The following is a 72089-nucleotide window of genomic DNA, read 5'->3' as shown; positions in this document are numbered from 1 at the left end:
ACCGATTTCCCACTTAAGTGATTGATTCTATCCTGCATTTGGATCTCTAACTGAACGTATCCTTTACTATACATTTTCTTTTGTATCTCACTTTTTAAAGTTTAAAAAATTATTTTAATTTAGAAGCGAAATATTAAAAGGTTTTTGAGTATGAAATTCAAATTTTTAACATTTTTTATTACCCGAATCTCTTTGGTCTATTTGAGATGGAAATATTTTCTAATAATTGAACTAATTCTATAAAGCTTTAAACCTTAACTTTTACCTCTTGTTTATTTAAGTACGGAAAATATTTTAGAATATTTAACATTTTATTTATTACATATATTTGTATCTTAAGTTTATACTTAACCGTTTAAGAGCCACAAAAAATTGTTATTTTGACTCAATTTTTTCAAGAAAAACTATTATTATTTTATCCCAGTTCTATTTAAGACTAGGTTATCATAAATGGTGTGCCTTAAATTAGCTTAAAATAATTGCAATTTTTTTAAAAAAAACTTCAATCATAAGGAGTCCTTAAATAAAAGAAAAAGATCCTGAGTTTCAAAACGTTTTGTTCAAAAATTATTTAAAGCAAATGAATTTAAAAACTTAATATTAAAATCTAGTAGTCCTTGTCTAAGCCGATTTTAAAGATATAAATTGTTGATATAAAACGTAGTTATGTAATTAATATTTACCTAATTACTATTTGGATCTGAAAATTAGTTATTTGTATTATAAGTTAAATCTCTAACTAACCATTTGTAACAGACACGAATATCTTATGGCATCTAGTTGATAATATCTGAAAAAAAATTCATTAGTGTTTGATCAAATTTTATTTACTTTTAAATAGATATTGAAAATGCCTATTTGAATATCGTAATAACTTATTTGAAGTGACACGTATAAATTAAGCCTTTAGTAGGAACATTTATTCAATCATCTTGAATATTATATAAAATATTTTAGTTCTAAATAAAATCCAAAGCGTTTAAGTACTAGCAAAAAGGCCTTTGACTTTCTAGGAGAACCTTTTACAGATTTTCTCACATTTTACTAACGCAACAAATATAAATATAAACTTTTTAAAAATGTAGCTAAAACTTTTTCTATTTCTATTACTCTTTGTAATATATTTTTCCTAGGTCCTTTTAAACCCAAATGTTCAATAAATATTTGAGAACTTTAAGAGGTATACGCCCTGTAGCCATGACTAACATAATTAATCGTCATTTAAAGCAAACCCCATATTGGTCGTATATACATACATATATCGACTTGTCTGGCTCATCGAGAACTTCTGTCAGTTAGTCCTTAACCCAAGTCCAATTAGCAATGCACAATATTCCCTCTGTGTGTGTGTGTGTGTCTCTCTCTTTGGTCCGACTGGTCTGTCGCTATGCCTGTCATCAAATGTCAGGACATTTTGTTTCGCTTTTTGTGCATTCGGCAAATGGTCATAAAATGGTCGAGGACCTGCCACCATAGGAACAACATTGTCAATGGTTGCCAATGCTTTCTGGACATGTGATTGGTGGAGAGGGAGTGGGGTAAACTGGTCAAAAAGATACTTGTATCAATTGGTCTGAGAGCGAAAATCTGCGTATTTGCTATTCAATCTATTGGTATGTTTGGCTTCAGGCTTGACTTTTTTCCAATATCAATTTGTTAGACAGTTTTTCTTTGATTTCCAAACGTAACGAAAAAGCAGATTAATTGCACTAGGAAATATATATGTATGTTTTGATATTGATATACCCTCCGGTGCATAGGAATTGAAAATATGATGAAATCTGAAAGCTTCAAAATTCATCCAAACATGGGTGTGACAATGATGACTAAATTTTTCGATTAGATAATCGTTCCATTTATATAGGAAAAAACATCTTCATAGCGAACGCTAATGAAGTTTATTATACAATTTTATGATACTCTTAAAATATTGTATTTTAATGATTAGTCTAAAATAACAGCAGTAAAGGCCAAAATACAACCGATATGTTAATTGTCGCTGTTACCCTCAATAAACGTAAAGTGGGCGATGAATTTATATTGAAATAACATTTAAAAATTCATAATAGTCATCATTGGCGGATCCAAGTCCATATAATCTGGTATTTGCTTATTAATAACACACCAGAAATATATTCTCTATAGATTGACAAAAGGCGTTTTCATATTCAATGCATTTTGTAACAGTTTGTAAGAAATTTTATATAGATTTAATTCCACGTGTTGCTGCTTTCCTTTTCGAAATGTTTTTAAAACCTCAATGGGTTTGATTAGTAAATCGTTTTGGGGTTGAAATGTATAAATTTGATATCAAATCAATCTACAAGTCGAGTGTAAAAGATCTACAAACGGATGCGAGTTTAGACATTGACTTGGATTTCAAATTTAATTTATTTTGTCCAGTTTTGAATGATCTTGGCGATCCCAACCTAAAGATCTTTATAGGATCTGTAGTAATCGTATCGTAAATGTCATTTGCCTTATTCTTATTCTAATCGCATAAGGTCTAATTTGCCCTTTTAAGTATCGTTTTTACAGGCTAAGTCATATACTAATAAAAGACGCGTTACTATTTTAAAGATTTTCTTGAAATTGTGCAGTCCTACAATGGTTGGCGGACCCTAGCACAGGTTTCCACTCTAAAAACCTAGATTTTACTGCTCTAACTGGACAAGTTTCGATCCAAACACGATCTTCTCTCTAAAATGAACGATTCTTCCCACCAAAATTTCAATTTGGAATCGGTGTAAGTTCCAAGTCTGATGGAAAATGGTTATTAAAACGGATCTAATATCAAATAACTTTTGTGTATCCTTTTGATAGCAAGTTAGGTTTAGGTATAAAGACTTCGATCAATTTATGAGCCAGAATATCAACTTTGCAGACAAGTTAAATAAGAAGTTTGTTTAGTTAATTGCATAATGCGAAATTGTCCTGAAACAATCGGAAGTATTCAGCTATAGAACTCAAGATTTTGCCATTCTGTGTTAATATCTACCTTTTAAAAATGATGTGTAACTCGATCCCTTAAGGCAGATAAGGTTAAAATTGTTCTGGGAACTCTTAAAACTTATCTTGATAATAAGAATCAGGAGAAAGTACCAATTTAAATTCTTTCAAAAGTAATTTTGGATAAGATGGATGAAAGTTTTAAGTAAAATATCAATTAACAATATCAATTATCATAATGAAATAAAAAACGGCGATTTCGTATTTTTTGAGTTTATTATAATACTATAATTGGGTTTTGTATGTAGTAACACTGATAAAAAAGTTTTTAAAATTGAATTTTCCTAGACAATGTTGTTATCAAATAACAAGGACTTGAAAGGAGAGGATTTTAATCACATAGTTTTAATGGCAAATAAGTTTTTAATTATAATATAAAACATTTTTGTTTGAAAGTTGAAAATTATGTTAACTTTTAGAATAGAAAATGTACTAAATACATATATACATATAAAATATATAATTAACTAAAGCACAAAGGACTAAAATATGTCTATAAAATTTTGAAAATTTTACTTATATGTATACCTATGTATGTATATCTAACAATAAGAAATAAATCTCAAAAGTATACAAATATTTGATAATAATTTTTTCCATATCAATTACTTAATTTAATGGTAATTACAGTTAAAGAATATGTAAGTGTATTTACTATTTGATATGTTAAACAAAAAACAAAATATACTAAAACTGAAAAAGAAATTATTTGGTTGTTTATTGACGCGTTTGTCATTTCGTTAAACAAAATTTGAATATTAAATTAACACAATATTTAATGTCAATGAAATGCGCACGCATCGTAAAATTCACTAAAATATTTTTATTTCAAATTGTCTATCTGTCTCTTTGTGTGTTTGTTGCTTTTCTTGTTTGTTTTTGTTTTAGCATTTTGGTTAATTTCTGCATTTTGTTGTTAATTTATTGTTAAAAGGAAAACACAAATCAAATCTTACGACTCTTTTTATACCCTAACAAAATTAAATAGATTAGTTCAGGCGACTTCAGTAGTTATATATAATATAATTAGCAATCTAATTAAAATTTGTATCCTTTTTAAACATTCCTGGAAAATTCCTAGTATATAAGTATGTCCAACCAAGCCTGAAATTTAAATAAATTTTGCATTTTTCACTTCATTTACTTGTAATTCTCAACTGGTTTTAGCGTTAAAGAATTTGGAAAAACGAACATACCCCATTAAAGTAAGTGTATCGATATGTGGTCAGCGGCATCTTTGTGCCAGCTTTTGAGTGTGTGTGTGTGTGTGTAGATTTTTTGGGTGTGAATGTTTTGGGACAAATTGAAATGTGTTAATACGAAATGCTATGCATAATTTATAAGAAAAATCACAATTTGCCGCTGTCTCTTGCCATCATTTTCAGTTGTTATTAAAACAATTCTTTGCTCCTGAGCCACTCACAATGTCAAAAGACATTAGCATCATTTGTTTATTTAATTTCGTATAATTTATGTTAATTGTTTGCAAAATGCTCAAGCAATGACATCGGTCACGATATATCAAAGGCATAACAAAAGAATATTGTATGTACATAAATGCATATATATATAAAATACATACATTTGTATTTAATTTTATAACCAGCCTAGTTTGTTCTCATTTGTGAATAGAAGCTATTGTAATTCGCCATTAAAACTATATTTTATTAGTTTAGATTGTATCAATGTATATAAACATTCCTCGGCTATTGTTCACATCTTTCGTCACAAAAAACTGAGTGTGTGTGTGTGTGTGTGTGTATGTAAATCAAGCAGGAAATGCACAATAGATTTAATTATGTTATTTATGATACAACAAAATGTAATCTTTGAAAATTTATGATATCAACACAGTTTGTCACAGTTTGTTTGTCTGGCAATTTGGGAGTGGTGAATATTAACCTAGTTATCAGATGCCTAATAAGTCAACATATAAAGCTAAGTTAGTCGGTTAGTAAATGAAACATATTATAAAGTGTTGAAAAATACAATAAAACACAAATTTCGATTGTGACAGATTCATACATAGTTTTACATTAATGGATGAAAGCTTCTTTTGAGTTCTAATATACATCATATTCCTAGTGCAATATAATTAACTTTAATTTTTTTAAATTGTTGAAAAAACACAAACTTAACTATTTGTTCAATTTGTATTTATTATATTATTTAGATTTCTTAATGTTTTTATTGCTTTAAAATCATAAATTTTTCCTAATTTTTTTAAAGAAAGATTCTATTCCAAGAAGTATTTATTAGGTTTCAATGTACTCAAATTCTTCAAAAAGTGTTGTAAAATTCATAAATAAAACGAGTATTTATTGTTGGAGATACAAAATGTTATTGTTTTATACATTTTTAAGAGTTTTTGTGTAAATAACAACCAAAGTTTCGTTATACTCTTAATATATTTTTATCTATTTTATTATAACTATTTTATACAATGTTTTAATTTTGGTTTTAAGTGAAAAATTGACTGTTTGTAGAGTAGTAGACATGTCTAAGCGAATCAGTTTCAAATTTTTGACAATTTCCTACATATATGTATATAACATTATAATCCAATAATACATAATCCTCGTTTTTTTTTTTAAATGAATATTAAAAATTGATTTTTGTTGTTTTTTCGATCAAATATTTCACCGCCATGCGTCATTTTTCTAGGTCCTTTGGAGATATTACCTAGGTAATTATATAAATAACTTTCTCTTCCTCTTTGGGCCTTAAAAGAATTATCGTTATCTTTAAAGTTTCTGTAATCATTCAAGTCTTATATTCTGTTCCAAATTTTATCTTATCGGTAATCATAATAGGATTCATATCTTAAAACCCTTTTCAATTCTTTATATATTTCAAAATTAATGAGTGAAATCAAAGAATTAATTGGAAGGAATCTAGAAATGTATAAAAACTTGAGACTGTAGGAGATGGAAATATCTTTCGTCGAATTCTATCATAGATCGAGAGCTTTACTTTCTAAATGGTTGCCAAGTCATTCTGTTTTAAAAATGTCTTAAAAAATTAAATATTTGATATGAAGTATCTCATTACTTTTAATCATTATTTATGCCATGTGAATTATGAAAACCATTTCGATGCGCTGAATAAATATGATCCATATTTCAATCTCGTGCAATTAATGGATAAGTTCGAATAATCAGTTGTTAAACCCAATCAAACTGTCCAATTGTGCAGTTTTCATGCACAAATTATGGATTATTTGTTTTGTTTTTATATTTTTTGTTTCATTTAAACGATGCCAATAAAGTAATTAAAATAACCACACAAACAGAGAGAGAAAGAGAGAGAGACAGAGAGCAAATGAAACAAAAAAATTGATAATTAATTGTGACACAATTTTTATGGCATTGCGTGTTGACAGATTTATGTTTGTTTGTTTTCGAAACAATATTTGGTGCGTTGTTGTTATTGTTGTTCATATTTTATTTAAATGTATATGTGGTATATTTTACTTAATGCTTAAATTACGTCATATCGTGACATGTTGGCTTGTTTTAAGACAATAAATTATAGTCAAACATATTTGAATTATGCAAAGACCTCGCCTAATGCCACAAAAAACCAAACCAACAAAAACGAAATCAATAAGCCTAATTAACTTTTTAGAGAATCAAAATTCCATTAATTTTTTGCAATATTTTTACTACTCAAATGATTGATTTTGTTATACATACTTATATATATCTAAAAAATATGTATGTATTTAATTTAAATTTGTATAAAGCTTAATTGGCAGGGCACCTATCGTCCATATTAGACATGAGCATTTGCATACAAAACAATCAGCAAATACAATAATAAAAAATAAATAAAATAAACTTAACATTTTAATATTTTAATGCGCATTTTATTTACACCGCAGCCCATTTATATATGTCAAACAGTGTGCATAAATCAGTTTGACAGCTGCCGCTGCTGCTGCTGCTGCTATTGGGTGGCTTGGACAGGGGAAAGGAGGACAGGTGTATACAATAAGTAATGGATGCTGAAGAGTTTAAATGATCGACTGAACGAATTACCTATAAAGATATTAAAAACTACTCCGACAAAATGGGGTTTGAACTGCTTTTTAACAGACTAAATATAAAGAGATCCAGACTAAATATAATGGTAATGCGAGTAATCCTTTAAAAAGGTCCTTTATGGAAACAACATTTTTGACACATAGTCTATTAAGTTTGTAAACATTTCGGAGTAGACAACTTGAAAAGTATTTACACAAAATGGTTCTAAGATAGACATGTCTATTGGCTTGGTTCTGGTTTGGTTTTTTTTTTATGGACAATTATCAGGATATCCCTAAATATACTTTCAGAGACAAAACTCCATTTTTAAAGAGTTTTGTTGATGTTAGTTTTATTAAGAAATCTGATTTATGTATTTTAGAATACACTTAAGATTGTTAAGTATTTGTCATTCAGTACTTTTGTCTCAGTTTGAAAATAAACTTTAAAGCTTTAATAAGAGCACGATTTTAGACCAACTTGCTTATTATATAAATCCAAAATAGTATAAAATTAATTTTAATTTTTCATGAATTCCATAACTTATTGAAGACACTGTGCTTGAGAAAGTGATATAAAATTTATAAAAATCTAATGTAATTAGAGGGTATTAAAATATTCTATATTATTCGGACTTGAATATATATTTTACAAACAAATGTCTCAAAGACGTAACCGTCTGTCAGTCAGCTCTCGACTGAATATCTCCCAATCTCCTCTCACATTCGTCTCTGTCCATCTATGTATATTTCTCTCTATATGAGTCTCCCTTGACTGTCTTTCTGTCTATCAAATGGTGCGATTGATTGATTTATGCATGCATTTAAGTTTGATTTGTGATTTTTTTTTTTTTTTTGTATATTTGTTTTTTTACACATTACATACAACAAATTGTCCTAAAATGGCAATCTTGTAGATGGAAATGTCCCAAATATATATACTTTATTTCTGATGTTATTACTGATTGTGAGTGTGGAGCATAAAGAAATATATGTGTATGACAATGTTCGGTAAGATGAAAATTTGCATGCAACTTCCGCTCTGACTGTTTCCGTAGCCAAAAGAAAAATACAAAACTGTTTAGGAGCCAAGAGCTTTGTGTTTGGCATAATAAATATGGCAAAACTGTCTTTGATGTAGATTCATCTCAACACTAGACTAAATACACTATCTATAATGAAGTGAGAATTTTAAATTTTTAAAAAGAACTTACAATTAAACCATATTTAAATAGAAAATAAACAGATATATAAAAGATTTCACTTTGAGAAAATATTCTACATCAATAGTTTTAAAAAAATTGATGTTTGAATTGATTTTTTTAATGTTTCCTATATAAAAAGGCAAAAATACAAACGAACCAAGGCAAATTTTAACAATTTTAACTTCAAGGATTTTCTTAAAATTCTTCTATAGATTAATATTTCTTATAGATGCTTCAAAATGTTTCACTTTCTGTTCTATAAACTATTAAAGTCAGTTGAATATAGACAAATAAACTATTTCTGCATTATAATTTATTAATTTAGTATTTAATATTGTAAAAAGACTTGTACCAATTCCCAACTAGTTTTAGCGTTGAAGACATGGTATGGCTATTGCAATTCTGGAGTTCTTTAGCAAAGTCTGCTGATGATAAAACTTGGTAGTTCTTGAAATAGCTATACGGGCAACCTGCTCACCTTTCTGTGTGTTGCCTTTGAAATAATCTTCATTGACCTCATAATTACCTTCATAATGTAATTAAATTGTACCAAGACTTTGCCTAAATAAAATAGTTTTTTCAGATCCACCCATGATAGTTATATATAAATAAAGCTAACCAGAAGAAAATATCGATTAGAAATAAACTTTTAAGAACTGCTTACCTTGACTAACCAATTAGTTGATGTACTTTTTATGTGATAAACAGAGTATTCAATATTATTTATGACTAAAACATAGAAAATGATATTCAGCATTGGCTTTTGACTTAGCACTTAATCATAATCAACTGTCGCATAACTTCCAAAGCCTCGACATGAAGCCTACCTACCATACTACCAATCAACCTACAACCTGGCTAACCCACTAACGGTTATTTTCATTGAAGCTGCTCGGTTGCTTTGCAGCGCTCCCAAGAGCGTGTCCAACAGAATGAGAGAAGAAAAAAAAAGCCAGAATTGTGTACATAAATCAAAAAATGTTGACGGTATGATTATGGCAACGGAGCAATAAGAGTCTGATTTGATTCATATATTTTTGTTTTTGGGGGTAGCCTCTTTTTTTATTATGTTGTGTTGTTGTTGTTAGTGTTGCTGGCATTTGGGGAGTTAAAATCGTGTTCAAAGGTGTTACAGACTTTGACAGTTATTCTATAAATTATGACAACTGACAGCTACATTTATAAGCCACAACTCTTGCATTATGCATAAATATATAATTTGTTGATACATAGCAACAGCAACAATGTCAGCAATAACAATGGGTAAAAATATATATGTATGTATCTACTGATTGAGCTCAGCTAATTAATTTGACCGCATTAAAAATTTATGCAAAGCAATTAACTTAAATATGACGATGGTCAGCAAAAGATAAACCAAAGAAAATTCCCAACAATATTGTAATAAAACTGAATTAATTGGCTTTGAGGAAAAAGACAACATTTTAAATTATAAAATGGAAAAAGGGTTACATTTTTTTTTGCTAAAGTCGAATGTATTAATACCCTTTCAGTTTTAAATATTAAAAGATTTCGAGATAGAAATTTTTGAATGTTGAATGCAACTTTACGAATATAATATATAATTGATCCCTTTAATTAACCTGCCTTATTAGCTGTTTTGGCATCGACTTTGAATTCAAGTTATCAGCCGGATTAAATGTTTGACTCATAGTCCACAAATTCTTACCAATTAGATGCTAAAGACATGTTCTATTCTTTATGTGAAATCATCTATGTATGTTATGTATGTATGTTACATTGTTTGCTCTTAAAAGTTATTAAGCGTTAGTCTTGTTTGACTTTTTTGTCAAAAATATCGTATAGTATAGGATATAGTTGTAATCTATCAACCCAACTATATTTTACAAGCATTGGGCAACTATAACCTTCGGCTTAGACCAAAACTACATCTATGGATGGAGCCTGGAATTTGAACCGGATACTCGTTGTTCAGTTGCCTAAATCCCACTTGGACAACTCATCTACCGAGGACTGTTATGTTTCTAATGACCTAGCAATCAGTTGAAAATGTTAAGCAAGGAGATGCACATACCTTTCCAGAGAATTAGTTATATAGAAGATCAAAAAACTATTAATCCCATTTTCTGCGAGTCTATAAAATGCCTTAAAGACTCCAAATTCTAATGTGTGGCAATTATTGATATCATTTTAAAACTTCTATTGCAGAAAAGGAATGCTTAAAAATCCTTTTATCATCCAATCGAAACAAAATAAATGTACCCCATTAAAAGAGTATAATTACATAGACATAGTCACACACACTAATGTGGATGTAGGTTGAATTATCTGTTAGAGGCATCGTAGTAATTAGCATAATCATTGGGTGAGGTAGTCAGTCGTTAGGCGGAGGGCATCCATCTAGTTGAATATCGAACAAGCAATTAGAAATTCTATCGACAATTCCAATTTAATTGTACCGTATAATACTTTATAAATTGTATTTTTATTTAAAATGCTGCTTTTCATCTTGATTGGAATAATTGATAAACTAACTAGCTTTACATCAAGCTTAACAATAAATTTAAAAGTTATAAAGAGTTTATAAGAAAATTAAACATACTAATGTAATAAAAACTTATAGAGTACGTTTTAAATAGATCAACGAATGATAAATAGAAATTATATCAAATTTAAACTAGTTTTAAATAAATACTCATAATTTTTAAATGAAAATTACTAATCAGGGTAGGAATTTAGTTAGGCTAAAACTAACGAAACTAAATATTTCAACAATTTTAGAAATTCATAACAAAATAAGTATTTTAAAACTATTAAATTGTTTTACTTCTGCAATACTTACTTTCGACTCCATAAGTAAATTTACAGAAAATTACTAATAATTTATTTAATTTCAATTAAATACTTAACGCTTATCTCTTTAAATTATAATTGAGATTTTGGAGTACTAACTCTAACCTCTTTTAATTAAAAGTAAGATTATAAACAACGTTTATTAATAGTTGAAACTTAATTCGAAAAAAAGTGTCCTCTACTCATCTGACATTTTGCAGTGCGTATAGTTGGCCATGTTACGATAGTCCAATGGCTTATATTTAGTACTAGTTGGATCTTATATTGATGTATACCAAGATCTTTCTATAAAATCTTCCACTTAGTAAAGCGAATGACGCTTAATCAATAAGTTTGGCGAAGAGTTTTGGAACTCGTTTATATTATATATAGTCGTTTTGTAAACTAAGCTGAAAACAAGTTGTAACATTTTACAATCGAGGTGACACTTAAGGAAGTTTAAACAGTCCAAATATACGCTACCAGCCACTTGAATAAGAACACCCGAAATTTGTTTTTATTCGTTCTGGCATGTTAAAACTCTTTATACTCTTGACTTGGTTTTAATTTCTAATCAAAGTTTAATTATTTCCAATGAGAATACATAAAGTTGCCAAATTTTAAATTTGTTTAATTAAGAAAAAAGTAATTATGAATGAAGTACAAAAGAACGATGTCGGTCACTTGAATAAGAACACTTGGTGTAAAACAGTAAACAGTAGTTTATAAGAAAATGCGATAAACAAAATTAAGTTTTCATTTTAAGTTAATTAAGTTGATACAACTTAAGCGAACGTTCACGAGACACTAATAAGTCCTCTGTTCTTATTCAAGTGACGCATAAAAAGCTCTATTTTTTTGACTAACTGCATTCTTTTGTTCTCTTTTTGGGTTCTATCTATAGTCAGTGAACCGTACTTTTAATCGATAAATAATTAAAGTTCGTTGAAATAGAGACGGAACCGAAAAAAACAAAGCAAAATGAATACAAGAGTGTTCTTATTCAAGTGGCTGAGAGTGTATTTCTGATCACAATGATTGACAATTTAAAAGTGGAATAATAAACATAGATTATATCCAATCCAAGCCATAAAATGGAGTCTAGGTTTTCATTTTGGGATTGGTCTTTTCTTTTTAATTTTCCATAAACTTTTTGATAAACATATTTTGTCCTTAAAGTTATGTATTTCTTTCTTTTTAGAAGTACTCCACATAGTTCTTGTAAAAGTAAATGATTAATAATTTGATTTGAAAACTTTAGAACCAGTTGCAATAGGCATTTAATAATGAACTAGATTTTAATATGCAAGAAAAGTTCTCTGAAAATAAATAAAAATAACTGGGAACTGGCTATCAACAACTGTTTCAATCTAAATATAATAATTCACAATTAGCCATTAGCTACCATTAAGATATTCAACATTTTTAATGGATTCGCTTTCATGATTCACGGCCTCTATTCAGAGAGTGTGTGTGTGTGTGTTTGTCTATTTGAGGGGGCACAGCATCTTAATTTGTGTGTGCGCCGACTGGTTCACTCATTGAGCAATTTTAATTTTCATACCCACAAAAAGAAGAAAAAAAAAACATTCCACATCTCAGACGACAGATCTCAAGTGAGTCGCATAGCCATCACCCACCCACAAAAATTGTTTTCTGTGGGAACACGCACGATTAATAAATTAAATTAAAAGACACACGAATCGAGGCAGAAAGCAGATTGTACATACATATATATATCCACCTAAGTATATATATATATATATAAACGGATTCTGAAAGTGAAATGGTTAAATAGTGGGGCCCACATTATTCTAAACATGTGCCTTGAAAAATGTCGCGACATGCTAATAAAAATATTTCGTTTCTTTAGTTTATTTTTCTCCTTTCTCTTGACTAGATTTATATTTGCTCTTAAGGTGTGTGTTTGTCTGTGTGTGTGTGTCTGTGCATTTGTTTAAGTTTTTATTTTTGTTTATTAGCCGTCGGCTAATAAAAATTAATTTGAAAATACTTTTAAAATGCTCTAAGGGGAAATGCTCTTTTGGGAGTGGGCATGGACCTGACATAGGCGTTGGTGTTGGAGCTTAAAGATTTTTATTTATTTGTTTTTCTAATTTGTGTTTCTCTACACATTATTTCATCCGAAATGTTTTGCAGTATTATACATGTCTCCCTGTATATACATACATACGTAAATCGGCATATAGAAATACTAATGTTAAGTACGTTGTATTTTGTGCGATTTATTTATGAGTTCTACGACTAGCTGGTGTCTTATTCTATTTGAAAAATGGCCCAAATATATGACAATTCTTGTTTTGCTGTTTTTATCATCTGTAGTACCCTTTATACTTCAACTCAAAGGGTATATCAATGAAAGGTAAGAGCCAAAATAATTTCAACTATCCATTTCATTCCATCAGATCTCGCCCGATTTAGATCCTACAGATGGGTTAAGCTCTCAGAAGAAAATTGTAGATAATTATATAGGAATGGTCTTCTACTAGGAATGTGGGAATGAAAGTCCTACGATAGCCGATATCCTATTTTACCAATAAATTTCCAGGACTTAAGCTCTCGATAAAAACCAGTTAACCCATCAATACCTTTCAGAGAAATTTCTCTATTTTATGACAAAAATGCACTGAGTCCTTTTGAACTTGAATTTCTTAAAAGATTGACTGATGTGGTTTTAAGATTAAAAGGTAATTAAAGATTAAAAGGTAATTAAATGATAAGAAAGTCAAATTTAAATTATAATACGTAAAAAAATGTCATCTCACTACAAACAAGCAACTGTATCGGAGATTGGTAAAGTATTATTATAATTTTCAATCTCAAGACATAATAAGCCATAAATTATATAAATATTTTGAAAAATTTATTCAATTTAAGATACTATTTTCTTAAATTTTTGTTTATCATAATAAATTCAGTTTAATATATTTGAAGATATTCAATTTTCTACTTCTTTTAAGCAATTCCAATCAAAAGTTGATACAAAAATTCAGTTAAAAAATGGTAACCCTCCCCCTTATTTGAATCCTCGTCTGGCCCTTGATGTTGGTCATATTATAAAATCGAGATTTACCATTACATTGTTAAAAAGAAAAATTCGAAAGGTTAAAGGTTATATATAAAATTTCCTTGTATTTCCCTTGGATATAAAAGAATTTAAAGAAAATTAATAGATTTTAGGAATCAAGTTGAGGTGTAGCATTAAAGTTCTGGATCAATTTGCCATGTCTGGTAATAAGAAAACTTGCCCAATGAAACAAAGTTCGAGAATCTCATAGACTAAGATATAATATTAACAAACATTTTATTAAATCAAACAACTTCCATGCTTCAAACTGAATTATTAAGACAATCTAACAATCTTTATAGAAGGATAACCAAAAGATCTTGAAACATTTCACTACTTAGATAACGATTTATTTCATTGGAATTTATTTTGTTAGCAATAATTGAAAAGTTGTGAACTGAAAACTTAATGGATAGATAACATTATAAGTCAATAGTGTCATTCAAATAAATATCCATTTCTGGTCCATTCCTAATAAACTCACGTCGCGTGGAAATCGGAACAAATTGTGGCAATCGAGTTCCACTGCCTGTATTAGAAGTGAGTAGTGATTTATTTTCATCCTTAGCTGTGAGCTTATCCAAACGTTGTCGCTTGGCCTCTGATCCTAATGCATATTTTGTTGTTCCCTCTTCCAAAGGACGCTTCCGTGTGGGGATGTTAGATGATATCCTAGTTGAGCTTCGCACCTGCAGATTCCTCTGATGTCGAATGGCGTTCCTCATTTTGGTCATATACACAGTCTGCAATACGTCTAAGCAATCGCCACAAACTAAGGTCCTGGCAGTTAGGTCACAATTTATTTTCCGGGCAAATTTTAACAAACTCGGTTCCTTGATTGTCTTGCACGGCTCCCGAAAATAATGATTGCGAAGGCCACAGTAACGTTTAGCTTGCTTAGCCACTTTGGATGATCTCCCTGTAGGTGAGTCCATATTTTGTGTTTTGATTTTGAAGCTGTTGATTCGGATTGCTTTGTTAATAGAAATATGTAAATGACATTAAAATCATCAGCGTAAGGAATTCCAAATGTCATTCAAATATAAATTTTTAACTAATCACTAACTAATCCTATAAAGTCAAGGGATTATAACTTAAAGAAGGTGTTTCAGCTTCATATAGGGTACATAGACATCGACGATACCATCTCAAAAATAGAAGAAAATTCTTTTGTCCCAGTTTTTTTTATTATTACTTGATTACTTGATGAAATAAATGGTGATTAGCTTCTTTGATTTATGATCTTGTTACTGCCTGTTGATTTTTAATGTCCGAAATACTCTTTAAAATCTTCATGTCAAAAAGATATGAGGTATAAAACGGGTCTATACGAATTGTGCACCAATTGGTGCTCAGTGCGTTTCTTGAAGTTTTTCTTCTCAAGTTTCGGTTTTGTTTTGTATTTCGGTTTGAATTTAAATCAGTTTCGATTAGTTTTGGTGTAGTGTACTTCCTATTTCGGTATCTTCTTATAACTTGAATGTGGAAAAACGGCAATAAAATTAGAGTGCCTAATTTTCTTCGAAATGTTGTGAAATATATTACAATTTATGAGCGGAAAGTGCATATACGAAAATCTATCTATATATGTATGTATGTAGATGATTTATGCTAACATAATACTAAGTATAGATATATAAATTTTTTGTAAAATCTTCTACATCGAATGAATTTTAGCGACATACAAATGGAATTTATTTTCGTCACACAAAAGCCATAAACAACTTAAAGTGAAACGGTTGAGGGTCATTAACTCAAATCCCGCCTGCTTATTTCAAAAACATACACATATGAAACAGCTGTGCCAACAATTTGTCAGCCAGCATACTATATAAATATTGTAGAAAGGTTTTTCATTTTGGAAATCAAATGTTTTAAAGACTTAACCTAAAGATATACTCACTTATTCCTGAGTGATCTTTCATTGATGACCGAAATATAAATTTCAAGCATAATTTTTTGACAGCCACACGACAGCGAGTAGAAGAACTCAACTCTCGAGATCAAAGAAAATTCAAATCATATTATTAATATTTTATTTTGTTGACTTTCACATATTTTTGGTTTTATGATTTGTTACCAATGACAAAAGTCATTAGATGTGACAATAGATTAGAATAAAGCATTTGCGGAATGCTAAATACTTGAGCTTTTGAGTGAAATATTTTCAAAAATAGAAAACAAAAAAAATAAATACTTCAAAACAGGTTTTCAAGTAAATTGCTCAAGCTCTTTGCAATTGAATTTATTTCTATGTTTGCCAAAGTGTGACTATCATTTAATTAGAGCAAATCAATTGCCACCAGTGTGTTAATTAAAATGCATTTTTAATTTGTAATCAATTAAAGTGGAAATGTAAGACTAATATAGCTTGATCTAACCTAACCGAATAACTAATTTGAGTCGCTTTGACTTGTATGACTTGGTCATGCAATTTGAAATCAAACTATCACATTTACCCTAGTTTTGTTCAATCATTTGCTTGACTTTTAAAAATTAGCTAGAACCATTTATATTTTAGCTAAATTCAGCATTTTGTTTTATGTATTTAGCATGTATAAATTAAAACGAAAGTATTGTATAATCTTGTTAGGTTCTAGTACTGAGAAACATTAAACATTAAAAATTACCCGGAAAATCATTATAAAGTTTTATGTTGAAAATGTCCTTTTTTTCCGTCTGTCAAGTTATCATCTAAATTTCTATATATTAACTTTTAACTATTTATAATATATATATTTTGGTTAAATGAACAGTCGACTGTTATATTGAAAAAGAAATTTTTCCTCTTGTTGCTCTTTTAGATGTTAGCCGACTAAGCATTACCTCGTGTCGGAGGTGGGCTATTAAGAGACTTGTCATTAACCACACTAAGAGCCATAAGTATTTGGACAATTGACTCTCTTTTGTTCTATAAGTCTTCAGTGAAGTTAATTTGAAGACTTTTTAAGATTAAAGAAAGTTCATTTAAAGACAAATTTTAAGGCATTTGAATAAATATATTGATTCGTTTATTTTTTCACTTTATTGATTATTTTCATTGTTTTATTGACTTACTACGAGGAAAAAGTTCTTTCATTTCATTTGAAAATACAGTACCGCTTTGATAGAAATATTTTAGGTTTAACGATTTACTTACTCAAATTAAGGAAAGTTTTTTTATTAAATTGCTGGAATACATTTTTGAGCACTAAAACTCCATTCGATTCAGATTCGTTTTATAGAGTATTCACTGTTTCAATGTGAAGCACGTGCTAGTCAAAAACAGCATTTGAAATTGAAGTGAAATAAACTGAAGTCCAAAAATTTATGGCCACTAATGTATGTACCTCTCCCTTTTATGTATTTACGTATTATTTAACAAGTTTACTCCGAACACTACAAATAGTCCTTTAAACTTCAAAGTTAGCAGGTACCTGACATCAGTAATTCAAACTTTTGCCTTTAAAATAGATTTTACAGACACAAAAATTGTTTGTTTTTTTGTAACTTATTTCCCATTCTCTATGTTATATAGAGAAGTCACAGATAATACTTAATATTTGTCAATAAAAAGATAAATAAATTAAGCTGACATTAGATCAAATTGTTTATTAAGCGATTTTATAGTTTGATTCTATATCATAGTTGAATCATAATTGTGTTAATGATAAAGCCCAAATGACTAGTTTTCCTTTTCAATGATTACACCGCATTCCGGAAAGATTTGTTGTTTCTTATGCTTACGTCTATCCCGACAGCTGCCACAAATGCGCATACAGAAGAAATAGAGAAACTCGAGAAAACTCAAACAAGAGATTCCCATAAAGAGACCACAAATGCCGCCACAATTTGATATCAAAGTGGAGACACCAAAGAGAATAGTTCGTTTAATGGCTGTAAATTGATTTTCCTTAAAGTAGACCGAGAGACGCGAGCCTCGGGCACTGCAAAAATAATAATCATATTAAATGGTATAAAAAAATTGTTGATTTTCGGTAACTCACTCATCGTGCTCATATTCTTCACGGAAGGCTCTTATAGTCTTGGCCAAGTCATAACGTGCTCGGGAAATTTCGAAATTATATTCCAATGATGTGCAAGAGGGCATGCAATTGCAACTGAGTTGGGCATTAGGATCAACCGATTGTTGGGCAGTTTCATTTTGCAAAAGCATAGTTAGTTCATCCTGGGCGGCGGTATAACAAGGTATATCATCTAAGCCACACACCGGAGTACCCAAGGGCTCTTTTAAATGGGCGGGGAACAATAATAGTTTCAAAATCAAAAAGAATATGTTTCAAATGACTTACTGGGCATCCAAAATTTGGCACATTTGCATTTCGAAACTGTGTAATTGGCCAGACATTCAACTTGGCAATTAGTCTGTGAATATGAGCGGAAGAACCTTAAACTGCGTTCATCATCAAAGAAGCATTGACGTCTAACAGTAGAGGGGAAAGGTGTATAGTTATAGAAAGTTTATATTCCAATTCATTTCACACTTACTTGTCAGGACTAATTTCATGTAAATTATCCGTTGACATGACATAGTTGGGTAAGACACTGACCATCACCTCATCGCCATGAGGGACAAGTATATAATTACCTGAGGTGAGGGGCACACTCTCGGGAGAATTGAGGAACACCTGTAAAAAGTATTACATTTGACTCATAAAAAAGGTGGATGAGCTAAATGTGCCCCCTAAAGTATGCAATAATTATTTAAAGGAGCTATTTTTTCATTTCTTATTCCTAGGTTCGCCTTGATAAGTATAAGTTCAATAGATAAGCACTCACCTTATAGCCTTGCCTATAGCTGCGACAATCGTAATCGAAATTGTGCTCCAATCCTTGCAAAAAGGCAAAGAAACCATTGCGTACCGATGAGAATACCGTTCGCTGTGGATATGCATTCTGCAATTGATCCACATAGCCCGTATCCAATGACCAACTGCCTGTGATATTATTCAATTTGGGTAACTCAACATCGAAATAATTATCAAAATTCACAATATCCGGATCTCTGTAGCTTATGAAATTCTCATCCCGATAGATATCTTTTGGTCTTAGGCCATTGAATTGATAACAAATTCCCTCATCGGTGGCCACAAAATCCAGAATTTTATCACAAAAATAGAAACGACCGTTCCATTTGCAAAACGGAGCTGTGACATTTTTCGTAATGGTCAGCTCGATAAGTGTATCGGTAACATCAACTGAAGGCGGTTGCATTTGCGATATTAAGGGCATAAAACGTTTAACGACATCCGCATCACAAATATGCATAGCAGCGGCCATACGAATCAATCTGAAAGGATCTTAAAGTTCAATTACTTTATTTCTAGAATTTTTCAGTAGTCGACTCAACTCGTCATTGTCGATTTCTGAGTCATTGCCGTTCTTATAGTTTTCCCACATGAGACGCGAAACGTTGGTGAAATCAAACATATTTCGTTCCATTTTGATTTCAGGGCAAATGGTTATGGTCGGAAAGGGTATTTGGTGCACTGGCACCAGAGTCTCATCGAAACCCAATATAACCGGTGAGTCCTGCCATTTGAGATATGTATCCCAAATAAGCGATATGGCAAAATATACCGATATGCAAGTGAATACCAACCAATATAATCTGTAAGACAAACACGTAATTACTTTATTCCTTTAAACAGAAAGATCTTTGATCCTTAAAGTAAGCCATAGGACTCAGTTACTTGAACAACATCTTCTATCCACACGACATTCGAAAACGTTGTTAAGTTTTTCAAAAATCAATTTTTGGATTGCTTATTGCATACTTTGGGGATCAAAAAGTTGTGTACACAAACTCACTTCTCATAGATCGGCCTATGGACTTCGAATATATAACGAATGCCGTGAATTGTTGTACTCTTTGAGTATTCCAAGAGCAAGCCCTTACAAGCCGACAAAAGACTGCCATAACGTATTCTCGACTTGATTATCACATCACTGGGCACATCACTTAAAGCTGCCGAAGCAATGCTAGCACGCTGATCCATACCAGGTATGGTAAGCAATTCTGGCCCTGGCAAAATATTGCATGCTTTCTCCTCCACCTCTACCGGTTCACCTTCACCTTTAGTTTCGGCCATATTCCTGCTGTACGAAAAGCAAGTGACCAACTAACCCAACATGCACGCGTTTCTATCCTTTTATAGCTGACGTGACACTTGGATAAATAAATTACACAATAACAAAATAAACTTAACAAAAACAGAAAGAAAAAAAAGGAAAACTAGGTGCGTCTTGTGGCGCCCATGGGATGTGCAACAATGAGCTTTGGGATATTATTTCATGCGTAGCTCCTCATGTACTTTCATTTAATTATAAATTATGGCCAAATGTATATGACTATAAAAGTGCTTAAAGCAGGCATTAGTTTATCTTAAAATTATATGCACTTGAATATTTGTTTAGCCACTTAAAACATTTAGACATTATTTCACGATTTTGACCATGCAAGACAAGGGATGGTTAGGTAGGGTAATGCCTCGTACAATAAGTAAAACCTTATTTATTTGCCTATCTAGAAATGATTATATTCTAGAGCTTGGAAATGAGGGAATTTCGCTTATTAATATATCAATAAATTGTCGCAGAAATGTTCTTTTTTCTTGCCTCTTTATAATAGATAATAATTCCTTCATTAAACATAAAAGAAACAATACTTGTAAAATAAACATACTTATTTCGAAGCAAAACATAAATATTTCTTTGATATATTTTTCAAGTAAACAGGCAAAACAGTCATGAAAGTTTCCTAAAATCTTCTATATACTTATAAGAAGGGTATGCAAAATTAACGTTAAAAAGTAACGTATTTTTTATCTGAAAGTAAACCGGCTAAGACGACACTATATTATATATAGTTTTTTTTAAGGCCTTAAGTATGCAGTGGCGGACACGAAAAACCTTAATGGAATAATTTTTTCTGTAATTTGTTGATTATTGTGTTCAGATTATATACCGTAAAAATGGTCTTCATACTTTAAACCGTTTTTTTCACAAATGAATTTGAACAAAGAGAAGTCCGTTTTTCGGGGGGCATTTGTATATTTAAGACGTTTTTTCCAAAATCTTAAATATTAAAGATAGACGTTTCAACTCTTTAAAGAAGTTGTAGAACTAAGATAAACTGCATACAACAATTTTTTGATTTAACCACATCTTTCGATTTGGAGGCAATTGAAAATCTGAATTTTGTATGGAAATTTTTGTTCCTTTGGGCGAGTCCATTTTACGACACTAATTCATACTAAAGTACTTTTTCCTTGAACTACGAAAGAAAGTGAATTGAATTTCCCGTCGAATGACATATTTTTCATTAAAATCTGATAAAAGTTAAAATTGTATATTTACAATACTATGGACCACTCTAACCACTTATCACACTTTCAAAACCAAATTTATGTATTGATGAAGAACCTGCATATCAAATTCTAGGATGGGCCAGCAAGTCCGAAATTTTAAGAAGTTGCCTAACTAAGAGGACTCCTCAGACATAGTTAACAAGAATATGATATCATGTGATGAAACTTTTAGAAATTTATTTAGATATTTAGTCTATCTAGTTTCACTTTCTGCAGACTGTTCCTAGGTTAATGAACTTTAATAAGTACTCAAGGCAAAGAAAAACTTAAAGAAAACTATCTTTAAAAACAAATTACCTATGTGGGTTTCAATGAAAAAAGGTCTTTAAAATGATTAATGAAAGCAAAAGTAAAGAAGAATTTCATTTTCATACATGGTCAAATACTTTTCAAAAGTAAAAAAAAAAAAACAGTTCTGATTAAAAATCAATTTCAAAAATCAAATCAACTAACTACCAGCAAAATATATTTACTATGATTGTTTTTGCTTTAAAAACCAAAAAGGGGGAAAAAAACCAAAAAAAAAAAAAAAATATTGTTGTCACCCCATCCGTATGATATGGCATGGCCTGGCATTGCTTACATTGCTCTTTCACTCGAATGCTCGACATGGTTTAAACATGTTCCTGGAATTTAGTGGCTAACTTGCGCCTTTTATGCTGGAGCGACTGAAGTGATCAGGCCGGCCCGAGCCAAGCTGAAACCAAATGGTGGTCACATCATCGACATCATCGGCAGCATCGTCTGCATTCGTGCGTGGTTTTGGTTTGATTTTGTCTGCGTACTAGTTTGCTTTTGGTGCGGTCTGGTTATATGCTCCTCCTCCTCCTCCTGCTTCTCCTTCTCGGAGCCTGCGAGTTGTTTGGCACTTATTTGGCGACATTGTCATCGATATAAAACGTTCGTTTTGTTTGTGCATTTGGGGTTTTTTTTTGTTTTTTTGGTGTCTGTTGGTCAAGAGGATGGCATCCGTTGTGCATATTTCGAATAGTCAGCCAACTCTTCCTTTCCCCCCGCCATGCCCCTGTTTCTGAGTATGTGTGTGTGCATATACGGATCTGGACTTTTTAGCATTATCGGAGTGTGTGCATCAGCATTTGGTTTCGCGTGAAATTCACTCACGACTTGTAATTATTTAATTTTATTGTCTTTGTTTTTTTTTTTTTTGTATATCGACAACGCCCCTGTTTAACTGGCTGGGCAAAGGGGGAGAAGGGGACAAGAGTGCCTACTGTTTAACAAGATTCTCAATATCAGATCAAATGTGTGTTTCTCTTGCAAAACTGCACTAAATTACTATGTACATTCGCGATATATGTACATACATATATACACATGTACGTTCTGATATACAGATATATACAAATATATTAAAAAGTGACTTGGAGCGTTTATATGGTTATTAATCATTAGGCTTGTAGAGATAATTATCGGTTACTGGTGGGTTTTACATACCCTTAAATGTATTGATAAATGAGCTTAATGAGTGTATGGGACTTATTATTGAGCCAGACATTGACGTAAATGCCAAAGCCGTAAAAAAAATTCCTATACCCAAATAGATAAGGTTGTTGCTAGACTTGTTTCCATTTTTCTTTTCATTTTATTCAACAATTTATTTATCAATTTGCAACTTTAGTTATTTCTTTTTGCTTACATTTCATTTAAATTATTCACAATTTAATGGGCTTTATAACGAATTCTCTCAAAAGTTTTTGTTCATTTATTTGCAGTTAGATATTCTAGGACAGGAGCGGTTTAATGTCGTTAGGGTGCCTTGTGGGGCCTATCTTCTCTTATAGCTTTTTACAAAAAATGTGTCGTAAGTAACAGCAAATAAATTGAATTCTTCGGTGCACCATAAAGTATGCAATAAATTTATTCTTTGAAATTCATATCAAAATTCAGAAGCTTTGTGTAGGTAAACATTTTTCTATAACATTTTATTCACAGACCTTTCCTAAAGTTCATTATAATTTTAAAATTTAAAACTTGAACATAAAGATCCTTTTCTTCTAGAGTATGTTGCATACTTTAAGGGTCACATTTCTGTCTTTAAACATACCTATATTCGCCATTGCTAAAGGGTTTTTTAAATTTGTATGTAAAGTAACATAAATTTTTCCGAACAAAAAATTTGTATGTTCTTAGTATAAGTCACAAATCTATTGAGCCCTTTCTGGTGGCGTAATCTTTGAAATCCGCTCCTGTCTAGACCTGTAATCAAATTGACGAATGTTTTCCATTCAACAAATGTACATACAAATGAAGATATGTAGTCACATTTTAGCAATTCTTTTTGAATAATTGACGCAGTGTCCTCATGGATGACAGATATTTTTATTTCATGTTGTGAATTATGAAAACGTTTGGAAAAATTAAAAATTGAATATGAAATAGTTTGTCGAAAAATGTTCTCCACCCTTCAACAAACTAGTTGAAATATAAAAAAAGAACTACGACTAACATTAGATTGATAAATAAATAAATGCAATATGGGAAATGTTTATTTTTAGATGACTTTGACAACAACAACAAAATAAACATTTATTAAATTGTCCAAAATGCATTACAATTGCCTTTGTAGTTATTTTATGTTTAGTAATTAAAATTTGATGAACTAGTTTCACCTTTTGAGTACTAAGCAGACCATTTGAGAAAAAGCAAAAAATTGCTCTAAAGTATATTTAATTACTAGTATTTTTATAAAGAACTAATTGTAATTAACATTAGCATGTACTTATATTAGTTAATAACTGAATTTAAAAGCAATTGTGTTGTTTTAAAAGTATTCTTGTAAAAAACGAAATGTCGATTTATAAAATTTTAACTAAAATATGAGTAATTTCAATTCCAAACTACTTTTTATTGAAAAACTGACCATGTCTTGATGGTATTTCAAAAAGTAATGGAATCTAACAAAACAGGAAACAGACATTTCACGATATCAAAGTCTCAAGTGAAAAGTATAAGAAATTACCAGTTTAACAAACAAATATATCGTTTCTTAATTTAATTTAAGTAATTTTAGAGAAGAGTATATTACAGTCTTCAATCTCAATCAGTATGAGCTAAAAAATTAACATATTTTCCATTTCCTCTAAATATGGATGTTGCCTGTTTTGTAAAACACAATTTTCGTGTCATTATTGATTCCTCAATTACGTGTGGCAATATTTCTCCAAAGAAACTTTCAGTTACATATATCAAATGGCTAAGCGTCCTGGCCAATCATATATATACATATGTATGCACGGATGTTATGATCCCATCAATTTATAAGCAATGAGTCTCTACATACATACAGACAGACGTACAGACAGACAGACAGACAACAATTCATAAGGCTAAAAACGCTGGAAACTCTGATGAATAACTGTTATTCGCTTCTGGCCATCGTTTTCTCTATCTCTTTGTCTTTTACATTTGTTTATAAATTATGAGCCAATGCCAAAAGCTGACTGCATCTGCTGATGAGTTGCCTGCCTTTCACTGACTCCTTGGGTATAAATATATGTATGTATGTATGTGTGCCTTTGCTCCTAGTTGTGTGTGCTCCTCTTTCCATCTTCATCCTGGGCGCTCGTCCATAGTCGTCTCCTGTAATAAATCAAAAGCAGTTTCGTCTGCAATTGTCTGTCTTGGACTTGGACTGGTTACTGTCTTTCGGTCTATCTGTCTTACCTGACTTTGTGTGTCTGTGTGTGTGTGTGTGTGTCTGTGTATGCAGTTGCAGTATCTTTTGCACTTGTAAGCCAAGGAAAATTTATGCTCGGTTTCACATTTCTTCGAGTTATCATTTGTTACGTAAATTATGCATGTTGAGCTCGAAGTCGAAGTTGTTTTTGCTTTTGCTTTTGTCTTGAATTTACGATTAGCCCTGGGTAAAAGTGGTCGGTCATCTTGTCAGCTAGCAATTACAAGTTCAGTCATAAGGTAAATACCTGGTAAGATTACAAAATGAATTATAATTATATACAAACAATGTACGCACAAAAACATCTACTATATGCACACACACACAGCTCATTTTGTATTTTGATGAGGCTCGATTAAGCAAAATTTCAATTATGAAAATTAACCAAAACTACATCCATGACATAAAGACAAATCTCGAACAATAATTAGATTTAATTATGTTTATAATTTTTGGAAAAATACCTTAAAGCCAATTGTAAATAGTTTCTGTGTTATTAAGTAAAATTAGCAATTGATTGCCCCATTAAAATATCCTTAATGATATTCAAGATTTTTAATTTACTCATTGATAAATTCTGAGGTTTAAAAACTTCGATTCGATTTCATTATACATACATATATCAGACTATTTTCGTAAGCAGTTTGTTGATACTTTTATCTGCTAGAACTCTTCATGAATTAAGGGTCTGAGGAGGTACGAAAATCTCACTGAATTATGAAAGAATTCAGAATCTAAGTTTTTCGAAAGGATCACTAAAGAGACTAACCAGGGCGCGCAAGCTCTTTTAATTAGGATTAATCGCAGCTTGTGCTGCCTTTTTCCGTTTTAAAAGCTTAAGATTGTTCTATTCATACAAGTTTAATGAAAAAAAGTAGCTAATTTGGGTCTCATACGGGCAATAACAGAATAATTGAGAACATTGTGAAAAAGAGTTTATCGGTTTTAAATATTTCTCAGAGGTTTTTCATAAAATGCACAATTATTATATTTATATGGCCCAAAGAGACTTCTTTCTGTTGACATTTTCTTCATAAAACTATCTAAAATTAGTAGTTCTAACTTATATTTTAAAGTGTGACTAACCAATTGCCCATATCTTATAATAAGCATATAAAGTTTACATATTATTTCTTTGTTTAATGTATGTAGTAAATTTTGAGTCCTTGAAAAATGTTGCTCTGTTTCCTTTGCTTATTGTTCTTTGGTTCACTTAGATACAGATATGTTCGGATCGTATTTTGGTATTAGGATCATAAATATTCCAATTCACAAGTTATCTGTTTAAAGAAATTCTTATCATTGTTGACATCATCAGAAAGATCCTTAACAAACATATCCTTCAAGCAATATTGAAAGCCTTTAAAAATCTGTTAACAGGTATTATCCGTTTAAATGTTAAAACTAAATGATGCAACTGTACTATTTAGTTTTTTAAACTAAACTAAAATAAAAGTTATAGCCGATTTGCAGCTCATAAGGTGAATAAATAGTTTTCCTATCCTTTTGTCGAAGCCATCTTCTCTATAGAAGCAATGTGATACAGTTGGCCGATGATACTTAAATTCGACATAGATGTCAAAGAGTGGATTCATTAAATGTTCTCTAGAATTCCTTAAAATAATTTTTAAGAATTTTTAGTTCATAGTCTTAAGAAAAATAAGAAATTGGATTTTTTGATTAGTTTGCTAGCGATTAGTCTGGAAGCCTCTTCAAAGAATGTTTAGATGTGGTTCTTCCCACAAACCTTGAGTTTAGGTCGGCTTGAGATCAAGAAACCTAAGAAATATTCCTTATAATATAATACTTAATTGTCACTTGTTTTCTCTGTAGACTTGACTCAGAATCTCGATCAAATATAAGATTTATGATTGAATATAAACGCTTAACCAGAAGACTTGTTGGAACGTGGAGCAAATGCATAATCAATATTAGTTTTATCCCATAAAATGGGGGAAAAAAATAGTGACATGAAAATAATAAAACAACTTTGTATTGGATTAACGTAAGTTAGATTATATCCGTTGATAAATCTTGTTAAATTTATGTGGTAATTTATAAATATTTATTGACAGGAGCCATTTGAATTAGCTTTCATAAAACTGGTTGAAATAACGAATGAAATCTACATCTCAACATTGAGAAATCGAGCTAAACACACGTAAGTAGCAACAACTTTATTAATAAATTGTTTGCAATTTATTTAATAACAACTATTTATTTAGAACAGTTGTTCTAACAATTTATGAAGCATCTAAACTCTTTGTAATTTCAATGACAGTTATGACTCGAACAGTATATAATAATTAAAGAGTCAACTACTTATTGTTAGTTGGATACTAAGTCAGGGCATACAAAACAAGTAACTAACTATTGTCTGTTAGTTTTAGTGTATGTGTGTGTGTGTCAACGATATATATCATGAGCTTACATTGTCATTAATAATGCCGCCAAGTTGGGCGATAGAATTGTGGCGGTGAATCGCCGTTTTTGTATGCCAAACGAAGCTGGAAAACGCTCTCTCGCATTTGCGAATGAAGTGTACAAATTGCAATTTCTATGCAAATTTATAACAAATAATTACTGACAGCAATATTTCATTAATAATTGCAATGTTTGCTCTCTCTCTCTCACACACAAACATAGAGTCACTTGTACTACACAATATTTTCGAAGATAAAATTGCAAATGCAGCCCAACTGGAACGTTGCACTTGGCGGAGGCAAAGGAGTACATACAGATTCAGTCAGTATAGTATAACGACGAGTGTAGAGTAGTAGAAGTGGGAAACAAGTGGCACAGTGAGGCAATTAAGCTGATGACGTTGATAAAAATCAACAGCATTCGACGTTGCCATAGTCCATAATTTATAGCCTACAGGCAATGGCATCGGCATCGGCATCGGCTTCGGCAACAGCAGCAGCCAACTTGCTGCCGGACAGTGAGGAAATTATCTATATATGAATATGTGGCGACACATTATTAAAAGGTTGCGAGTCTGACACTGTCTGTATAACATGTCTCATATCTTGTGTACAAGTGATATATGTGGATAGGTTAACAGGTGCGACGAGGTTTCTATCTGTGTTTGTGTGTGTGTACCTTACTACCTACTTATTTATAATTAATAGTTGTATTAAAACAAATAAGTTAATACTCAATGACCTAGTCAGGCAAACAAAAGAAGATAAGATTGCAAGATCCAAAAGAACTTAGTAAACTCTTTGAACTTGCAAGTCTGAGATAACTTATCCTTAAGTTTAATTTTATTAAGGTGTCTTTTTTTTTTACTAAATTGTAAGTAGGTTTAGTTTCTGAGACTTCAAAGTAAGTTAAGACTTTTAAAGAATAGCTGTTATTTTGTAATGGTAATTTACCATTCTAAATGGTAAAATATCTTACTGATTTGTATTCAATCCTAGCCCATCCTAAGGTTCATCTAATTAATTAGACTTGATTAAAAACATTTCAAAATTGAAAACGAATATCCGAAAATAAATTTTGTTTTATTTGCTTTTAGAAAGTAACTTAAGTTATTGTTCTTAGGTTTAGTCCGAATCAACTCTTGAAATATATGAAAATTGGGTTCAGATTGTTCAGTTGTATAATACTGGACAATAAAAATTAGTTTATTAATTACTATAGAATATTCTAGTAGCTGTTTATATTGTTATTAAAAACCAATAGTCTAGACTTGTTAGTACATAGACCCAGTTGCTACGACCTGAGGCTATATTAATGATAGGACAAATAATTATTTTATAAGAGAGTTGTATTATAATACAACAAAGTTTAAACTTAATTATAGGTAACTACACTTTAGTTTTTTTTTTTTTTTGCATGAGATTACACGATATAGATTTGTTTCCTTTATAAATATATTAAATGGATTGCATATATCTTTTCTATTTAGGAAGGCTGACGATTTGAAGAAATTGCTAGTCCATCTAAAATTTAAGTTCAATTAAGTTTTAGAGCCTTTGGAAAAGTCAGCTAATTGTTTTTATTAATATTTCCTGAACAACAAACCAACAAATTTTCAACTTTCGAGCTGTCAAAAACTACTTTTGAAAAATTAGATCAAACTAATTGTTAAATGAAATCTTTGCCTACAATTAATGAGCAACTCACTCGTAAAATTTAGTATAAAAATCAAGAAACAATTAATTAAAATTTCGAATTTTGAATTTCATCACTACCAATTGGCAGTGGAAAACGACAAGTCTTGGTAAGAAATGAATCAATGTATAATAAACCAATAATTGTTAAATACAATTTTATTTAGGGGATTCTATATTGGCAACTATGACGATATTGCAATCATCATACCATGGGCTTTAAAAATTTCTTTTGACAATCGCGCGTGCTAAGTGGTTGCCATTAAATCGTGGCATATATATTCTCGTTATATGTACATATAGAAAATTAACATGCAACACGACAACAACTGATGACAGGAGCCGGAACGGGACAGCACAGCTGTGGAGTGCAGAGGGAGAAGCATTGCCTACTACGTGGAGTGTCAAACTGCCAGCGAAAATTCTTGACAACATTGCTGAACGGCGGGGACATTGCGCTCATATTTAAAATGGCCAACAATGTTGACCACAATGGGTCTGGTTTGGTATGGTACTGTTTGGTTTCGGTTCGAGGAGGGCAATTGGAACTGAACTTCACTTCACTTCACTTCAGCCAACCCAACCCAGCCCAGCCCAGCCCAAACCAACCAACTCTTGTGGCAGGCAGTGTATTTTTGTGCATGCTGAAGTCCCACTTTGTCTCTGCTCCTATCCCCTATCATCCCATGCTACTCCTGCCACTTGTGACCCCCTTCCCTGATGGCCTGTCAAATGCGTTTGGCGTTTCATGGCGGTCCCGGAGCTTGGGCCCATTCATTGCGTGCCTGCCAGCCTGCCAACCTGCCTGCCTGCCTGGTTCTTCTCTTCGCATCGTCGTGGTTGTCGTGGACGCAAGTTTAACACCTTCAAACGGGCATCATCATTACCATCATCATCGATAAATGCATTTGCAAGCGCGCTGCATACAAACTGCTTGCTAAATTTATTTATATGTAATGTTCTCTCATGCATATTTAATGTCCACGCATTTTCGTTTCGCAAAAAAAAAAAGAAAAGCAAAAGAATAAATAAATATACAGCAAAAAAAAAAAAGCAAAGATAAAATGCAGTTACCGTGGCGACCTCAACCTCCACGACTGTATAGCTCCCTGTATAGCCCCAACTGGCTCAACTCCATCTGGCCGTCTGTGCCTGGTCCTTGTTCTCCACCAAACAAGTAGCGTCTGCTACGGCTTCAGCATTGGCCTCGGCTTCTGCATGAGCTGTGTATCTGCTTCTGGTTTCCAGATTCGAATATTGCCAGCTACTCAGTAAGTAGCTGTCTTTTGCCTTGTTGTTTGTCTTGTACCGATTGGCAGCATACGATGTTGGGTTCTACCTCTCCGTCTCTCTCTCTCTCTCTCTCTCTCTTTCTCTGTGTTTGAAGGCTTAAATGGTGTCCATTGGTGTGTCTGAAATGGCCTAAATGGTTTTAAGTTCTACCTTTACATTGTGATTATGTTATCAAGGAAAATGTTGTATACGAAATGAACCAGTTCCGGCTTAGACAAAATTCTTTAAATATCTCTTGAAAATGCTTGAATCGATTGCTTTAATAAAATGCGTTAAGCTAATTGCTAATTACCAGTTAAGTTATCCTTAACAAACTAACTAGTGAATTGAAAGAGTTCATAGAAATTGGTTCGAATTACTATATATGTAACTGAATCACAGTTTGTTCAGACGTTTCTAACTCGCTCATCTATTACTGAATGAAAACTATTAAAAATTATATAAATTTCTTTATAATATAGTTTCTATATAATAAAGATTCTTGTGTTTATAGGTAAGACCAACTTATAAATAGAGAAACGAGTCGACAGAGTTAGATTTTTAATTTACAGGGTCCTGAATACTTGATTCTGCATTTTCACTTTTTCAAATCTTCTTCAAGGTTTTCAAATTAGAATAATGATAAAAAGCATCAATTTATTACTTATGAACTATCGATTTCCCAATGATTCTTAAATACTAAAATATTTGCAAAATCCAATCAATTATCTTTCACAATTGTCACACAAGAAACTGATCCCAGATTACTGTCAAATGGGTCCTTGATTCAGTTTATATACTAAATATATTGAACCGTCAAAATATATTGATGAATTGCCAAATCACAGTTACAATATCAATCTACTTATGTATTAAAGCAATGGTTTAACAATTCTCAAACACAAAGTGTCACATTGTCTGTCTGCCTTGTCATTTGGTTCCATGGATATGTATTTTTTCCTTTTTGCTTTACTCATATTCCATACATACATATTCACTGCTATATGCGAAGCATAACGACTTGTACTTTCAACATCTCAATGCTTATGCCCTCATGCAGGTCTCGCCTCACCCATACAAGAGACTCATAAATCAAAGTGACAACTCTCCAACTCTCGGTCCCGGCATTAATATTTCAACACCATAAATGCGGCATCAATTCGCACACGGATGGATTGTTGTTGCAGGCGAAGGAGACGTTGACAGGAACACACACTCGACGCGAAACTGATGATGTCTTGCAGAAATTTTGTTGTGTTCTCTCTGCGTGTGTTCATGTGTGTGTGTGTGTGCATAATAAATAATAAATATGAAAAGCCTTGCCAGCTGCCATATGGGGACAACCATCACTGCACCCAACACTACTCAACAAACAAAAAAAGTATAAAAAAATTGAAACCTTAAAACTTTGCACTCAACATTGGGTCAGCCAACTTTACCCCTCCAAATCTTAAACATGAAGGAGTAAAACTGCAGCAAAATGAAAATCCTTTGCCAATCAGATTACTCGACAACATATCTTACAACAGAATCTGTAACGTAAGATCTCTTTTTGAAAGGACCTGAGACAACTTATAGGATAATATATCATTCTTGTTAAGGGATCATATTTAGTTGTTCAAAATTTTGAATCTTGAAAGAGTTTCTACTATTTTCTTGTTAAATATGGTTTAATAAATTCAAGTACTAAATATAATAAATACTCTAATTTTTTGAGTATATTTTAATGAATACATAAGGAACGATTTATTTTACGATTTATTTATAGGTATTACACGTTTCTTCTCATTGCTAGTCCTTGAGCCATAATTCATATGACCAAATAACATTGTCCTTATATTTAAAGTATTCTGGATGTTTAGACTAACTAGGAATTAAAATTCTTCAATGAGAATTTGCAAATAATTAATGAATCTGAACTATCCAGTGAGATGACTTTACTTTATAACATTCTGAAAAAAATGTAATGAGGTATTTTTTGATATTTTTTTATTCAGGCTTCAACTTAATATAACGATACTATTATAGATATTTTTATATATTCATGGCCTGTCATATATCTGCTTAGTCTATTCATTACAGGGTATTAGTTAAATCAGCATACTCTTGATATACATACAATGTCCATAACGAAATGCAGCGCTTTGGGCATCAAATCAAATCAAGGCAAGCGTTGAGACATGCAACGATGAAGGAAAAGACAAGAACCAAGACACGCTCGACTAATTATGGAAATGTCATCAGGGGGGAACAGCATCGAGGGGTAAAGTGGATTTTTCTGTGAGGTCTATGCCGAAAAGGAAAAATGCATGCAAAATGCAAAATAACACAAACAACAACAACAACAAGCACAAAACAGGAAAGAAAAATAATACATATAGTCCGCATAATTTGCTTGCAATGCGTCAACACATGCGATAATTTCAGTTGGCACTCGTTGGGTAATTTATTAAACAATTTTTATGCTTCTTTTTTCTTATTCAGCTTTTGAGAAATATTAAAAATTACCATGTATGTATGTAAGAATGGGAGGCTATGCCAGAGTAAGTATATGGAATGGAAAGAGGGGAGCTTAGGTGACGACAGACATTGGTTAAGACAGCCAAGCGACGCCTTTTAAGTGACAAAAGTTCAGCTCGTGGGTGGTAAAGTCAGACAAGAAGCCTCGACTCTGCATTGCCCCTCTCTGTCTCTGGGTCTTTCTGTCTCCGTCATACACACAATGATATATGGTTTTGTCGGCTGTCATTTGGTTTTGAAAATTATTGTTGTGGCTTGGCACATTGGGTTTTTGGTTTGGTTTGCTTTTCTTTCCGTGCAGACTTACGCTTTGGGTACCTCTCATACCCAAGGGTATCCTTTTCGAAGTAGACTCTATATTCGACTAGCCTAAATGAATATTATTCTAAAGGGTCCTGAACAATTGAAATGCATATGAAAGTAATGGCTTAACTTTGTTCCTGATGACTTCAAATGAGACATGTTTTACATGGGACATGTTGGATTGTCGAAATTTAATGAAGACTTGAAAAAGTCTTTGACTTCAAAGCAATTTTAGATATTTTGGAATTTGCAAGTTTTAAAAGAATTTGTGTGGGTCTAGAGGAGGGGTTATTTTATAATCGGTACTTAGTTAATGCTAAATTAAACAATCTGGTTAGTGAGGCATAAAACTTTATGGAGAATATTATCGAACCTTAATATTTTCTGAGAACTTTTATGAACTAAACGATCCTATAAGTCCTTTTTACTATAAATTTAGAAACCTTTGTCTCTTTATAACATGAAGTACTTACTTTTAAGATAATTTTATTATTGACTACAAAATTTGAAAAATCATCTTAAATAATTATTTTATGTTTGTATAATAGAATCCTCATAAGGATAATTCAGAATTTCTGTTGCTTTTTAGTGGACATTATACTCAATTTGGACAAAAGTTTCACAAAAAACCAGTCCTGGTTATTATACTAACTAACTTTCGGGAAAATCGCAAAACCTTATCAGTTTTGAATCGATTGCCATGTAAATAATGAAAATTAATAGTTTTAGAAAATATAGGAAATATGAAAATCTGAACAGAATCCTGTGAAACTTTATTAATTTTCCAAATGATTAAAAATATGTTCTGCATTTATGATGTTAGAAAATTCAGTCTTTAAGTCTTACAGGGTTAATTAAAAACAACTCTTAAATATACCTACATATATATATTTTAGTCTAATTACTCTTTCTAGTTATTGGTAAAAGAAAGATTTTTAGAATCCGTTTTTGTTGTTTTGATTTTGGTTTAAACTGAATAGTCATGCCATTAATAACAACGATTTTGGATTACATGGCGTATGACTAATTAGATTTAATTTATTTGTTATTTTAGTTTCATTTTTCATCAAACCTTGCATAACAAAGCCAGCTCAAGCTTAAGAGCTTTTGAGAAAGATTATTTCAAAGGCAACACGAAAAGGTTAACGGGTTGTCTATATACCTTTTTTAAGAACCATCAGATTTTATTAAAAAACTAGTTGGGAATTTCAATTAAGTATGTTAATAATAAATAATGAAACTTTGTTTATAGAACATACAATTTCTGGGTCCTATGATGCAGAATCATGGATTTTTTTAAAACTTTACACCTTTGAATGTTATGAAAGTAATCCACCTAAAACCTTTCTATAGTTGAGATAGACTAAAGAAGGCCGAGCATAGGAAAACTATAGAAAATTTTGAAGTAGTTTTTTTTAATGTGTTTTTTTTAAACATAATTTGACTTAACTTTTAGTGGTTTTTTAATGCAAACACACTTCTCCTTCCTTGTATTAAGAACTTTTTTCAAATCAAGAATTGGGGAGAAAGTAAGGAAAGAAAAACTTGATGCAGTCTAAAGTCTCTCTTATATGGGAATGGAGGCCTTGTGGTTTTTAGCCTGGAGTTACAGAGAGGGTATTCAGGTTTCATTGTTCTGCCTTCGAAATGTAACTTCTATCATTGTGTGGTTTTTCTTTTGTTTAGTTGTTGTTGCAGTTGTTGTTGCTGCTGCTGCTGCTGCAATCGTAAATTTCAATGAATTACGATTTTACCTGTTTTGCACTATGTCTGCATTTTAAATATATGCAGTCCCGCACACTTATCACGAAGGCACCAAGAAACAACGACACAACAACAACAACAAGTTGTTGTCGTATTTCGTTTCTCTTAATGGCTTACACAGTAAACTTCTTTCTTGCCAATTGGCTTCTTTAAAATTTACATGCCAAACCAAATGTATGGGGTAATATATTATTTTTCATTTTCTTTTTTTTTCGCTTTGCTTTTCTTATCTTTATCTTTTTTTGGGTGTTTTTTGTTGTTGTTTTTTAGTAGTGCCGATTTTTCATCTCCATTATTTTGCAGGAAAAATATAAATTTGCAAACTGGTCGAGAGTGAAAGAGGAAAAAAAGAGAAATATTATTTTTTTTCACAAAAATCTCGGAACGATAAATTTTTTTTCATACGCCCAACCGACCCACGCTTTCTGGGTGACAAGTCCAGCTTGGTGGCCAGGAGAAGGGGGAGTGGGTGCACTCTGTGATAAATGGGCACGATGGAGGTGGTGGCTTTCACCTGGTGGTTATGGAGAAAAACAGTTGTAGAGAAAAGGCAGTAGGAGATCTTCCTTTTTTTCTTTCTCTCTCTTTGCTTGTCAAAAGCACTGAACGTGAACATCAGTCTCTTTTCCAACTCGACCCTATAGAGAACTTCTCCTACCGTCCCTCTCCCCTACATTCTCAACACTCTTTTTTGACCCGTTCTTTACACTGGCAACGATTCTCGACTATATGTGGCGAAATGGACATTTATGAAAGAATTATTGATGCCAATGCCATATTTTTTATGATGGTGACCAGAGAGAGAGAGAGAGAGAGGTGGAGGATAGGTCAGGACACGGTGTGGGTTGCCAAATGCCAAACTGTATAATACAATAAATTGTCAGGTAGGGCGGCTAGCTGTCAAAATGCTAGGGCATAACTCTCTGTTTCCCATGACCACCCCCACACCCCACCTCTACAACGACCCCACTCACTTTCCTCTCTCCAATCTATTGCCAAAAAAAAAAAAAACAGTAGGAAGGAAAATTTTAATTTATCGACACCATATGTGGGCAGTAGAACTATTGCTATTGCCTCTGCTTTTGGTCTTGCTCTGGGTCTATAACTTCTTTACGCTTTGGTGGGGAGGGAGGTGAAATATAAAATTTGATTTACAGCCTTTTTGCCTGGGCCTGGGTAAACGGGAAAGCAAACGGTAGTAGCTTCTAGTCTTTGTTGGCTTCGGGTATAATTTAGCTAGCCAAACGTAACCGTAGCTCGAATGTTATGATTTGTGTGCCCAATGGATATTCTATGGGGCTTGGCATTTGCCTGTGTGTATATGTATATGTATATGTGTGTGTGTGTTAGTATCAGCTTAAAGCTATTGGGAGATACTGTTTTGTAACTGCTGGGGACAGTTAACACAAAATGACTTTGGCAAAAATATAAAAGGTAATACGAAAATATAGAAATAACAGCACAGAAATCATTTTCCAAGTAAATATGCTTATTATATATATATGTATATATAGTTAGTATATTTTCTTAAAAGAAATCTTTGGTTAACATAAACACTTTTTTGTCACTTTATAATTATACCCTTGCAAAAAGGGTGTATTAACTGTATTAGAAGGAAGTATCTCCGACCATATAAAGTATATATTCTTGATCGGCATGACTAGTTCTTATAGCCATGGATCGATGCGATCTTCTCCTATACACGGTTTGTATATCTCGGATTCAGCCGGATCACACCACTATATACAAATGGCAAAGTAACTTTTTTCAATATCTTCGTTATTTTCTTAGCTATTATCATAAAAATGAATATTTGTAAGTTTCGTATGCTTATAAGTGACTGCTGAATTTGACCCAGACATGGTTACTATATGATGTAGCTTCTTAGGAACGATCGGTCGAAAGCAATAACTTTTATCAAAAACATTGTTACTTTTGACGTGATTTTCATAAAAATATCAGTTATCAGTTTTATATATCTTTTAATGACTCTGCCAAACTTGAGCAAAGTCGGATAACTTAATTATATAGTTATCGTATAAACAAACGACGCAATGGCCTCCTACAAGCGCCGGATGAAGTATGAAAGGAAGTTCTTTCACGAACGTTAGATTTTTACATATTTTCGTTTTTCCTCGTTGATGGTTACAGGGAAGGGAAGATTCACAAGTACAACTTGGAAGGGTATACAAACTTCAGGGCGCCAAAATTAGCCCCAGCCCTCTTGAATGTTTAACAATTTTAACACTCATGTTAAGAAATGTAACCGATCCTTAATCCTAATCCTATCCTTGAGACATTTATGAAAAGAAGTGATCAACAAAATATACTTTGTTTATTTCTTCAAACTTTTTACTTGAATTTATTTACTATTTTCAAACTATGATAAAAGCTTTGAAATGCCATTGGAATTATCTCTGAAATTAACATATTTTAAAACATTTTTATTTATATTATATTTGTGTGAGAAACTTTCAAAAGAGCCTCCTTACTCGTTGTTTTTATTTAGAATTTTTATTAATTTTATTATTTTAAGACATTTAAAAAAGAAAGTCTTTCTTACTTTTGGATGTAATTTTATTGAATCTTTTCTTTTTTGTCAATATTTGACTTAATATACCAAGTGAAATTCCAAATCAGCTCATATCAGAATTTCATTATAGATTCTGAAACAGTTTTTCATCAATTCTGAAATGTATTACTTTGATATAAGATGTGATAAGATGGTTGAAAAACGAACCAGAGCTTGGCCTGATTCAAGAGTCTTTAAGTACATTAGGATTATAAATTAATATAAATGATCACTTATTATCTCAAATCGTGGAGGAAATGCAAATTGAGGAACCGGAGTATAAGACGATTTTATTGTTGCTCCTCTTTAAGTTAAACCAAATTCTAGCTGAGTGAAAAATCCTCTAAAAGAAAATACTTAAGGTCGACCTCATTTTCTTCTCAATTTCTGCGGTGAAAGAAAGAAAACTGCACATTTGGCATGGATAGATATATGTATGGTTTTTCTTTGATTTATTGATTTTTGTTGTAGTGACTTAATTGAACATTAAAATGGTGTTCATAATACACATATACATATACATACATATAAGTTATTCATAGTTAATTATATTGTACAAGAATTTTACAACTTTAAGTTTTTTTGGACAATCTTTTCATTTCATTAATTGGTTTTTCTTTTTCGTTTATCTCTCAACTTTTCATCTTCACGATTTTCTTTTCTTTATCTCTCATTTGTTTTCTCATTTTGTTGTATTTCAATGTAATAAATAATATTAAAATTACCATAAGCATTAAATTACAAACATTCACACACAAAAATGATGCAATTATGCATTGCATTTAGCCTTGGAATCGAGCTATGTAATTCCGATTTAGATATATATATATATTAATAATATATATGTATTTAGTATGTAGATAGTACAGATCTAAAAGCTAAACTGTAAACATTTGTATGTAACTAAAGTACATTAGATCACTAGCTTTTCGTTTCACGAGTGAGAAATTACAATTTTTCATGTAGTTGTTTGTTGTTTTGTTTGTTACTGGTTTCTGACTGAAATGTGCTTAAACTCACTACCTGACTACCACTACTATGGATGGGACGAGCCCATCCGTGGGCCATATAATGAATATGGAGCAAAATATTGAGCCAAAGCAGGATGCGGCGGTAGACCGGGCAGGCCGGGCGGCGCCAAAGATGGAGGCAACATTGATGGCTTGCCATACGGATGATATCGCGCTGCCGCCGACAATGGACTTAACGGAGGTGTGGGATATGTGCGCTGGAATAGCGGATGATTTGGTGGTATGCCACCAGCGGCCGCAGCACTTAACACTGCATCGGGCACCGAGGCCGTGTGTGTGCGCAGATGTTGGAATAGATCATCGGAGGTACCGAATCGCTTGCCACAATAGGCCGCATCGCTGCCGATCCATGAGCATACGTAGGGCATTTGCGATGCAGCTGCCAGAGCTGCCAATTGGGCATGATATGAGGCAGCAGCCGCTGCCGCAGCAGCACTGCTTGATGAAGAGCCACCGCTACCGCCACCTGCTGAGCCTTGTGAGCCACTTGATTTGACTCCATCACCTCCTCCGCTGCCGCCACGTCCAGCACCAGCGCCAGCCATTTCACACTGCGGACAACCAGCTGGACATGGTTGGCCCGATGCCTTGTTTATATAGTGCGGACTGGCCGGACAGCCGGTGCAATATGGATCACGGCATATATTTGGTGCTGCTGCCATCATCGTTTGATCTGTCAGGCCCTTGAGGCGGGCATAATTTAAATATGGATTCATGGCCGACGCTTTGAACATGGCATGATGTGGTGACATTAGCGAACTGGCCGTCATCAGATCCATGGGATAAGGGCTACCATAACCTGCAAGAAGCAAAATACACAAGAAAAAAAGGAAATTAATCATTTAATTTTAAAAACATTCAAGTAATTTATTTAATTTATAAGCCAAGCCCTTTGTAAGTAGGTCAAAAAATATCTTTATTGTTGCGTGTTACTTTCAAAATGTTGATCAATTTAAAAAGGGAACATTCAAAGTCTTCCTTCGCTGAGGGAATATTTCAAAATTAATATAAAAGAAAAAGTCTAATTGTAAGTGAATAGTTTAGTTGATATGTTATAACCGTATACAGAAAGAAAGTATACAGATTTATTTCACTTGAGTTGAATCCAACGTAAATTTCTAAAGTCCTCAGGCAAAGTTTTTCTATGATATAGCTTGATGATTCTTACTATAATTATACAGACAAAAGGTCTGTAGGTCCTGTTCAGTGACTCCTTTCACTTGAAAGGATTACTTAATCCTACTTAGAGGTTCGACCTCAAGTCGCCAATTATAGACAATGTTTGTTTTTAAGATGGTTTAAATGTATTTAGTCAACAATTTCACATTTCATTTCATATTAATTTCTTTTAAACATATTTAGTCAGCAATTTCATATTTCATTCTAGTTAATTCCTTTTAAACACTTAACAAATTAAGTATTTTCTTGTCCAAGTTTAATTAATCAATCGCTAATAAAGACTCAGTTTAAATGTGTATCGCTTGTGATTGGTCTTCAGTTCCAACATTCACTATATTGAAAGTCCATTGAATTTTATATATCTTTAGTACAAGATTATTGCTTAAAATCGTTAACAGCTTGAGACTAGTTTAATGTAAGCATTTAAAGGTTATAGCTTCAATCATTATTGATTTGAATCAAGATTGAACTATATAGACTAATATACATAATGAGGGGCAGTCGCCGAGTGAAATTTATTTATTTTAGAGTAAGCGAAAGAATGTTAATCTAACTCTATTAAAAATTTGACGGGAGGTGATCAAAGTAAATGATCATTTTCGTTAATTGATTAGGTTAAACCGGATAAATTTGAAAAAAACCCATTAGGATCTACATTGGCATATACATTTAAATTAGAAAACCATGAAGCAAATCTTAGAAACAATTCAAAACTTATTGAAAATATGTGCGCATGTCTTTTTGCGTTGCTTAAACAAGAAATTTTAAACTATTTGAAATTAAAATAGTTTTTCGAAACAGAAATTTTAAAATTTAATTTGAAATTGCTCTAAATGAAATGAAAATGTTAATAAATTCAATTTGGTCATGGCCTCACCTGGTGGATAATAGGATGCCGCTGCTGCCGAGGGGGGTCCTTGTTGGCTGGCCGCATGCAAAGCCTTCACATAGCTAGCCTCCTTTGCTGCCTGCAATGCGGCGGCCTCCTGCAGGCGATTTGAACTGACTGCAGCAGCTGCTGCTGCGGCGGCTGCTGCTGCTGCTGCACTTGGACTATGCATTGCAGCTGACTCTTTGGAATTGCTGCGTCCTGGTGTGGACGCTGATGCAGGCAGGCCAGGACTGCCATTAAGTTGAGCAGATACACCCATTGCTCCTGCTCCTGCTCCTGTTGCTGCTGCTGAGGTGGATAGCGTGGATGAGGTGGGTGTGCGTCTGGGTGATTCTCGCTGTGAGCTGGCACTTTGGTTCGAATCACAGCGTTGTCCATTCGATTTGGGAGTCTTTACCCGTTGGCTGTTATTGCTTGTGAGATTTGTGGCGCCGCAATCGTTGTTGTTGTTGTTGTTGTTGTTGTTGTTATTGCTGTTGCTGTTGTTATTGGGTTCGTATGGCTTAAAGGTGCTGGGTGTTTTACTGTGCGCCGGCGGCAATTGTTGCTGTTCCACCGAGCCAGTGCTAACGCTGGATGAATGACTACTAACCGGTGAGGATTTATCGCGTCCGTTTTCTGCTGTTGATGTTGCCACCAAACCAAATGCCAAGTTGTTGCCGCTGCTGCTGTTGTTGCTGTTGCTCCCACCGCCCTTGGGTTGCATTTGCTTTGTGGCCTTTTCAATGTTTGCCGCCAGCAATTTGGGATTTGCAGTGTCCGCCCCAATAGCGCTGCATGTTTGCGCCAATAGCGCCAATGGACTGCTTTTGTTGTCCAGCTGCAAAGGAGATGAAGAAAATAAAGAATGAATTCTTACGTACAAATATGTATATATGTAGGTATGAATGTTTTGCTTTGAAGTTATTTTGTGTGTTGCCAGACTTGTATTCAATATCAACGATAAGATCTCATCTCATTTATTGTCTTTTCTTTGTGTTCTTAAACACTTTTAGCCAAACCCTCAAGCAAAATGTTGCTTTTGTCTGATCGTAATCGGGCAAGCGACACAACCCAAAAAAACAAAAAACAGCAAACACTACACAAACAACTCTTACGATCTTGAAATACTCTAGAGAATTTTCATGCCTCCCTCTTCTCTTTGTTATTATTATAAATCAGTATTTATAATCCAAACGACCCCTCGACCTCAGACCTCTATGCCACCCCACCGAATAAAAACCAATATAAAAACGTATTATGGGGGAGGCCATTAAATAAAATAAGCCAAATAAAACGTTGGAAAATATACATAAATATTATTATGCTGTGCCAATGTGGTGCTAAAGACATTCTAAAAAAATGGGGGAAGAAAATCTGCCAAGTTAGCTTGAGGGGCGCCAAAAAAAAGGAAGAAGAAACGAAACTTGTAATAAAAAATGTGGCATTAGATTAGGAGATGGGAATGAGGTTTAAGGGGAGAATAATATTTTAAGTGTCTGTAAATATGAATTTATCAAAAGACATATAATTTTACATTTAAAAAGTAAATGTACTTTAGATTGAAAGATATTAAAAAATCGATTTTATGTGACACAAGAAAACACAGTTTAGCTTGAGTTACTGAAGACAAACATGAAATTAGACGAACATAAGTAACTGAAAGGTTTTAAGTCTAATATAAATCAATAAACTGGTGAAGATTTGACTAGTCTTTGTAGTTGATATAGGTAGAAGAAGCTTAGACTGATTGAAGAGAGTTTAGCACGCAAACTAAAACACCACTTCACTGTTGAATTCAAAATAAGAACTGATTTTATTAACAAACGTCTTGTGTACATCAAAGAATTCTTAGACTCTAAGAGGCGACAATTGTCTTAAAAATGCTTACTCTAATGTTTATATTAATGCTTGTTTATATCATGCACAGCATTGGCGACTTGATATTGCGCCGTTGTTAAATCTTAAGTGCTTTTCCACAGAGTGTGGACGCATGTTTGGTTTGGTTTTTGCCATGAATCTGTATCAGCTATTTTTGTTTATTTCTTTGTTCAATCTGATTTGGTGAAGCCATTTCAGATGAACGCGATGTTTATTCTTAAACACTGATAATAAATAAGAATAAAGCTTCTTAAAGAACAACGAACTACGAAAGATTCAGGAATTAGGCAGAAACAAACTTAAGTTGGAAAATTAGTTAAGAAAACCTATTCATACATATTAATCCAAACACGAACATAGCATTTTGTTAAAATCATTAACCTAAACCCATATACAATCATGATAAACTTATCTCTATATAGGTATATAGAAATTTGCAGTCAGCGAATTAAATTATAAAGGGACAAAACAATTCTTTGAGTTTCTAAAAAGATAATAGGTAGAAATTCTCTCTAATTCACCTTGGATTGGATTTTTGAATAGATAGGAGTGTCTATTGAAAATAAAGATTAGATTAGGCTAAAATTTGTTTAAACTAGAAACTTATTTGCGATTTGGTAAGAAATAAGCTGAATTTATAAAAAAGAACCTTTTTTTCAACTGGTTTTTATATCCATAGAAATTCGTAGAAATAATACAGTAAATTTACTGCCAAAGTTCAGTTTAAATAAAATCTATTAACTTAAAAAGCAAATATCACACAAATGTGTTGAATGTTGTATGTACTAAAGTAGTTGGGCTGACTAAAAGTACAAAAGTCGCTGCAATGAGTCAACAGGCGTTAAATACCCATCAACCATGCAATACTTAAATATTGATGTCAGCCGTGAAGCGTTGATGATTTCAATCACTACTAAATATTGTCATTATATCTGTTTAAAGTTTAAATTAAATCGCAAAATTTTTGGGAATATCTAATCATTCTGACAGCTTTGTATATTGTTTATGAGAAATTCTACTAAGTAAATTAATATTGTTGTGCAAATTAATTGAATTATTTACATAAAAGTTTTTAGTTCTTCCTAAATGATATCATTTAATATTATTACTAACTTAATCACATTAGTAACAATTAAATTGAAATTCAATTTTTGTCTAAGGCTTTAGAAGAATTTATATATAAGCAGCCCGAAAACATTCCCATACAATTTTGCAAATATCTCTCTGCCTTTCCAAACAAGATTTCATTTAGTAACAAATTTTTTTTAATTTTTATTTGGTAAACCAATATAATGAATGAGTAATTACAAGTACATCGGGAAAAAAAAACATTGCCACAATTATATGAAATTAAAAAAGTCGTAAACACACACTGCGTATACTTGACATTTGCCCTTCCCTAGACAGCCCCCATCTCTGCCCCACACAGACACACACAAACACACATTCACCCGATAGTCGTACAAACGACCAACTTCCGTAGCTTACACACCTTAAAAAAAAAAAAAAAAACCAGCAAAATAATAATAAAACAAATTAACAGACTGTAAAAAAAATAAAGTGAAATAAAATTACAAAATGCGGCCAGAGTAAAGTAAATCATGAACAAGCGACTGTGTTTAGTTTTGAAGTGTCTAATTAAATTATCCGCATTTAACAGGCAACTGTGACTTGATTGTGCAAAAGGCATAACTAAATACACACACACACACCAACACAGCGAGGGGCAACTCTGTAGTTTTGAGATTATATGAGTTAACTACTAAGTAAGAGATATATATTCTTGATCCATATCTGTAGACCAACTTCTCATGCTGAATATAAAGGAACTTGAATTCTCTGAACATGTTACCAAGTTTATGAAGTTCATAACTTTAGGGTTAACCCTTTACGATGACGAATCACAGCACTTTCAATTCGAACTTATTCACTTGTGGTTGTAGTTGTAATTGTTGTTGTTGTTGATATTCGTTTCACAAGGTGTAACATTTTAATTAACATAATATTCATAATTTGTAAACGGATGCAAAATGGAAGTCGAATGCCTGTTTTCATTTTTATATATGCACATTATTCACTGGCTAATTAAGTGTCATAACTACATTTTGTATTTTGGTTCATATACATACATACATACATGTACATATATTTTATATTTTTTATTTTATTAATGTTAATGGCGATTTTATGGCCTGCACTCAATAATCATTGTTGTTAATTAAGCTACTATAAAATTGAAGTTTATTTCACACAATTACTCTTAACCCCAACTTGGCCTAGTTAGGCACTAAATTTTTGTTTTTGTATTTAGCTGCCCACCCAAGCAAAGTCAATTGACGTGCTTAACGATGAACAAGTACATGTACTTCTCATATGGCATACATAAATACATATGAGCATATCTACATATACATTTTACGGAGCTTCAATATAACAACTATTGTCCAATCATAAATTAAACAAACCCCATATGGCGGCGCACCCTTCCCGCAGTTATCTATCGCCCACACAATATTTATAAACTAAATCACAAACACACATACACATAAAATGACTGACACGTACTATGCACGAGTATTAGGCATAATACAAAAAATCAATACAGTCAACTTTATCAATATATACAGAGAAAATAAATTATGACTAATAATTGTGCTAAAAGTCGAGATAGTCTATGAGGAGCGGTAACGGAGCGAAGGGGAGGCGAGGCGTCTGCAGAAAAAAAGGTACCAAATCAGAGTGTGAATATACTATATATGCCGATATTTATACAGTATATGCTGGGTGGCAATGTTGTTAATAATGTGTTAACGGAGTGGCCCATCAATACGCCTAAGCAAATCAAATAAATAATAAATTGCGTATAGTCTCAACTCCCAAGGCATTGACTGCAAAAGTACCTCAAGATTCCCTACACACTGATCAATAGATCTTAAAAGATATTCAATGGACTTTTAAGAGCTTTTGAATGGACTCTTAAGGGATTGTAGAATGAGTCGCAAAACCAAAAGAGGCAACTTTTAGTTTCTTCATATAATACTTCAATTCCAGAGGTTTAGTCGAAAGTATTTCTAATATTATAAGCACTTCTATAACATCTTCAGACTACGAGTGCTCATGTGTGTAACTTTTCAAAAAGTCAATCAAGTAACTAGAAAAAATATATTGTTTAAATACCTTAACATATTAAAGAAAACTTAGATTTCAAACCAAGTCTGAATTTCGGAGAACATAAAAAGATGTCTCATACGATTATATGATATATGGTTATATGTTGCATATCCAAATTTAAGACACAGGTTAAAAAACTAATTAGTGTATAGAACAGTACTTATTCTGAAGCAAATTAAAAAAGACTTAAGAAGTTATTCCTAGACAAACTACTTAAATGTTTCATGTAAGTTTTCAAATATTGTTTTTTTGACATTAAAAACTATTCTATCGAGGTTTTTTCCACATTTTTCCAATGAAATATAATTTAAAAATTTTAAGAATAAGGTGAAAAGTTAGTTGAAAGTCCACATTCCAAATCTATCTTATGAAGAACAATAAATATCAATTACTAAATATAATTCAATTTAATTACTTTTTTTTTTTTTTTAAATATTAGATTTGTTGGCTAAACAAAATTGTTTAAACTTGGCTAATATATTAAAAAAAGGAGACAAATTGTAAAATTGGCCACATTTTGCATTAACTTTGTTAAACAAATAAAAGTAAGTTTTATTTTTTTAAATTTTACTGCCTTTTCCGTTTAAAAAAAAAACTACTTTCTGAAAACAACTGAAACTATAAAATAATTTGAAATTTCTTTACGCACTTACAAACTGAATGGAATTGCTGGCAGTAACCGAAAATACGAAAAGAAAAAAGAAGACGATATAGGGTATCAAAAGTACCCTTAAGTACCGATAAGAAATTTTGCCATTTTTACAATAGTATCATAATAATTTATGGCATCCCATTGAGTGTTATAAAAGCTTCAATATTTTGTAGTTTATGACTTGCGCCAGTTGGGCATGGGCGTAATTACACACAAACACTCCAAGAGAAACTGTGAGAGAAAGGGAGAGCGAAAGACAGACAGAGAAAGAAAGAGAGAGAGAGAGAGTGAGTAAGAGAGAGATTCATATATATATGTACATATATACAAACTGTACGTCATTATTTTCAATGTGTTCAGTTGGGGCCATTGTACAATAGTTTGGTGCGATGAGTTATGGACGTTCAACTCTTGCCTCAGTTTCGCAGTTTCTCCTCAGCACCACCAGCACAACCACCACCACCACACTATGGTGCCATAATTTATGGCATGCGGCGAAATGGATTTTATTGCAAAAAAAACCATGTTTCGAGTTTATGGCTCAGTTGAATTGTAAGAGTGGGTAATATTCATTTCATTTATTTACACACTTATGAATATGACTGCATTTTTTCCACTTAACCTTTTTGTTTTTGTCGGCATTAGCCTTTTGTTGTATAGTGTACTTCAATCGGGTAATTTTCAATCTTCAGTGTTTTTATTTTTTCCTTTTTTTTTTTTGGGGGTAACAAAAAATAAACTGTGTGCAAGTGCCCTCGATTGATTAGCATTCAATTGGAGCCTATAAACTAATCAAACTACATACATATATACAATATATGTATATATATTAACTTTGTCATTGTTTATTGGGCCAATTTTATGATCAATAATTTCTATTAACTCAATTACCACTAATTTAGAAATGGCCATAAACTTTAATGCTGTCAAATTGTTGATACGTTTTATATTACGTAGTTAATAAATGATATAAAGCATATATATTCTTCAGACTCAACAGGTAGAAAGACTAACTTCCTAATTTATATGACCAGTAGCTATATTTTTAAACAATTTCATTAAAATTGGACGACAATTAGACAAGAATTTAATAAAGATGAAGAAATTAGACATATCTTGATTTTTTAGATTTTAACCACAACAAAGTTGAGCCCATACAGAATGATAAGCAGCAACATCCAAACTGGCTAGCAACATGTCTAGCTGGCAACATGACTGGCTAGAAATATGGCTTACTATCTTCATGGCTTTCTTACACATAAACAGGCGATTATAAAAACACACAGACAATATAAAATAAATGATATATGCCCAGACATATTTTCCTAATCCAAAAAAAACCCGGCCTATTAACTTATTGCCTATAAACCAAGCTATATAGATGACTGGCAACATTTAGGTGGCAATTTCTTTTTAATATATTTCCAACAAATTTAAAAAACTTGAGAGTTTATTCGGCCTAACTTCAAAGACTTTTGGCAAAGCCCATCAATTATCAAGCTTTCAATTGATCTTGGCTTGTTTGCGGTGTGTCTCTCTAACTGTCTGTTCCCCAACCCCTTTGCAGCCCACCTTCCCCCTTGCCCTTTTCACTCTGTTGCTGAACTCATCTTTAAGCCACTGCTTTTAATTGTTTTTGAACAACATTTCAACATTTTGTTTGTCATATTAACATAAAGTATGATTTTTCAAGTGGCCTTCAAGTGCGTTTGGTGTGATCAAAAGACACTAAATTATTATTTATATATACACATATATATATTCACGATTCATGCTGTCAATGCGTACGCTTCGCGTGCCTCCATTTGGTTTTCGTTTAATAAATTTTTATGTATGCAAGTAATGTCTATCTAAATGTTAATAAATTGAGGGTGAACAGCGAGTGAGAAGAGTGAAAAGAAACGACTTCAATATTGTTTCAAGTGTGTATACATATGTATGTATATATATTTATTTGTTGTTTATCATACTTTGGCCCAATGTGTGTCGATGACTCTGGAGACGTGTTGATGTGTCAATGTTGAGTGGGGGCCCTATCAAAATTAAAGACAGGCAACGGCAACGGCAACTACTTGGGCCATTATTATTACCATATAAACGAAAGAAAACTAAAAGGAAAGCCGCTACATTCAATATGACACATTTGGCCCTCCATAAAATTGTTTAAGCCATTTGCGTTTTTTTTTTTTGTTGTGTTTTTGACACCTGGACAATAAATAGAGACAAAGTGTTGTGCAAATAAAACTCAAGTTGATGGTGATAAATGCTTACTCAGGATTTCAAAGAAGAAAAAAACCAACTTTTCATTTGCATATTTGAAAAAAAGTTATCTGCACTTGGTAAAGGGAAATTAGCACATTTTGCTTTCAGTTGAGTCATCTGAGTCATCATAGTTCAATTTAATTTGTTTTTATACTAATATTTCAAACAAGTTACAAAAACTATTCAAAGGAAATTTGTCCACGTGTTTCCTTTGATGACTTTATAAGAACCATTTAAGCCTTTTGAAGATTGCATAAGCCAACACCACACAATGTTGAATAGAAAAACCAGCAAATTGATGACTTTCTTCAATCCAAACACATTTAATAATTCAATTACCAATTATTGGTTACAACTTTTCTTGGAAATGATTTATTTACCCATTTAAAATGTTTTGCCAACCAAGCAATTGGTCGATACTATAAAGGCGGATGAATGATATATAGAGATAATAGGGTCACAGAAATTACCTCTTTTTTTTTTTAAACCAAGTCACGTCAACGATGAGTTAGAAGAATTACCCATGCAAAGGTAATTGCTAGGACTATGTCGGCTTGCAATTCCATGTTCTCAAATACCCTTTCTCCAGTCAATAAAAGTAAGTGAAACCAAGGTTAAAATGCATATAATATACACTTATGTGTATGTATTAACCAAATGATTTATGTAGCAATAAAATTTATCTATAATGAAATTCAGCTTCCCATACATATATGTATGTATGTGGAATGCAATTTTCAAAACATTTTCCTTAGCCGCCCAGGAAGCTTTCCCTGCTCCCAAAGCATTACGATACAAAAATAGCTGCTATAAATATGAATTACAGGATAAGCATAAAAAGCGGAAATTGTGTGCCGCCGTTCACCGCCATTCATATCGTTGTCGTCGACGTCGTCGTAGTCGTTGGTTGGTGTAGTTGTCGCTTTGCATAAGCCAACCAGACCTACTTCCTTTTAACCATAACCAAGCAGCCAACCAAAAAAAAAAAAAAATAAGTAAGAAGAAACCTTAAGGCGCTTTTCCAGTTTTTGCCGCAGGGGAATTATAAAATAAGCGATAAAAATTGTATAAAACTTTATGCAGACTTGGCAAAATATTCCGTTTTGTCTTTTACTTTGATACCCTAGAATCAATTTACTTGAATATGACTAAGAAAATTTTAAATTTAATATAGATTGTGTTCAGAAAGGTTCTCAAAAAGAAGTACTAAAATATTTTAAAGTCTAGTTTCATTTTTAGAAAACTTATTTCAATAACAACATTTAAAAAGAGAAACTCATCAGATGATCTCGTCTTGGAATAATGTCTATTTTCTCATACATTTTCAAATACATATGTCTTCTTGTTGCCAAACCAAACTGTTCAGATATATTAATCTTAATTCTCAATTGAAAATTACTTTTAAAAACAAATTGAAAACTGAAGAAAATCTTTGATTACCATTAATTTAATGGAACCTCTTTCTAACCTCATACCTACTGATACCGTAGGGTATTTAAAAGCCGACAGTTCCTCTTTGCTTTTCACACTGTTGTTATGGTATATGTATTTATTATGTATATGATCTTTTTCTTAGCTGTTAACACCTTTTTTTTTTTTTGCCTTCTTTGAGGTTTTAATAAATTTGCTTAGTTTGCATGAAAACGTTTTATTACTAACGAGGCTAAATTCTTTTTTTTTTGTCTTTTCTAGGGTTTGATTCATTGGCAAATTTGAGTTTCGATTTCGCTTTTTGTTTTCATTTCTTTTTCACACAAAAGAAGTGGGAAAATTGTTTTCATGTCACAAATAAATAAATGCGAAAAAAAAACAACTTATATGTATATAATTTTTTTTTTTGTTGACTCGTCGACAAGTTGTTAGTTATTTTTTTTTTTTTTTTTTCTCGTTTAGGGGCAAACAATATTTGTTCGTCTATGTTTTCTCTTTGTGTGATTGTTTTTTGTTTTATTTGACACATTTTTCTATACCTTTGGCAAAAAACATGACAGCAATAAAATAAAAAGAAATATGATATCGAAATGGAAAACCTAAATTGATAATATTTCGAAATCCACTAATGGGGGGTCTTTTTTCTTTGCAATTTTTTCCTGTTTTTAAATTAATATGAGATTCATTCAAGATTAGAGATAATTAAATGGTTTTGGTGACCTCGTTAACTAATTAGACTATTTAGATTAAACTTTTAGAGAAAAAAAATTGTTTTTAAAAACACAGAATATTTAAGAAATTGTTCTTAGAATAACAATGAAGATATATAAGTTCTTTCACTTAATAGAATTTGGCATAAAAAAGTTCCATTTCTTTCCCTAACTTTTGTTTAAATAAATGAATCGAAAATTCGTATATATTTTGACTTAATGGAACTTAAAAATTTAGTCTTCCAAACGTCATCTGATATTATTGGACTAGACAGTGGACCCTGCCCGAGTTTTGCAAGTGTTTTAGTAGGTTTCAAATTGTAGAAACTTTCATTGAATACTTTGCCCTCTTTTGATCAAATGCACATGTCAAACAAAAACAAAAAAAATGGGGGAAAAAACACCAAAAACCACAAATTGCAATCCAATATGCCTGTTAGTTTATTTTCAAGCCGGCGCACACAAAACACAAAACGCTGTCACATTAACTGTCAACTGCTGCAAAACTGACACTTGTCATATTGACAAGTGACAGCGTCATTTGACTGTCAAACTCAGACCAAAAGTAAATATCATACAACTTGTGTGTGTGTGTGTGTGGAGGACGAGTGTGCTGTGGCGGGGGTTCATGAGGGAAGAGGGCTAAAGCGAATGAATGGTAGAAAAAATAACAAAAACCGAGGCCATCTCTAGCTTGGCATAGAGTTGCCACTTAATTTGACACAACCAAACACACACACACACACACACACACACACACAAACATAGAGACATAGCCAAATAAACACGAGGCAAAAGCTGAAGTGCACTTGGCGTTAGACAATGTTGCAATTGCAAACGTTGCATGAGGCTCTGAATACAATAACAAGAATAACAACAACAACAACAACAACAACTGCAATAACAACAGCGACAACTAAAAACTGTCAGCCATATCATTGCAATTGTCACAGTTGCATTTTGTTGTCACTGTTGCATGTTGTTGTTGTTGTTGTTGCTGTAAATGTTGCTCGAGTGTGTGCTTTTGAGTGACACATTAATGCCATTTTCATGTGTCACTCTTTCTTTCATTTGAAGTCTCTAGACTGAGTCAGTAGAGACAAAACGCAGACGAGGTGGATCAAAGCATGGATGTAGTCCTTTATTTTTATCCAGAATGGGCGGCGTTATGGTAAAAGGTTTTTTTTTTGTGATTTCTTGGACTTTGTCATTGCCGTAATATAATATTCAGTATATTCAGAAGGTTTATTTACTTTTTGCTGTAGTTAAGTCTTTATTCTATGCTGTCTTTGAGTTAATAATTAACTTTAAAGAAGCAGTTGACCCATCTAAGAACTCGGTAGTTCTTCCCTTACAGTAATAGCTTGCATTTTAGTTGATCAATAAATTCAGATCCATAACTTTATTTTTAGTAAAATTAAATCTGTAAAACCAGTAAAATCGATATTATCGGCAATCCACTATCAGTTCTCATTATCATAAGTTTTTATAAACTTATATTTTCGATGAAAAATTCGATTATTTTCGATGATTTCAACCAATCACCCGCAAAATTGATAAATAAAGACGACCAGGTGAATTTGCCCACAGCTTCCTTTTTGCAACAAACTAAGGGTTAATAACTCAAACTTAGCCTCTACAATAGCCCCGATTGTATGTTATAAGCTTATTGATGAATTATCACTGAGATTAAAGGTAATTTAGTATAACCTAAACAGACAACAAAAAGCATACGTGTGATTAAGAAGATGTGTATTTGATATCAAAGAATAAGTAAATACCTAATCTAAAAATAATCAAGCTATTCTCTGACTAAAACACGTCTTCTAAAACACTCACCACAAACAAGTACGAACCATTAGTCAAGCCCCTTCCGTGGAACGCCCATGATTAGATATAGATACACGCTGAGTAGGCTGAGTGAATGCGCTTTGGTGACTTTGCCTGGAAAACTTGGCTGGGGTCTCTATTTTGGTTTAGTTTGGCTCAGTTGTTGGTTCGTGTCTTATTTCTCTGTTAGATTTCATGTCAGACTTTTGTCAACATTACGTGTCTATTTAGTTGTCAGTTGGCAGTTGTTATTGCCATTGTTGTTATTTGGCCTTTTTTTTTTGGTACTTTGGTTGTTATTCATGTACATGTTGGTTGTTGTTGCCGTTGTATGCAAACATTTGTTGTTTTTGGCCGCTGCATTCCGCACTTTCGTGCAAATTACTTTGATATGTACTATTTCTTTATTTGCATGGCAAATTTTTCTGTTTTTGTGTGTGTTTTTACTGTGGCATGAAGTGTGTCAAATTAGTAAATATGAAATGGCCATAAAAACGAGTGGTAGTTGGGTTTTTCCCACCGATTCCACAAACGGATATGGCAATTTGCTTTATTTTAATAACCTCAAGAACTAGTAAGTTGAGGTGAATAATTAGTCAGTGTAGTTTAAAGTTTAAAATTATTACTTTACTTTTATTGTCTTCCTTAAAGATGTCTAAAATATTATCTCGACATCTCAAGATATAATAAGACTACATAAAATTGCAATAAACTTTTTGGTTTTTTGTTTTTAACCGATGCTAATGGCACTCCTTCCATCAACATACAGTGCGTATACGCAACATTTAAGTAATTAACCTCATTAACCTTGAGTAAATTAATTGCCAATGCCTTCTTTAACACATCCCTCACTTATTTCAATTTCCCGTTTTCATTTATAACTACAGATAATTTATTTTTTGTTATTTTTTCATCTCGTCTTTTGTGTGTGTGCCTGTGTGTGTGTGTTTGTGTGTTTGTCAACGCCAATTGGCATATTCCATTATGCGGCTCATCACTCAAAGCTACAAGAACAACACACAAACAATAATAAAAGGAAAAGAGACAGAGAGAGAGAAAAAAATTAAATAAAATAAATGCGATATTTGCTTTTACTTGAAAGACATAGCATCTCAAGGTTGGGCACTCAGTTTAGCAGCTGCTGCTGCTGTTTTCTGTTTTCTGTATGTGCGTTTTGTTGTTTTCCTCTGTGTAACGTGTTTATCAATCATACGCAATGTTAGCCTGTCACCTGCCATCTCTGCCATCATCAAGACTGAATGGGTATGCGTCAATTGTGGGCACTACACTTCCTCCTCCCTCGCATATTATGGCACACGAAACAAAAACAAAAACGAGGCAAAGTCTTTATAAGGCCAACACATAAAGAGAATACTTATATAGCCATGTACAAACAAATTATTTAAATAAGCAGCTGTGGAGTTATTTAATGTATTAATAAGTAGCTCATTGTTTGGGCCTTTTATTATTATTATAATTTTTTTTTTTCATTTACTTAAGCATTTTTGTGTATATGAGTTGGCAAACAATTTTAACGCTTACTTAAGACAGGTATCTTAGCACATGAAGTAAGCAAACAAATAAACATAAAAATGAATATAGTATTGTTCTCATTTGTCGATTCGTAATATCTTTGTCAAGAGAACAAAGAGACAAATAAGGACACGCTAAAAGCATAAAATATAGACTACTTAATAAGGAACGCCCAAGAGAGTCTGAGATTTTGGGGAACTTTGTCCTCTTTGGTATGCAATAAGCAGTTTTTGAAGTTACTTTTTGTAAATGAAGAAGATATTGCCCAATGTCCTGTAGTTAAAAATTCCTCGGTGCAAGCCTTCTTTATAAACTGTTTTGTACTCGAATACAGAGCCAAAGAAAAGTAAAAATATTTATTGTCAACAATCTAGCCTATAGGTTGCCTTAACCTTATAAGTTTTTCCAATTTTACAACCCTTAATGTCCATATTGAGACCTTTTTGGTCTTTATAGGCAAAGTTTTTACTTTTAAGTCTATCCAATATATTTTAATCATCTTTTGGAGATTGTCTTCAGTTCGAAAGTTTCAAAAGTAAACGATATTAATGTCATCTTCTATATGTTGACGTTAACCCTTAGGGAGGAGATGAACTTATGACCCAATCATTAAAAGAGAATACCAAGTAGAAAATATTCGTAAGTGTTTTTTTGTTCGGTATATAGTTGTTGTTGGCTCCTCTTATCTACAAAAAAAGAATTTTTATAACTTGATATGATTCTTCGTATATTCAACTTACAGAGATAAGATCAAGTTTAGCTCTGATTCATATACATAAAATCATTATAATTCAAAAGAAGCTAAAACTGAGTAATACTTTTTCAACTAGTTTCGCTTTATTACTTCTCACAAAAAGTAAAATTATGATAAAGTTATCGATCTTTAGCTTCAACAAACTTTACGAAAATACATTTATCATTTTCTATCTTTTTTTTCCCGGCTACAAAATGGCTCACAATATTAATATTCTCGCTTTCAACGCCACATTAATTTCGCCACAAATCTTATTCACATATTAGAAGAAATATTTTATACACTTTATTATGACCCGTCATTTGCGTTTATGCGGCTACTCGATTGCCTTGCCTTGCATAATTTGAACAAGAAATATATTAAGAAGAGAAAAAAAATAAAAAAAAGAAGGTGTCTGTCAGTCTGTCAACTGATTGGATGCCTTGTGCCCACTCGTCGTATGTGTATGTATGTATACATGGCATTCATTAATTCTTACTTTATATTATTTTGCATTTAATTTTATTCTTTTTTTTTTTCGTTTTGGTATTTGGTGTTTGCATTTTGATTTTCGAGCAGCAAAATCTTTAAGCTGACAGCTGACTAAATTAATTTGACAATAATTAGCATTTCAAGTTGTCAACGTTAATGAAATTCTGCGGTGAGTGCTAGAAGAAGATTTCTGTCGCTGCGTGTGTACATAAGATAAATCCCATGACACTTTTATAATTTCAGCATTGCAACAACGACAAAAATGCTGCAGCAGAATCCATTGGCCGGCTAACCGGCATCCTCATCCCAATGCCTGTCAAAATGCCAGCCCAGAAACAGAACAGAGCAGACATGGAAATGAAGACGGAAACGAGAGTGCGGTGCGGAGGGCGTGGGGGAGAGAAAAGCGAGAAAGAAATCAGTTCGAAGGTGTCATTTGCATTTGCTGCGCGTTAATTATGTGTTATTTATAATTATGCGCCCCTTGGTCTACACATGCGTTGACATCGGTTGTCAGCATTGGCAACAGACTGCCGGACTTGGCCTGGCCCACTGTCGAGGTAAACTGATTTATTTTTTATACTCTTGCCGCAAAGGTTTATTCATTTTTCAACATAATTTGAGGAGGTCAATAAATTTCAATTATTCATCATGTTTTTAATAAGTTGAGTAATAAATTAGATTTTATAACTTTCTGTAGTCACTGAAAAGATATTTATCAAAATACTAGTCGACTGAACTCCGTTTAACTTATTTAGGGCAAGAAGTTCTAATAGCTAATTTTTGATTACTTGTTGCCTTGATTTAAACTTATGCATTGCTTTTCATTAAATAATTCAATTCTATCAAAAGCATTTATATAAGCTTTCTCTCATATTCATGCCTCGAAAATAATGTCATCTACATATATGAATCCTGTAATTTTTGGGATGTAGGTCATGAAAAGGATATGGATGGATCTAGAATATATTTTCAAATGCGTTCAATTAATAAATTAAGATTTTCGTTCGTTTTCGTAAAAAATGATTCGAACTATCGAATTTTAGAGGAATATCCTGGATCAGAACTCACACTTTACAGTTTCGTGGTTCAATAAGTTTCAAGCTTTCAACTGATTTTGATGACTTTGTGCCAATTTTTTCAAGAGGGTATAATATATATACCTTTTAGACTTCAACAAACGGTCATAAATGAAGAAATATGATGATTCTTAAGCTTATACTTAATATTTGTCTAAAAATGTTAATATTTTCTCTTTGCATATGTAGGATAAGGCTATAAACTAGTTCATGGTTAATACAATCAATATGATTATAGACCTTGACATAAGTCAAATGATTCTCACTAAAAATAGATAGCTCTGACATAACAAAGATAATTCATAAAATATGAACTTTCAAGGGTATTGCCCTTTTTATTTTTCCTTGTTTTTTTTCCTTCTTTCAAAAGAAAATGGGCATGACTTTTAAGTCATTTTGTAGGCTTTGCGTGTTGATTTGCAAGACTTGAAGTTATCTCAATAAAAGTTTTGTTTAAATGAGTTCATTTAGTTGCTAAACATTTGTTTTTAATTTCCGCTTATAATTTACAGTCTGTATTGCCTATACAAATGAAAAACTTATACAAATTCGAAGCACTTTATAGGAAAAGGTACTAAGGACTTACTAGTAAAAACTTAAAAGAAGAGTGTTTTAATTAGCTTATTTAGTTCTTTGACTAAAATTGATTTCAAGCTCGCATTTGACTTTAAGGTGATATTTTATAAAGAAAAAGAAATTTGTGTGTTAAAAGCAGACTTAAAAAGTTGAACTGATCTTTCTACTATCTTTTTAGTTAATATAAAAAAAGACAAAATTGGCGAATGAGTAAAAGATCTAGGAACTGGCTTCTATAACAATTTCAAACATCAAATGGCTTTACTTCATAATCGTTTTGGAATTATACAATGAATCGGAAATATTTATTAGTTGATATTTTAGAGCCAAGCTGAATGATCTATTTGGAAACGACTTCATATTTGTTTAAAATTGAAAACGATTACAAATTCATAATTTTTAGTGGTTTAAGGAATTATAAAATTAAAAACTATTCATTCCTAATCCGATTAATGTTGATATATGTACTTGTAAATGTGAAATATCACAAATTGGCTACTAAATACTTCATATTCCCAGAATTTTATTAATAGAAAATGAATTTGTGTATTGGTCATCTATTTGATTTGATCTCAACTTGAGCTCTTTCACTTGTAGCCATCACTCACTGTACGATCAAAGAGATAGCACAAGTCTTAGCTTTGGCATATATACAAATTGTTGTTGCACTTCCGTTTTGTTCCACTTTTTTGTTGTCTTTCTTTCTACTTATTATTTCTTTTGCATTTGTTGTGTGTTATAGTCTCTGTGTTGTTGTTGTGGTTGTTGTTGTTGTAGCGTTCATTTTAAGTCAACTCTGACATACAGAGAGACAGCTACCACTATTTTAGCACTCCTCGGCTTGGCAAAACTGACAGTTTTGTGTTGCACAGCTGTTTTTTTTTTCTCTGTTTTGTTCATTCGTATCTTACAGATACATTTTTTCCTCAATGTGTGTGTGTGTGTGTGAGTTCAGTTGGCCTGTCTATCCCAAAAAAAAGAAATGCAAAAACAGTAAGTGAGTGACGTGCTGACGCCTCTCCTGCTCTCGCTCTTCGAACTCACTCTCTCTCTACTAGGGAAGTGTCTATCTGCATAATAAAATGCGAAAATATGCAAATAGAGGCAAATATCGCGAGCAGAATGCAACGTAAACCCAACCTGAGGGGCAACACTGAGAGATTCTCTCCACAAGTTTTTTATGTGTGTGCACCGCGAACGCCCTTTTTGGGTTGATTTTTATATTTCGCTGTTTCCCATTTTTTTTCCTTCTGCTTTTCGGGGTGCGCGATAAGCAAATTTCGCAAAAGTACGCCAAAATGACAGGGCGACAAGCCGAATAGACAGACAGCTGAATAAATGAATTGCAGAAGGTAAATTTTACTTGCAACACTCCGCGTTCAGCTAATTTGAATAGGCAAGCAAACTGGAGGTGAGCGATGGGATGAGTGGGGTGTGAGGGGAGAAGGTATTACTCCCTTCGATTCTTTGCCCTCTGTTGATGATGATGCCACTACCCACACAAAAAGTGTGGAAAGCTTTTGTTCGCTTGATATTTAACACGTGATAACGTGAGCTTGGGAAAATGGCAAAGGCGTGAGATGTGCACCACAACTTGCATTGTGTGTGTGTGTGTGTGAAAAATGCATTTTCACTTTTACAGTGTGAGAGCAAATCAAAAAACGAAAAAAAAAACCGGAAGAAGAAAATCTTGAAAGAGATTTATTGTTCTTTGGATATACATTTCCATCTAAATACCTTATTTTTGAAACATTTCTTTCAGTTTCAAAATTATACTTTCCATTTTCATTATTGTGCAGGAAATTGTTTATAATTCAAAAACCTTTAGTAAACCTTTTGTTCAACATTTATTTCGTAACCGAAATCCAACTGTCACTTGACACAAAATTGTTTCGCTTCTTCAATTTCTCTGGGCCAAACGAAAAAAAACCAAAGACAAAATGATGAAAAATTTAGAAATCTATTACAAAGAAAATGGGGGAAACAATTTTTTGACAGTAAAAGTTCATTTAAATACAAAATGACATATGTCAAAGTGACACCATTTTGATTGCTTGTTGGTTACAAATTTCCCTCTCTCGCTCTCCCTATCACCCTATCTCTCTCTATCTTTAGCTCTTGCTGTTGTCGTTGACACTTTTTGAACTCAACTGACACTACGTTGTGTGACACTTCAAGGAAAAAACAAAAAAAAAAAAAAAAGGAAAAAATAAAAGAGAAAAAGTCGGTACATACATATGTATACATACGAAAAAAAATTCGCAAGGTTAACGCAAATAAAAATAAAACAAATTAAAGACTATGTCAGAGTTGTTGTTTTACGAAAATGACATGAATGTCATGTCACATGCCAAACAAGAAAAACATTTGGCATGAAGGCAGACTAAAGCAGGGACATGCTGCTGACAGGCTCAAATCAAATGTAAATGTTGAAAATTAATAACTAAAGATGGCAAACAATTTTGATTGTTTTCAAAGACTTTAAGCATATATTAAAGTTAAACTGAATGTTGTTTCAAGAACTTTGTTTACGAATCAATAGGCTAAACTACTTTTGACTTCAAAATTTCCATAGCCAATTTCTAAATAATGACAAAATTTGGCTATAGTTTGTTTTATCTTTCCTTCTTCAAGAAGTCATATGACATAGACCCATCTTTAGAGAGAAAACTAACTAAAAATATTTCAAGTGATTATTTCAATAGGCTTCTAGGAACTAGAAAAGAGTTAGATACTAGAACTAGTCTTACTGCGTTTCCTTTTATAAAAAAAAAAAATCTATTCTAAAAACTAACTAATTTTAATCTAACTTTAAGATACTTATTAAAATATGATTGATGCACATAGACGGCCAAATTTACCAAGATTTTGATGCCACTTAAAAAACTTTTAGATTTTAGTCACAATCCGCTGATTTGTCTCAATCAATGGAAATTATCTTGAAATTTAGGAATTATTAGGATATATTCGAGAGCCCATACAATCTTGAAACAATATTATGACAAAAGAATCCTTTGAAAGTTGAAAATACCAACTAAATACTGAATTTGTGTGTGGAATCAGGATGAACAGACGAAAATCCTCCCTATAAATTTAAATAAAAACAAAATCCCTGATTATTTGCCTCACCCTTTGAATCTAAATAGTTGAAATTAAATACAGTTTAGTAACTTTCAATACTGAAATGATTTAAAAATATTAATATATAAACAACATTTTGTGTATCTTATAAAAATCGGTTGCATTGTATGGCGATTGCATTAATTTATAGCCCTATTTCGTCTTCAACGTGTTTTTGGAGTACAATTTTCTTATCGTAATCGGTTTTTGAAAGTGGATTGCCGGCTGTCGCCTGACGCCTGCCACTTTGCCCGCATTGCTCACTTTCACTTTTGGCTTTGGTTTTGCTTGCAACCGGGTCCGGGCCCGGGCTGGACTGGGCCAGGCCACGAAGAGTAATTTGAAACGCTTTCCAAATGGAATGTCTCTCGAAAACCAACTAAATGAATGGCCGGCAATCAGACACAAGCTCAAGTGGCGCCAATTAAAATGATTAGCATCGCTGTAGAATATACATATAATAAATATATATTTAAGTTTTTTTTTTTTTGTTTGTATGTGGGAAAACCACATAAAGTGTCGCCTCTAAAAACCAAACTGCGGAACCGAAACCCAAAACAACAACAATAGCCTCAATAATAAATTTGATAAGACCGCTTTTGGACAGCTCAAAAGTTGTTTCAACGCATAATTGATGTGATTGAGATTGATTGTTTATTTGTTTGTCTTTGATTGAAAGGCAGCAGCAACAAAAAACCGAAAACCGAAATAAGAATCAAACAACTAAAAATCAACCATGAAAAGGCCACATGGCGCCAGTTGTTGCCCATTTGACCGCTTTGTAAGCTTATCATTATTACATTTTACTGAAAATGGAGTGGCGACCAGAGGCGAGAAGAATAGTCTCTGGATTGGTTAGAGGGGTGGGAGGAGTGTTGGTGGTGGTGGTGTTGCTGGTGGAGATGGGGCAGACAATGGTCGCCACATAAACACGTAGAGCTTTGCCTTTTTGTGTGTGTGGCTTTGTGGCTTCTTTTGAAATTTGCTGGGGCTTCAAAAGCAATTTGTGTGCATTTAGTGTCAAATGTTGTTGCTTTTCTTTTATTGTGTATATGTATATGTATTTGGGCCCAAATGATACCCTGGAGACATGGCTTAAACAAATAGGTATATAAAGCTCTTTCAAACTGTGAAATTTTGTGTGTTGATTTACCAAAAAAAATATTAAAAATCAGTGTCAAGATGGTTAACTTGTTATTACTATTGAAAGATATCATAACATTATCTATGAGGTTCAGCTTTCTCCTGTTTGGCAAGGTAAAACTATTATATATGGAGAAGGAGGTGAGATACCATTGTCTAGATGGTCCAGATGAATTATAAAGACCTAATGAACTTTTGATATAAAGTTACGAAACATTTCTAAAGCTATAACTCATATTCCCTTATTATTTTGTAGGGTATCACTAAAGTCGTCTGCCAATTATTGATCTGGGGCATTTTTGGTCATGATCTTATTTGTGTGTGTGTGCTTAGTATTTATATAGCATTTCATGGCAATCACTCATATGGTCAACTTAATGATTGATACCATTTGAAAGCCATTTAATTTTTAAGAGATTACCAAAGTATTAGGCAACAGCTCGGAAATGGTCAAGCAAAATGTCTGGGAGGCTTTTTTTTTATAGAATTATGGGTCTCAGGTCTTTTGGTGATAATATTCATATGTGGGCTTTAAAATACATTTGGGGAAAATCGAACCGCATACCTAACCAAATGAAATTTAACTATCACGTGGCTTTAAGCATGGGTTTTACTTCTGGGGACTTTTTGATTCTTTTCGTTCATTAGGCTATTTAATGGCATTAGCTTTAGAAAGCTTTTAATTTGATACATAAATTATTAATAAACTAAATATAAGCTTGTATTAAATATAGTTATTTACTTAGGTTTGCAAGAGAACGACTTTCAAGGAACCGAATTTGTAAATCAAAAAATCCTTGGTCTTAGATATTTGGCTAGCTTTAGAGCTTTCCAAATTTTTAGTATGCAAATTGGTAATACTAAAACTATGAATCACTTCTGAGAATTAATCATCGAAAATTATTTCATATCTCTTTTGTTGCCCTTCCATTTCTATTTGGCTTTTGATCCACCCATCATTTCCATCAATGCCAATTGACATTTATCAGTTTGCACATTAATATGATTACTTCTATATTAATTTATTGGTTAATTTGTTGGGGCTTTTTATGATTATTGGTTTTGCTGTTTTGTTGTGTTAAACCCCCTCCCTCCCTACCGTCCGAGCGAGCGACTCAATTCGCACACAGAGTGCGATTATCGTGGGCCATAATTTGTAATTTTTTTCTCCATTTCTGTCTATACATATACATATATATCTTTTTTCTGTGTTTTTTTTTTCGCCATAATGCCTCTAAAAACTGGTTATTATTTTGCGGTTAAAGCGAGCGAATTGCAATTCATTATCATAGTTAGTGCCTCGCGTGCATTTAAATGAATTCATTGAGTTTCACTCATTCAATTTGTACAGACGTAAGCATTTACTATAGTAGCTGGATCAGGGGGATTTGGAATGGGAATAAGTATTGGAAGTCTCTGTCTAGGCGTCAATGGCGCACAAATTGATGGGGCCAACAATTTAAGTGATAAATGCTGTTTCTGTTTAATTTTACTTTTGTTTTGCCTTTTTTTTTTGAAAGAAACAAAGCAAACTACAAAAAAAAAAAGAGTGGAAAAAAAAACAATGTTCATTGTATTTATAGTTGCTTATTAACAAAATTGGCTCGTTAAATTTATGATGATGCCGTAAAAAGGGCAATAAATTTCTTAATGAATGCCAATTGTTGACATATTTTTGGCTTATATGGTTGGTTGGTTTATTTTTGAGTCTGCACTTAATCGATTTCATATCTTTTGATTAAATGCTAAGATAAGCTAAATCTATGAAACGCACTTTAATGGGCAAATTGATTCAAGATCCATATTCATTCGAGTTATTCGATTATAGATAAGATTAACAACAAAAAATGTCATGTTCCTTGCCAGGAAACAGAGATCATAGAAGTGAATTCTATATTCCGAGAAAGGAGTAACTCTTTTTCAGTGATTCTGTATTCTGATTGTAACCAAAAGTTAAAAATTTAACTTCTTTGTTATTATTAGGCAAAATGAAAGCTTTTTGGTGTGGTTCTGTCTGTTTCTATATAAATTGGTTCTATAGTTTAGGAGCTATAAGTATCAAACTTGGTATTCAAGCTATTCATTGATGCAAGTAGCACATATTCTAAAATCTTTCACATCAAAACACTATAACTTATTGAATTCAGCCAAAACCACAGAGAGGACTTGTCATGTATGAGACCTGGCTTTCCCATTTGGTTTATCTCATTACTTTCTATTGGCAAATTAATAATATTGCCAACAATGAATACAAGTTTAAAATTCTAAGGTTCAAGGGCTTCTTTACATTTGTTGTAAAATATCTTGACCCTCTTAACGCCTTTTTTACACATAACTGTTAGTGTAAAGCTGTAGATCTGTTATTTATTGCATCAGACTTTCAATTAACGTAACGCTCTCTTTTTGCCCCCTTTCATTTTGGGTATTTCCCTTTCAAAACTTTTGTTGCTTAACAAATTGAAAATATTCCAAGAATTAATTAACACTTTTAAGACCAACTAAAAAAAAAAAAAAAAAAAAACAAAAACAAAACCAACAAACAACCAACTATTATTTGTGTGTGCACAAAAAATTAACATGACAGCTCTAGACATGGCAATTTATCACAAACATGCTGAACAACTCTACTCATTGGTGTTGTTGGAGTTACTCTTGGCTGTTGTTGTTGTTGCTGTTGTTGCTGTTGTGGTATTTGTGCTGTTGATGACACTTTAATTAGAGCCACACGCAAACACAAAAGCTGACATATACAGGGAAAGAAGTAGATAGAGTATAGGGCAACAGAGAGATACTGAATGAGAAATACTGCAAAAAGAGCGTGGACCTGGCTTGGCTAGGTAGGCGAGTGAGAAAGAGAGATAGAGAGTGAGAGACACAGAAGGGGGTCAGCCTGAGACAGAGCCGTTATGTCAAGCGCACACTTTAACTGCCAACTGAGTAGTTGAGAGGCTGGAACTGTTCGAATTGCTGGAACTTCAACTGTAGTTGTTGTTGTTGCTGGTGTTGGCCTGAAAGTGATGGCAACGTGTGGTTAACGTGAAATGAATGTCCGACTACATAAATGGCTGCTTGACTGACACATTTAATTATATTAATGATGTTTGCGGTCATCTGACATTTGCACTTTATTCAATCCTTTTTATCATACCCTGTAGATATCATGCTTGTTGGGGTATAATTTTCCCGTTATCTCCGATGATGGTTTTAATAATGTCGTTAAAAAGAAGAAACTCCAAATTCTCGTTAATTTCCTTCTCCTAATTTCTATTTAGAGTAAACCCCTTTGAGTTCTTGTATTTTGCTTTCAATTGCGCTTTTCAACACTGTTCAAGAATCACATTTCAATGTGTGAGTTAAATTTGAATTCAATTATGTTTTTCAACACTTTTCATACTTATTCTGATGTAATAAGTTATATTTGGAGTAGTGTTAGAGTAGGTCTATTTGACCGGAAACTATTTTTGAAATATCTAAGTTTTTTATATAAAACATGTTGGTTGACAATCCTTCTATAAAAGAAAACATTAAATAGTATTTTAATTTCAGATTAGTACATGGTTTCCCATAGATTTATCTGATTTAAACTCTAGGAATGTTAGTTTTCATACATTAAAGAGTATACACTAGTCCGCACACAATAATAGCAAATAACTGTATAAATTTTTTTCTGTCAGTGCTCGTCTGTCATTTTAACTTGACTGGACTGGAGATTTGACTTTCACGTTCAGCGTCGTTGTTGTTGTTTTTTTTTTTTGAGTTATTACCCAACACAGATCTTAGGTCTCAGCTTAGCTCAATTTAGGTGTCAGTTTTGCACACTTTTCAAATAATTTTTCATCCAATGTGACAGTAAATTATCAACAGTAAATTTTTTAGTTTCGTGTTTTGGTTTCACATTTGCGGGCATTTGGCTGTCAGGGCGCCACAAGGAACATGCATAAGTAAAATAAGCAACACAAATGATGACACTGACAGCTGTCAAGCTTAGTTTATTCGATTTTATTATAATTAATTATGAGCAGATGTCATTAATCATTGAATAATTTATAGATATTCAAACCACAAGAGAGGGTTAAATGGAAATGAAATACAAATATAAATATATAAAAAAAAGGTTAGTCACTCATGCGGAGAAGACAAAAGTGTAAACAACAAATATATTAAAGATGACAAGCTTTAGATACAATAACTCTGAACCTGATCCAATCTTAAAAAATCTATAAAATTTATTAGTTCATTCATTTCAGAAACAACTTTTCTTTACTCCTTAGACTCCTTCTATTAGCCATTGTCTAACTAGAGAAACAAACATTTTATTGAGCCATTTCGGTTCATAAACTATAAAGTCTACGTATTAATGGGTTACTAAACTATAGTCATAACTCAAAGTCATTTAACTTTTTTTGGTTTTTTTTTTTGTTTTGTTCATTTAAAATTCTCGAGCGTTAGTCAACAACTTTTAGTCATTCATTAGTCTTATGGCGACACATTCAATTTTGTAAGTAGTAAATCTAACTTGAAAAATCCTTAATGAATGCCCACTCATCATTTGCCATAAAACGTTTCCGTTTCTTAATGCACAACAACACAAAAAAAAGTCTATACTCAACATATTAACAAACAAAATTTATGAGACCCCAAGGCAAAACAGAGAAACAGATCAAAACAGAGACAGAGACACTGCATGAGAGAGATGGTGAGAGATGGAGGCAGACAGCAATAATAACGAGACTTTGACTCTGATTAACTGCCATAGTTTTCTCGCACCATGAAACAAATTTCATGAGTTTTGTGCAAAACTGCATTTGGTTTCTGTCATTATAAATTCAAATTTGGCTCACCATAAATTCTAGTCAACAGTTTCCAGAGGTGCAAGTAGACACATGGCAACGAGTTGGGGTAGCCAGACAAAATGAATTTACATACTTAGTTGATTCAATGTGTACAAACAAAACATACATAAATTAGTTTTATATACAGATATCGGCCAAATTTATAGTTAAGCAATTGTTAATTTGTTATTACGATGTTTTGTCTGGAAATTTTCGCAAGTAAACAGCTGATTCCACAAACACTTACTAGGCCAAAGAGGTAGGCAAATCTAAATGATGTTGATGTCAATTCCAAAATACCATAAATAATATATAGGGTATATATCTGTGTATATAATTAACTCAAAATCTCCCACGTAGCATTGCTTTGTTGTTGTTGTTGCGAAGAATGAGATGTGAAAGAGTTTTATACCCATATAAGCTTATGGCAAATGCCATAATTGCTTTTCTGTCGACATTTTTATTATTTATGATATATGGCATGGCCAACGGGGTGTGTGGAACAACGACTAATAAATAATAATATCAAATCGTTTTTGATTAAATGCGCGCAAAAAAAAAAAAGCATTTGTTGGATTTTTCTATTTAAAAATTAATGGCACATTTCATACAAATGAAATAAAATTAGTATGCATACTTCGAATAGTTTTCCCAACCCATGGCAAATCAATATTTCATGCCTTGATGTTGAAGTTATGGAATAATAGGTTTAAATTAACTCTATTTGTTTATAAAATAATATGTGCAAATAATTCAATTATTACATTTTACAGCATGGTGTAAATTATTTAAATTTTGTAATATTTATTATCATGATGTAATAATCGAAGTTACAGAAGTTACAGAAGTCGGAAAAATCTTTACAAATGAGTCATGCCATAAGAGACTATATCTAAGAGAAGTCTGTTTCGAAAATTTATATTTTTTTTTTTATTAATTTTAGTTAAAGTTAAAAAATAAACTTTCAATTAAACCCTTTTTAATACTGTTTGCGACTATTTTTAGCACACCTTTTGAGTTTTTTCTTAAGATTAATAGATAAAAAATTCCCTTTACAGAACATAAAAATAATAATAATCATTAATAATAAAATATTTATGATAAAAAGAGTTTTAAGACCATTTTGTATATATAAAAGTGACCAGATTTCTATGTTATGTTGATTACGAACTTGTATGTCAATAACCTCCAACTTTAAACTAACTTCTGAACAACATGTCGTATGAGTGATATGTGTACAAACGTTTCCAGTTACTCAAAAGCATTTCAAAATCAATTAATATTTATAAATTAAGTACTTTTTGTTGATTTTCTTATGATTTACTTATAATTAATTATGAGTAGAAGCTATTTAACATTAATTTTTCAATAATTCATTCTAAATTAAGCTTTAAATTGAACTTTTGGCTACTTTTGAATGTTTTTCTACTCAAATTTTTCTCAAACTTTAATAAATACAATAAATAAGGTAATAAAATACCTGTTCCTGTTCACAGCTGGCTAAATCAGATGTTTAATCGAGCCAAAGTTTAAAGCAAACTATTCAAGTTCAAAAACTAACAAACAGAAAATTCTGGACTTGTCATAAACAAGTTGGAAAAGTTTTCCTACTTCAATTTACTCCATGAATTCGATAAATGGGAAAGGAGACTTATTTTTGGCATGAATCAGGATATAATAGATGTATCCATTTACTGGGTCTACAAGGGAGAGGGGCAGGGATAGGGAACTTACCGCTGTTGGTGGCGTTGCAGCTGTCATATAATCCGGCCTTAAATAATGATGATTGCTGGATTGCAGCATTTTATTATAATTTGTTAAATCCACTTTGACGGCTTTTTTTGTATCTTTGGTTGATATGGAGGAGCTGTGTTGTATGTGTAGGTGTTTGAGGCTAACGGCAAATACCAATTTATTTGTGGTAGTATGCGTATGTGTGTGTGTGTGTGTGTGTGTGTGCGCTGCCAACTCGTGTGAAAAGTGGCGCCTGCGCCTTTTCTCTCCTTTACTTTATTATTATTATTATTATTATTTTAATTATATTTTGATTTGTGTTGTTGGTTTCGTTGGTTTTTTTTTTGTTTCTGTATTTTTCAAATTGTAATTCTTAATTAATTAATTGCATTAATAATTCAATTGTGACTTTCACGCCAGTAGCAGCAATTGCAGCAGCATAATAATATATTAATTTGTTGAAAATTCATTAAATATTTTAATTGCCTGACATCTTGAAGCGAAGCACTTTTAATTTATTTATTCTCCACCTTCTTTGTTGTTGTTAAATTATTTTCCTGCTTTGTTGTTGTTGTTTTAATGATGTTTTTCTTTTACTCGATTATATACCTATGTATATTTTCTTTGGCTTGGCCGATTTTTGGTTTCGCCTCGTTTGAGGCGCGTTTTTAATTGAGGCACGTACGTTTTGCTAGACACCAGGGAAGGGGCAGGGCAGGGACTCAATAACTGACTGACTGACAGAATGACTGACTCTCGAAAATTTTTCAAATTTTATTGAGATATTTTTTTGCAAAAAAAAAAATTTACAAATTATTTACTTCAGTCTAGAATTAAAGCACCATTTCTTTTTCTTGTTTTCTTTATTTAAAACATCACTCAATATTATTTAGATTTTTTTTGAAATATTTCAAAATATTTGCATATATATTTTTCAATTGAAATTTTCACGTAAATTTCTTCGTGGGGCACACTTTTTCTGATTGCGGGGCCAGAGAATCCGTTCGCAGCGCGCACGTACGTAGTTTATACGTGAAATACCAAATTTCGACTAAAAATCTATAAACAACATTTCTCATTCTCAATTCTCATTTCTCTCTTTATTTGCTCAATCTTCATCTCTCTCGCGCTCATCGGCTCCATCCAACTATCCGTAGTTCCCTCTCCTTCTTGCTCCTCTCTGTCAGAGTAGTTTTGCACGCTCTCCCGAAGTATTTAACTAAAACCAGTTCAGTTGTTGTATTTATATTTTCTTTTTTTTTTTTGGTATTTTGAGTCCATTGAGACCGTTTTCATTTTCAACAAGTGTGCTTTTGTTGTTGTGGTGGAGACTCCACCGAAGTGCCATGCGCTCCAACTAGCCCAGAGAGCGCCAAGAGAGACAGACAGAGAGTGAGAGAGAGAATGACATAGCAAAGAGAATAAGCGTCAGAGAGGGCTTTGTTTGTTTATCGAGGCCTTCTCTTTGCTGAGCGCGCATGCTTTTTGCTGAGAAATGTAACAAAATGAGAGCATTTTAGTAGTAGATTTTCAGCACTTTAGTAGTAACTGTGTGGAGCAGTCATAAAAAGTAGTAGACATAGTCTTATACATGGGCACGATCGTAAATACACAAGATCCTAAATCAAATTTAAAGATAAAATATTAGAAATTAATGGAAAAAGTTTCGTTTTATGCATAGGTGAGATATTTGTTAAGGTAGAAATCAAAGGTTAAAGCCGATTTAATTATTTAGATATATACATATGTGTCTTTAATAACTATCAACAGATAACTTAGTCATCATTTGCATAGAAATGCATCTTCCTGGCATCTATATTTTTTATGGTAAAAGAGTTAAGCTGACCATATTTAATGTTTTAAATTTAACTTCATTACAGGTATATTTTTTTGATCGCTTAAAACTTTGTTAAGAATAATATTCGCTTTTGGTTCTAACATTAATTTATTGAAGAAGATCACCAAATTAATCGTATTATACTTAGTAATGATTAGTAATCGTTTGAAACTTCTACAAAATTTACATTTACATATATTTTTAATACATCAAAAATAAATCTGTTTCGATCTATGATTTTCATTCATTTATTCTATTTATTTATGTTCTTAATCTCTTTGTCTACCTAAAACAAAATAATAAATATTTCCAATGTTTGCCTCTTAATATAAGTGAACATTTTTAATTCAGAAAACTCATAAAGAAAACTTACAATAATTTTGGTTCGAATCTGTTGAAAAATGTGGTATTAATTATTGAATTTAGTTCCTTTGATTAGCATTTAATGTTTGTACAACTTTTATATGCTATTTCCGCACTTATTTTAGCCATTTTACGATCTACCAAAGAAACAACTGCCAAAAATACAAAAAAACGCATAAAAATGTTAAAAATAATACAAATCAGGCAATCATCTACACCAACTACAACAACAATCGAATATATAACTCACAAATACATACATACAAACATGTACACCAATACACTCACAAAGTAAGCTGGCAACACTGAACGACGCCCATTGGACGATCAAGATTTCTGTGTAGCCATTTTGGGTAATTTTCCGTATTTGTTGTTGTTGTTGTTGTTGCTGCTCTTTGGGGAATTTTTATTTGAATGCCTCGTCGGCCATAATTGTTGAAATGTTGTGAGTGTGAGTATGTGTGTGAGAGTGTGTGTGTGTGCGTTGGTGTTGGCCAAAGGGAAGGGGTGGTAGTCCATCCAAGTATTTAGTAAGTCAAATTTATGTGGTCAAAAGCAATAATAATTTCCAGATGCCAACAAGAGAAAGAGAGCAAAAATGGCAGAGAAAATACCGGAAAATTAAGAGAGAGAAAGAAGAAAACTCAGAGTAATCGTTGGAAAACGTTTTTGGTCATTTTTTTTGTTTTTCTCCTTTTCTTGTTTTAATTTTATGAGCTGTAAACAGAAAACAGCTGCTGAAAATGAAAATTGATGTTGAGAGATTTCCTCCGCAAGTTATTCAACTGAACTGATGAATATAAATGTACAGTTAACTTTTACGAAAAATACACAAGTTTCCAAATTTCTAAGACTTTTTGCAGAATAACCTATAAAAATTAAAAGTTGTTGGAAAATTCTATTTAATCTGCATGATTTCCCCGAAGAATATCCTTTAAAGGATCTTTTTTTTTAATGAAAATTTTAGATTACAATGATATTGCTCCACAAATTTTAATAATTTAATCTTTTTAATGTTTTTAAGTTTCAGACATTCAGTTTCCTTTTAAATGAAATGAATAAAGCTAAAATCTAAAATAAATTGAAACAATAAATCTTCATATAAAAGACTTACTTTTAAGAAAGAAAGAAGTAAATTTTTGGGTTATTTTTTAAATTTATTTCTTGCTTTTTATCCCAAAAATTGTCCTTTGTCCGCAAATATTGTCAAATGTAATCATAAAATGATGGTGGAGTCCGTCTCTGGTCTAAATGGCAGGTCAATTGGGTGACTTCTTTTTCGACGTCTAATCAACATGGGTTTCTAGCCTGGAGAGGTGCGGATTTCGCACTTAATTCATGGGATGTTAGAGTCTCTGTGGATGACTAAGTTACATTATTTCCCAGGACCTTTTTTAAATGGTTATTTTTTAGAATCGATAGATGATTACATTTTAGGAAGCTACCTATAAGTAAAAGTTTAAATCGTCTCGCAGAATGCAACGGGGGTTCTTAATGTATTAAGAAGTATGATAGACTGATATGGAACATTCTTGAAAAATAAATTTATGATGACACCTGGGTAGAGTTGTTGTCAAAGCAGTTTTTAGGCCTTGATAATGGTAAGTCTGTCTCACTGATAAGCATCTAATCGTACTGTTTAAATTGAAATAGCTTTAATAACATTAAAATCTCGCACTGATTGGCATTTGTGTTCATATTTTAAAAGAGATTCCTCTTGTTGATAAAATTCAGCGCTTAATAGAGAATGCAAAAAAAGGAAGATATTTTTTTATGTAAGACATTTTGATACAGCTCCAGTTGTTAATCTTTGGGCACAAGTTGGGCAATAAAGCTACGAAAGTTCTCGGGTATAAGAAACAAGCGATCAACG

At 32.3% G+C, this 72089-nt stretch overlaps 2 protein-coding genes across 2 annotated transcripts; both read right to left on the bottom strand.

Moving 5' to 3' along the window:
- Positions 1-17705: 17705 nt before the first annotated feature.
- Positions 17706-20249, bottom strand: ppk (pickpocket). The gene is made up of 7 exons (XM_068284789.1): positions 19952-20249; positions 19491-19751; positions 18920-19430; positions 18629-18768; positions 18433-18563; positions 18127-18367; positions 17706-18066 (listed from the first exon to the last, which is right to left on the bottom strand). The coding sequence occupies exons 1-7, from the start codon at positions 20230-20232 to the stop codon at positions 17805-17807; spliced, it is 1827 nt and encodes a 608-aa protein (XP_068140890.1). The 5' UTR covers positions 20233-20249; the 3' UTR covers positions 17706-17804.
- A 17921-nt stretch (positions 20250-38170) lies between these two features.
- elB (elbow B) lies at positions 38171-69138 on the bottom strand. Its single transcript, XM_068284420.1, has 3 exons — positions 68017-69138; positions 40844-41678; positions 38171-39586 (listed from the first exon to the last, which is right to left on the bottom strand). Exons 1-3 carry the CDS (start codon positions 68083-68085, stop codon positions 38793-38795), a joined length of 1698 nt encoding a protein of 565 aa, XP_068140521.1. The 5' UTR covers positions 68086-69138; the 3' UTR covers positions 38171-38792.
- Between the last annotated feature and the right edge of the window lie 2951 nt (positions 69139-72089).

Source organism: Drosophila tropicalis, unplaced genomic scaffold (assembly GCF_018151085.1).
Source record: "Drosophila tropicalis isolate 14030-0801.00 unplaced genomic scaffold, ASM1815108v1 contig_393, whole genome shotgun sequence".
Taxonomy (NCBI): Eukaryota; Metazoa; Arthropoda; class Insecta; order Diptera; family Drosophilidae; genus Drosophila; species Drosophila tropicalis.
Note: the sequence above shows the minus strand (reverse complement) of the source record. Positions and strands in the feature narration are given on the sequence as shown.

Coding starts and splice junctions, on each gene's coding strand:
- ppk (XM_068284789.1), bottom strand. CDS start 20,232: ATGGCCGAAACTAAAGGTGAAGGTGAACCGGTAGAGGTGGAGGAGAAA. Junction 19,431..19,490: donor TCAGAAATCGACAATGACGA/GTTGAGTCGACT, acceptor AGATCCTTTCAG/ATTGATTCGTATGGCCGCTG. Junction 18,368..18,432: donor TGCCAAATTTTGGATGCCCA/GTAAGTCATTTG, acceptor CCCATTTAAAAG/AGCCCTTGGGTACTCCGGTG.
- elB (XM_068284420.1), bottom strand. CDS start 68,085: ATGCTGCAATCCAGCAATCATCATTATTTAAGGCCGGATTATATGACA. Junction 41,679..68,016: donor CTGCAACGCCACCAACAGCG/GTAAGTTCCCTA, acceptor TCTCCTTTGCAG/CTGGACAACAAAAGCAGTCC. Junction 39,587..40,843: donor GGCATCCTATTATCCACCAG/GTGAGGCCATGA, acceptor TGCTTCTTGCAG/GTTATGGTAGCCCTTATCCC.